We start from the raw sequence: 58144 nt of genomic DNA, 5'->3' as shown, positions 1-58144 counted from the left end.
GAAGTTCTGACTGTTATCTCGGTGCCGCTCGCAGCTGTTCTTTTCTATCTGTAAATATCTATAAATATATTCTTTACCGCAACAATGCCTTCCCCTCTCATTTTCAGCGCGATATTGTTGAAGGTGGTGTTGGCCAGAAAATCCCGTGTTGGCGTTGTCGGCGTCGCGTGAGAAAACTCAGGAGCATGACTCGGGCAGGTGGTGCCCAGAGAGCAGCCTAGGATGCAGGTGGGCCGTCTTGGTCACGTAACGGTGCAGCTTCATCACAACCTGCCAGTGGATTGTGAGCAAACGGCCCTCAGTGGCAGCTGGCACTTAATGATTGGTCGCACGGGAAGAGCAATCTGGGTCGCACTAGGCCCACCGGTGGGAGTACCTGCCATCGCAGGGCAGTGGTGCATCACTGCACCAGGAGGGAGAACGAGAACTCCAAGGGATCTCTGAATGTTCAGTATGGGAAGATCTGCTGCGTACATGGGAAGTACCCAACATGCTATCGCGTCATACCTGTAAGACGGAGATTGAGTGGCCGTTCTAATTTTGTTGCACAACTTCCGCGTGCTACATGAAGCCTTCAGGAGCAAAATTCAGCAAACAATATAGCTAGAACTGAGGCGACCTTGAGCAACATTCCCACTTTTTAGTCCGCTCGGACTTACAGTGGTCATTCCCCGCATTTAGCCGTTGTGTTTGTCTTGCGGAAGGGACGTCCGAGACACAAGCCGTTAGTCTCTGGTGTCCACACATTTATTCACAAGAGGACTTGCTTAGCCACGAGGAAGCTGAGCCGCCCGCAAGCCGAGAGGACGCACCGGCGACATCTTATACAGTAACCGCCGAATTCTGATCTGCGCCCGCCAGCCGAGCGTGCTGGTACGTGTCGTCGTCTTCCTCAGACAGGCTGCAGCAGCAGTCTACAGTGTGTTTGTCTGAACACGGTTGCGTGGAAGGCTGCTCAATTAATCTTGAGAGGCTACTCACGAAGAGCAACTGGGGTCGCAGGCCAACCCAAGCAATCTAAGAACCACTGATGGCAGCACCTACCATGGAAGGGCAGTGGCGCATCGCCTGACCGTTGCACCACTGCACTGGGCGCGGTAGGAAGACTCCCAGCGATCGACGATTGTAGAGAATTACCAATTCCACATATATAGACATTAACTCATTATCGCTATTCGAAAAATTGTCACCCGTGAACACTAGATCTGAACACCGGGACCTAAAGGAAAACAGAACTGCTAGCGCACCAAATTAGCATTTTTCATGGCTGCGCAAACGTGCCACATTATTTTATGTTTATAAATCAGTGCAGCCTTTGAAAGACTCCTATCACGTATTACATTGTCCAAAACATTCTGTATCACCGGGACTTTGTTCTGGTCCACGCAAAAGAAAACACAAATGGTTTACTTTGATCAGCAGTGCTAGCACAAGGCCGGAAGTGGTGAGTCTACAGAACTGATGGCTTTATTCGCATAAAGACGGATGTTGTGAGCCTGAGGCTACTCACAGGAAAGAAATGGACTTATTCGCTGCGTTAAAGAGCCAGAAAACAGCTCATTTTGTAGAGGATACACGGATCAATGCTCAAATTCGGGTCCCCAATTTGCTTTATGCTGCAATTTTCAGCTGTACTAAGGACCACGTGTAGAAAATTGGACACGCAATTTCGCGAATGTTTCATTTCTGGACGTCCACTATTTGTTGCTTGCGGATGTCGCATCCGGTACAAGCGTACTGCGGCGAACTTGCAGTCGCTATATCTAGCCGGGAGCGGAGCACAAAGACAAAGGCTGGTGACAGAACGGTAAGAAGCTTTGAGCCGAATGCTGAAATATACCTGGGAGCTTCGATACATCTGGAAAGGTAGGAATTGAGCTGCTTTTAATGAAAATTTATGAAAACTGCCGCCATAGAATACCGTAGTATCTTTCGTGTAACAGCAGATTTTATATCTAAAGCGTATTATTCTCTTTTATTAGTACATAGCTACTGGCTGTTTCACTCAAGGTTACTGTAGTCGTTTGAAATCAAAACGTCCAGTTTGTTTGAAGTTCGCGTATAAGTAGGCACTTCTACATCAGGCACTTTTCTTATAACAGTGAGGGTTTTCGAACCAAAGTTTGATGCTCAAGTTTTAAGACAAGAAACAGTTTTTCGTGAATGGTTAGAAAATTGTTATTCGTGTTTTAAGGAAAAAAACAGGAAAATAAATTGTAAACAATTATACAGTTGCAATTAAACTGCATTCAAGAAACTTGCCTCATGGTGCACAGGGAAGTCCTGCAGGTGTACGTTTCCCAAAAGCACCAGAACTTCAATTTGTATTTTTTTCCAGCGCATTCCTGCCAAACAAGTAACATGGAATTGACTTCATTACTGAGAGTTGTGGTCGCGCTCTTGGGTGAGTAAGCCGCTGGTATAGTACTTCCCGTGGCTGCCTTGAAAGGCAAGCTAGATAAAAAGTATGCACAGCCGGTTTATGCTAAGAAATCTCTAAGACATGAGTTATTTGATTAAAAGTGTGCACAGCCGGTTTATGCTGAGAAATCTCTAAGTAAGGAACGAGTTATTGAGTCCAATTCTTTCTTCTTTTCTGCGCTACTTTGTTGTAGATGACTTAGTAAATAGATTCTTTGCGTACGATGACTGGTGTTTGACACAGCTGCTAAACGGGAAAACTAAACCCTACAGGGTCTGTAGAGTGAAAGGATACTGAGTGTAGAGAACACACTTTGTTTGACAAAAGCTTTCAATACATTTAGTATTTCTCTAAATAAGAACCGTCCCGCCGCGGTGCCTCAGTGGTTACGGCGCTTGGCTCCTGACCCGAAAGACGCGTGTTCGATCCCGGCCGCGGCGGCTGAATTTCGATGAAGGCGAAATTCCAGAGGCCCGTGTACTGTGCGATGTCAGTGCACGTTAAATGACCCCAGGTGTTCGAAATTTCCGGAGCCCTTTACTACGGCGTCCCTCATAGCCTGAGTTCCTTTGAGACGTTAAACCCCAATAAACCAATCTAAATAAGAACCTTTGGAATCGGCAGAGTGAGCACAGCGAGTATCTAGCTGTTTGTACGCATCTAGCAAGTCCTTTGCTGGAATCCCGCTGAAAAACTTAGTTGCGACCCTAAAGACGCCTTCCACCTTCAACGCACGTTCCGTCCTCGGAGTCAAGAAGAAGTCACAGGGGGAGAAGGTTGATAGCGAAGCCTCGCTAAGCCTTATCCGTTCAAAGACTGCTAATAGCGAGTGACGTGTCCGACACAGTGTTGTCGTAGTGGAGAAGGCATGAAGTCCCGATCTCCAATGCCATAGTTAGGCTGATCGTAATGGTAATGATTACGCATGAAAGCTATTGGCGATCGGTTATAACTAGTCGCGGTGTTGCGCAACAGCTTCTTATTGCGCTTTGCTTTTCAGGTGCGTACGGCCGCTGGTGGTAGTAATAGATTTTCACTGTGCCTTTCCGTTAATGAAATTAAAGAAAGACGATACGTAAGCGCTTCGTCAGCTTAGAGAGGAGTTAGGCACACTTCGTCGGTGCCTGGCATGGTTTATTCAGTGAGCACAGAAGGAAAATTCGAGTGGAATATTAAAATATTTCCATGCGAGATGCATTCTAAAAAAATAGTCTAAGAATGCGACGGCGTCTATACCGCCTATATACCTATTCAGTCATTGCGTACTAAGTTCCTTAGTCCCTTTGGGCCGTTAAACCTCATAAACCAGCCAACTTCTCTAATAAAATTTAGTTTAACCTCTGACTTCGTGTGCCGCGTCGCGGAATTCATATGCTTTAAAAAAGTGGCTTTCCTCTTCTGCTGATCGCTTCTTTCCGGGGGGCCCTCAGAATGTATTTTGAACAACACGAATCTTTTTCCCAGCCTTCCAAGTATGCAAGAGTTTGCATTGGGGACACATTCCATCTTTGGGTACCTCATATTATCGCTGAAGATGAAGAAGCATAGCTTGTTCACTCGATTCTCACCAGTGCCACGGAAGCGCTAATAGCTTTTTTCTTGTTTTATATTTATTTCTGACAGTGGGCCTGATGATCATCTGTGCAATAGCCGGGCCGCAGCTAGACCACGACGGCAGATTCTTCATTGATGAGGCTGCAAGAGGAGCGAGGCTGCATCATGACGCCTGAAGAAAATAAGAGACACTGATTAAATAAAGGAACATCCGTAAGAGATATGAATACAGCTTATGGGAAATAAATCTGGTGGAATTGGCTTCACTATTCTGACTGCAAAAAGACGCATTCAAAACGGTATTGAAACGGTTCCCCAGCTCCCCTTGTGCATGTTTTTCAGTCCAGGAGTAATCTAACTTGCAGGTCTCTGCATACAGGGTGTTACACCTACGATTTTACACAATTTTAAAAACGGGGTTTTTGATTTAGAAGAGCGCTTTTTTCGACATAGTATGCTGAGTGCTGCAGCACATCAGAATAGAGCTAAGACGCGCAAACTAGCAGGCTGTTTATCTATTATTCAATAGTTAGCTTTTTAGCTATTACTGTTGGGTTCTTTAATATTGAGGGGTGTGTAGCGCACCGTTACTGATATCGAAATCAGTTTTAAGAGTTTTTAAAACGCGGTTAGGCTTGACTCTGTTAGTCTTGGCTACATCGCACGAAAATACATGTGGTTGTGCTTTCGAGAAGCTTGAAGGCAAAGCAACCTCTCCATAGCACGTAACTAGTCGAAGATAACCAAAGTTATTGCGGCACAGTGTCGAGGTTATTTGCATTTTCGAAATTCGAGACAATGATTTGGATATTGCCTACGGTAGGCAACGCATTTCAATAACTAATGATTCTAACATTAATTGTTAAAAAGTTAGCTCAGTTAGCTCAATATCAGCTAACGAGGCTGCTAGTTAGCACGTCTTGGGTGTGTTATAAAATGCTGCACTACCGATAGTGTTGTGCCAAAAAAGCCCTCTTCTAACTCAAAAGCGTATTTTTAAGAACTCTGCAAAATCTTAGGTTGAACAACCTGTATACGAACAGCTTGGAAAAGAGGATAACTGAAATGACATCTTTGAGTCTACTATTTCAAACGCGCAAAACATATGTCTTCAAGACTCAACTAAAGCGACGCTTTTGTTGTCAAACACAGTAAGCCGGCACGGTCTCACTTAAAATTTTTAGTAACAAATTGATGAGCCATGTTTTATCTCATGTGCTATTAATTTCCGTACATCGCACATGAAATGAATTTTGCTTCAATTTACGGTGTAATCAAATATTGTTGCGCAAGAAATTTTTCGCCGAAACTTTAGGAACAAGAAAATAAATTTTTAAGCACTAAGAACTGGATTGGAATCAACCACGCATAACAGCAAGAATCATGAGATTTAATGTCATAACTGTCAGCCATACTGAACTTAATTTTCCGGCTCTATTTTGCACTAAAGCGAAGAGATGATGTGGTAAGCTAATGGGGCTTAACGTTCCAAAGGGACATGATCTATGAGGGACTCCGTAGCGGAGGGCTCCGAATCAATTTAGACCACCTGAGGCTCTTACACGCAAACTGAATGTGCACAGCACACGGGCGCTATCGAAAGCTCATCGAAAGGCAACTATCGCTGCCGGGATCGAGCCTGCGTCGTCGAGCTCAGTAATCATACACTCTTACCCCTCGGTAACGGCGTCGGGGGTGAAATGAAGGAATAAACTGTAGATCGCAGGCCCTTTAATTCCTTTTATTCTCTAAACACAGCGAGGATATGTACAATAAATAATTTTTCGTACCCCTGAGCACTTACTGCTGTTGTTTGTGAAAAAGCTGCATTTGCGTCCCTGAAGAGATATTTACGTGTTTAATATCTGATTTAAAAGTTATAAAAAAGTACAAAAGCTTGGGACGTTCATCAAACATAGTGATAATGATAGGTTAGGATTACCAAATGTCGAGCTCAAAGTTTCATTAGAGAGACATGATTTTCATAAAAATTAATCCCCTGCAATTCTTCCCAATTGACCTCCCTGCAATCAGATTATCAGGATGACAAATTGGTCATGCCGCAAGCTGCATTTTCTTTTACTCATTTATTCAGATGGATCGGAAGTATCTGACTACATTGGAAGCTGTACGTTTCAATCGTGTTTTTGTCTGATGCCAAAAGAGCGTTCCAGTATAGAGTGTATAGATTGCGCAATCCATTAGAAGTCTCTTTAAGGTGGCAAGTTTTGGGTGACCAGCGGAAATATGTAGCGGAATTGGGTGACCAGCAGAATTGCGAATGTAGCGGAAATATTTAGAACGGGCCCCAAATCACACATGTAAAAAAAAAGATCAGCTTAGGTAACTTCAGATACAAAATTATTGAACCGAACCTGCATTGTTCACTATTGAAACACCTGTTCACGTGGGGCGTTGGAGAGGCTTCTGACAATGATTTTCATGACCGTCACAACGTGTATTCATTATATTTTTGTGGAAATTAAACGGAAAAGACAAACTCATTACTTATATTTAGAGTTGAGTACTGCCTTTGAAAGGGTATCTCGGTAAATTCGTTTAGAAACTCGCGTTAGTCTAAATATGAACATTGCATTGCAGAAATACAATGATGATTACCTAACGGCAAGAAAACAACACGTAGTGCTGATGGGAGCGCATTGGAATCTTGTTTGTCTGTAACGACAGGAAAACAGTGGTGGTCTGTTCTGTAGCCACTTTTGATTCAGAAGTTTATGAATGATATTACTTACGAAGTTAGCTTTAAAATGCTAGTCCAAGGACAATTGTGCTTACATGCCAAACTCTCACGTGAAGCCGATTTCTTAGAGCTCATGTTGGCTTAGATATATTGAGTGCTGGTGTTGCTCCAACAGAGTGCAGCTAGATAATAAAAAAAAATGTCTTCCTAAAATTATATCGAAAGCAAACAAACTGATATATCAGCCGTATCTTAACCATAAAATGGTTAGGTCAAAAAGTGCGCATAAATAACTGGGTATCATTCTTCTGCCCAGAGTATAAGGTCGGCTCATATTAATTGCGTTGCTGTCAAATCAGGCAGATTTCTTACATTTCTTCACGGGTTTTATCCCGGCCGTGGCGGCCGAATTTCGAATGAGGCAAAATTCTAGAGGCCCGTATACTGTGTGATGTCAGTGCACGTTAAAGAACCCCAGGTGGTCGAAACTTCCGGAGCCCCTCACTACGGCGTCCCTCATAGCCTGAGTCGTTTCGGGACGTAAAACCCCTATAAGCCACACCCAACCTTACATTTCTTTAGCGTAATTTGAGGCATGTTAGCATAGTTAGAGGGCAAGCTTATTAATGACTCGGTCGGCCCACTTTGAAGCATACTTGTCCGGGGGGGGGGGGATTTGGTTTACTATTATAAGGTATATAATGAGTGTGCTGCTGTCTGATTTGTCACTACATGATCCTTAGGACTTTCGCACAAGGAATTTATGAAGGAAACAAATAGGGTTTCATTGTGGCGCCTCTGGAAGGGATTAGGCTCCCCGGCCAAGAAGCTGACCTCTTCGGAGGCAACTCTGTTGTCGGAGAGCTCGAAGTGATGGACTAGGGGGTTGCCTTCCGAATTCATGGACCGGACGTCATTCCTTTGTTGCCTGATTTACTGTTCGAGGTTTTCGTTTCGCCGATGCAGGAGGCCGTACAATTGGAGCTTGGGACATGGTAAATGACACCCTGTTGTTCTTCTCTGGTGACGCTGTCTTTAGTTGGTGGTAGAAAGCGGCGGAGGCGCCACGTCCCGTCATTGCACGTCTGGCTCACAAAGGCTAAGGTGAATGGGAGTCTGGCAACGCTTCCCTGCGCGTACGTTAATGGGCTTCCCCACTTACTAAAATACGGAATGCAAAGGCCGCTCCCTGCTGCGGTTGCTGGCAGGCATTTCAGTGACCCCTTGAGAAGGAACGCGGTTGGTCTTGTGGGGTTGCAAATGGGGAGATAAATCCGTTCTCCCCGCTTAAGCGCGGCTGACACAGTTCGATACCGCGCGGACCCCACCCCGTGGTCGCGTACGCTACCGAGCGCACGCCGACCACGGCGGGCCGCGCTCTGCGGGAACAAAGGAACGACACACTGGCTGACACAAACAAGGCATTTATTGCTATAACAACAATAACGCCAGCTAGCAACAAAATACACTGAGGAATCGAGGATGTCCGACTCACTAGCACGGCTACGAGTGAACGTTCGCCCACGGTAGGGCAAAGAGATAAACTCTGAGGCCCGACGGGACGGGCTCGGCGGGAGCAAGTTCCGACCAAGAGGCGCCCGCGGCGAAGAGCGGAGTGGCGCGCGGAACCGTCCGCGCGCTTCCCTGTCCCAGGGAGAAGAGAGCGAGCCTTCCCCCGCGCGCGAGCGGCAAAACACGCCATCCGTGGCGCTGGTGTCGCTACGACGCGAGCGCCCTCCCCTGTTAGTTAAAGTAACCAAAACTGAGAAGAGCGCGTTTCAGAGGAGCTAACTACAGTAGTGGGTGCAGTGCGGGAAAGTGAACGCAGGGGACGAAGGCGTCCCCACATCCCCCCAACCTAAATAGACCCACGCGCCTGCAAGTTACATGCTATGGAGGAGTCTCCTGGTCTTCATGCGCTTGAGGCAGGTCGTGCAGCGGAGGTCACGCCGACGGCGTGCACGCAGTCTTCCGCGGTATTCCGAAGGCGGCGTGAAGGCCTCCGCTGGTACGGCTCGCATGGCCCGCGAACTACGTGTCCGCAGGCCCGCGAAGAGTAGGGCCGGTTGACCACTGCAGGCCAGGATTCCGCAGTAGTAGCCAGGGCAACAGCAGCCTGAGGTGGCTGCTGTCTGGTCTCGCCACGGCTGCCCCGGATGGATGCGGCGAACAGGATACAGGCCGCTCCGTCGCAGCAGGCGGCTGCGAGACGATGTGCACAGGACAGCAAGCCGGAGTGGCTCCAGATCTGTAAAATTTCCGAAACACACTCCGCATGCCTTTAACGTAGGTCACGGGAGGGGAAACGGCGTACACAAGGGCCCCTTGGCTCAATGCTCAACTCGCTAGCAAAACGTGTCGGGCGGCTGTGCAACGCAAAGTTCGAGTGAACAAAGCCCTTTCTTGAGCTGAACGAGAGTGCTCGGTTCATGCGAGGTTACAAAAAAAAAAAAAAACGGGCGGCCAGCAAAGTGCGCCCCCTCTCAACACCACGGTCCGGTGGTCGTGTCACTTTTGACATGGCGCAGGCAGCTATGAATAGCCTTAGGCCTCACTACCACTGTGACGGTCGACGACCCCTAACAAAACAAAGACCCGAAACGGGTTTCGTGCGCGCAGCCGCGAGGAGACATCAGCGTTGTGGGATGGTCCTACCCCACTCACTGCACGAAGCAGCTTCTGAGTGATCGGCGCCCACCGTATCGGACGGTGTCGGAACGCCCGGTGCCGAGCTGCAATACCAGCGAGCTCGTAGCGGCACCCGTGGCCACAGGCCACCCGGCTCCCGGAGCCGCGACTCCCAGAGTCGAAAAAGAGACAGCGAGAAAATATATACAGAAAACTCGGACCACCCACGCGGCTTCCGTACTCACTCGCTTCGGGCTCGGCAACTCCGCGGGCGCTAGGCCTCGCGCTCCCTCGATGCGGACCAAGTGGTTCTTGAAGCAACTCCAGGAAGAAAACTTCACAAAAAAACATGCTTAGCTTGTCGAAAATTTCAAACATGCTGCAGCGCAATACACCTCGCACTCAAGAAAGCATGCCGCAGGTCCTAGCGATCAAATTTCACACTAGGCCTACCACTTGTCAAGTCCGGACAAAGAGCGTTCCTCGAACCGGACAGACAGTCGTCCAATGTTCCAAGAGCAGGCCCCACGTTGGGCTGCCAGATGTGGGGTTGAAAAAGGGGGATAAATCCGTTCTCCCCGCTTAAGCGCGGCTGACACAGTTCAAAACCGCGCGGAACCCACCCCGTGGTCGCGTACGCTACCGAGCACACGCCGACTACGGCGGGCCGTGCTCTGCGGGAACAAAGGAACGACACACTGGCTGACACAAACATGCATTTATTGCTATAACAACAATAACGCCAGCTAGCAACAAAATACACTGAGGAATCGAGGATGTCCGACTCACCAGCACGGCTACGAGCGAACGTTCGCCCACGGTAGGGCAAAGGGATAAACTCCGAGGCCCGACGGGACGGGCTCGGCGGGAGCAAGTTCCGACCAAGAGGCGCCCGCTGCGAAGAGCGGAGTGGCGCGCGGAAACGTCCGCGCGCTTCCCTGTCCCAGGGAGAAGAGAGCGAGCCTTCCCCCGCGCGCGAGCGGCAAAACACGCCATCCGTGGCGCTGGTGTCGCTACGACGCGAGCGCCCTCCCCTGTTAGTTAAAGTAACCAAAACTGAGAAGAGCGCATTTCGGAGGAGCTAACTATAGTAGGGGGTGCAATGCGGGAAAGTGAACGCAGGGGACGAAGGCGTCCCCACAGTCTCGAAGCATTGGATTGAAAATAAATATTCGTTGGTGCCACTAGGTAGAAGTCGACTCCATTCCACTTTTTGAGGGAACGAGCAGGTTTTGAAAAGGAAAGGCATGACTGTTCCTGTAGTCTGCTTCTCGACGTTTTTGCCGTCTTCCTTTAAAATCGGACTGGAGTCGACCTCTGGCCCATTCACGTAAACGTGACTGGTGTTTATCGACTTTTCTTTAAAAAAAAACCTAACCAGGCGGACTCCCATTGAAGATGTTGGCGCCGTCTTGAAACCGCCATGGTTTACAATCTGACAGTTTAGCTACTGGACTCTTAACTTGGTAAAGCAGGTTATTCTCATACAATGTCGCTAAGCTTCTTAAAGATGTAATGTTTTCTGAGGCATGTCATTCGTTACATTTTTCAATAAACGCTCACCTCCTTGATGCAGCGCTATAAATCTGTGCGCTGTGATTGAACAGCCCACTAGTTACCCCTGAATCGGTCCTTGCGGCTCAGTGGCTTTTGAATTGGGCTGCTGATCTCATGGTAGCCAGAACGAATCAGCCAGCGGCAGCTACATTTCAACGGAGGGGAAACACAAAAACTATTGTTTCCTGTGTGGTGCCCCATTGGTCTAAATAGCCCGAGGTGTTAAAGAGGGGCCAGCACACTGCAGCGTTCCTCATACCCGATGTCGCTTCAGGACTATCAAACCCACCTGCAAACTCAAACAAAACCACTGGTACTCAAATAAAATGAAGAAAATCGATATATTACAGGAATGAAATTTCAAAAAGGCATTAGCAAGCTTTTAAATGCAAAAAAAGAGTTACGAATCATACCTGTTCTGGAAACCTCAGTGACTACATGATGAGATGGACAATGTGAAGGCGTAAAAGTGCCGCCCCAAATCTCCAATTGAATTAGACTCAGCTGCACGCATTTCAGTCATCGCAGTTCCTGAGCACGTTTATACTAGAAACGTTATATTCGTTTTTATGTCTACTCTGATGTCGCCTTCCTCTTTTTTTGATCTCCTTTCTTCATCACATACTGCCCAGTAGGAGAACAAAACATTCCAGCCGCCATACCCGTCTTCTTCATACCGACCACCACTTCTCTGTCTCCGACGGCGGCACCATATTCGTGCTTCAAGATCTCTGAGTTCCAATTTCGAGCAGAATGAAGTTACCATGGCGAGTGCACTCATAGTCGCTACATGCCAGTCATGAGTGAATATAGCTCCTCGCCATTCATATAAATGAAAAAAGGCAATAAATTGAAACGACATGTACACCGTTAGCCACAGAAAGTACAATTCCGTGATATACGGAAAAGATGTTTCAGGGAGAGTTGAAGAAGAAATTGAACTGCGCCAGAGAGCTCTCAATAACAAAGATATATACCAATAGAATGTATTCAGAACATATATGTGGCAAAATGCTATCACTTCAGCGCTCTGATCCCCATTGCTTTTAAGGACTTCGTGCAGAGAGCTCCCATGCGGAAGAGCTTTGCCGCTGGAAAAGGGGGCGAAGGCGTATGATGAGCAGACATGCTGAATGGAAGAGTTTTTAATTTCATCGCTAAATCAAGCAGGTACAGTCTTTGTCAAAAGTTTAGAGCCCAAGGGGTTTGCTTCTAAGCCTTGTAGTGGGACTCCTGAAGCATTCGTGGCAGCCCTACCCATTGGAGAAAGGCAGGGCCAGAAATCATCTTACCTTCAGGAAATTTGGAGCGCTCGAGATGCATTACGAACCAGACAGTGTGGCTCAGAAGCAAACCCCCTGGGCTCTAAACTTCTGACAAAGGCTGTACATATAAGGCGGCGAAACTTTAAAGCACCTTTCTTATACGGCCGGAGACATTTTGTTTCACTGCGTACCCGCGGAAGTTCGAACAATTAGTAAGGGCGCGATACTGACAGCGCTGAACCCTGACACTTCAGAACACGCTGTAAAAGGCATTGTATGTATATTATCTACTACATTTAAAACAAATGAAACTCATGTTGCATTATCGAAAGCCAACGTGGTACAATGTTTATTTCAATACAGGCCATATTGATACAGTTCGTGGATCCTGTTCGTGTACCAATTTATACCAACTTTTTCTGCTAACCACTGGTCGGATGGGATGGTCTTGCTTATTTCCTTCGATTTGCGAGTGGTTCCTTAGGAGTACAGGTGTGATTTTTATCCCGATAGGGTTAAAGGCCCCGTTGTCCAGAAAATTCGGCGTTGGCATCGTTAGCGTCGGCGTTACGTGCGAAAAATAAGGCGCATGACTCTGGCAGGTAGTGACCATGGAGCAACGTAGGATGCAGGTGAGCCACCTAGGCCACGTGAACATGCGGCGTCATCACAACCTGGCCACTGGATTGTGAGCGAAGTGAACAGCATGGCAGGTGGAAGCTATATTAATGACTTGTCGCTCAGGAAGAGCAACCTGGGAAGCACATGGCCCACCGGTGGGAGCACCTGCCACCGCAGGGCAGTGGCGCATCGCTTAAACCCTGGACCACTGCACCAGGAGGGGCATGAGGACTCCCAGAGATAGCCATGAATGTAAAATAGAGAATGACCAACTGCATACATGGTAATTACTCAACACGCTATCACGTCATACCTTTAGACGGAGCTTGTGGGCCCGTTCAAATTTTGTTGCACAAATGCCGTGCGCTACATGACGCTTTCTTGAGCCGAATTCATCAAATAACACAGTTAGAACTGAGGCGACCTTGAGCAACATTCTCAATTTTTAGTCCGTTAGCACTCATAGTGGTCATTCCCCGCATTTAGCTGTTGTGTTTGTATTGTCGAAGGGGCATCGGACAGACAAGCCGTTGGTCTCTGGCGTCCACAACTTTATTCACTAGAGGACTTGCATAGCCACGAGGAAGTGGAGCCGTCGGCAAGCCGAGAAGACGCACCGCCGATATCTTATCCCGTAACCGCTTAATTCCGATCTGTGCAAGCCAGCCGAGCGTGTTTGGGCGTAGCGTCTTCGTGAGCCGGGCTGCCGCAGCGCTCTACACTCTGCCTGTCGGAGGCCGGTTCTGTGACAGGCTGCAGAGTTAATCGTGAGAGGCTGCTGATGAAGAGCAATCTATATCGCAGCCCAGCCCAAGCAATCTATGGCCCACTAATGGCAACACCTACCATGGAGGGGCAGTGCCGCATCGCTTGACCACCGCACCACTGCACTGGGCATGTTTGGAATACTCCCAGGGATCTATGAATGCAGATAATTACCAATTCCGCATATATGGACATTAACCCGTTATCACTATCCGAACAATTGTCGTCCGTGAACATTGAATCTGAACGCCGGAACCGAAAGGAAAACCGAACTACTTGCGCACCTCATTCGCATTTGGCTGAACTACGCAAAATATACTTTTGTTTTTATGTTTATAAATCAGTGTAGCCTGTCATCCTGTTAGCCATTAAAATGTCCAAAAAATTCCGCACCACCGGGACTTTGTTCTGGCGCACGCAAAAGAAACAAAACGGTGCAGTGCTAGCACAAGGCCGGAAGTTGCGAGTCTACAAAACTAAAGGCACTATTCGCATAAGGCCGTATGTTGAGGGCCGGAAGCTACTTACACCAACGAAATCGAGTTGTTCGATGCGTTGAAGAGCTAGAAAACACCTCATTTTGTCGAGCATACAGGGATCAGTTCTCACATTTGGGCCCCCAATTTGCTTTATCCGGCAATTTTCAGCTTTACTAAGGACCACGTGTGGAAAATTGGATGGGCAGTTTTGCGAATGTTCCATGTGTACACGTCCACTCTTTGATGCTCGCGGATGTCGCATCCGGTACAAGCGTACTGCGGTGAACTTGCAGTCATTATATCTAGCCGAGAGCGGACCACAGAAAAGAAGACTGGTGACTGAACGGCAAGAAGTTTTGAGCCGAACGCAGAAATTTACTTAGGAACTACGATACGTCTCCAAAAGGTAGGAATTGAGCTGCTTTAAATGATTCTTTATAGAAACTGACGCCTTAGAGCACTCCGGAATCTTTTGTCCAATAGAGGATTTTTAGATCCAAGGCGTATTCTGTTCTATTAGCACGTCTATGCTGGCTCTGTCACTGAAGGTTACAGTATTCATCTCAAATCAAAACACCCAGTTTGTTTTAAGTTTATATATAAGTTAACACTTTTACCGAAGGAACTTTAGTTATAACAGGGAGGCTTTCCGAACCGAAGGGGATGCAAAAATTTCAACACCGCAAGAAATAGTTTTTCGTGAATGAATAGATAGTTATTATCATTGTTTTAAGCAAAAACCAGGCAAAAAATTTCAAAACCACTACACAGTGACAACTTATACTCGAATTTCAAGAAGCACGCACAGAGAAGTCCGACAGATATACCTCTCCCGAAACCCCAAAAATTCAGTTATTTCGTCTTTTTTGTAGCCCATTCGCGGCAAACAACAAACATGGAATGGACTTCGGTGCGGGGATTAGTGGTCACGCTCTTGGGTGAGTAAGCCGGTGGTACAGTAGGTGACGTGGCTGTACTCCGAAGCAAGCTAAAGAAAACTGTGGACAGCCGGTTTATGTTGAGAAATTCTTAAGTCAGACACTGGTTATTGTTTTCACTCCCTTTTCCTCTTACGCACAGGTTTGTTGTGGATAAGTTACCGATTCGATTCTTTGTGTACGATTATGGTTGGTTGACACACAGCTGCTAAGAGGAAGGAAAACCTAGCTCTATTGGGAAAGCAATTTCTGCGTCCGATATAGACGAGAATGCACGCAGAATACTATTAACATCTAGGTATTCTGCAGAATAGATGACAAACCTGAAAGCTGGCCTGTAATTGTTTCGTGAACAGAATAGCAACAAAGCTGCACAGTCACTGAGGCCTCTTCATCGTGCCTTAGATGCACCCAGAGCCACCCCTGAACATTAGTTTTGGTGTGCCAAACGCAAACCACCAATAAATTTGATGGCGCAGGAAAAAAAAAACGATAGATATCAGAGGGCTTGAACTTAGCCGAAAAAAAAACCATGGCACATAAAAGCTTGAAATAATGAAGAGCCGTGCTTTTGCCTTAGAAAGGGGCATTGCACTTAGATGTGGCGGAAGTTGTACATCAAAAGGGAGTACATAATAACTTTGAGGGCAGTTATATCAGCATAGCTTTTCATTTCAGAGCCGCACAGACACAGAACCATATCTCATAGGCTGTGAGCGCGGCGTGATCTCAATTTCCAGCTTCACTATGTTCATAACTTCATATGACTTGGTTCATATGACTTCACTATGTTCATAAGAGTACCATACAATGTTTTCCATACAATGTTTGCTTTGCAACTCAAATTAATGTTCAAGGAAACTGGACTTCTAAACAATGCTACAGGAGATGTCTTTGTAATGAAAGACATTGTCAGAGCACGCGCAGAATTTGAACTTATCCCTACTGATTAAGTAGTATGCTAGTTATCTGAAGGCTGATATAAAGATGCATGAGAGAAATTGAATGTGCGCACTGGTTGCCAGGGCTCCCACTAAACATGTCAGGTTGGCGCGTGAATACTGTTTGGCATCCTTATGTACTCTCCTTGTGAACGCAATGTATTTCAGGTATACAGAGTGCATTAACGAGCGCCTGTAATATTTTCTGATGAGAGGATTCAAAATAGTGAGAAAATATTTTCAGGCGCATGCTCTTTGATACGTGAAGGCTGGCTAGTTGTTTGTGGATACTGAGGACTGCAGCGCAGTAGGAATAAGGGGAGACAAGAAAATGGCGCAAACAGAGGCGCTGACTAACAACTGCGTTTATTTCTTGAACAGGCTTACATAGTCACGATATTTGTGACAGCAGAAAGAAAGAAAACGACTCACACCGATACCACGATTATCACACCCGTCCCGCTAATAATTCACAGCTTGAATGACATTCAAAACGGCAGGTGTTTTTTCGTCGGTGGAACGGAACCCTTGCTCACACATCTTTCAGAGAATTTTGAAGTGGAGCCAGCTTTCTCATTACCGGATATGTAAAGTTTTTCGGAAATTATGCTTATAGTCTTTGTGTCGTCCCTTCTCTAATATAGTTAGAGCGCCGCTTTGATAAGATATACTACCAATTAACTGCCTTTAAACCTTTGCTAACGGAGATTTTGAATTCTGCAGAAGAAAGCGGAAAAACAGCTTTTTTGCTTAAGTATTAAAAAAATCGGTAAAGTACTAAATATATCGATGTTCAAGTAATTTATAACAACATACGCCCGAATTGTGCGGGCAAAAAGATTGCTCCATTGATTCTTGTTGAAATATATGCACTACTGCGTGGTGCTTTAGCTTCACAAGGACTGCACCTTGCTGCCTTATAGTGACGACTGTGGATACTCTTGTCTGAGCTCGCAGGCATGGGGAGGCAGAAAAGGTACTTGCGGAGTAGCACTGAAACGTTCAAGAAATGGGTACCTGAGATTAATATGTTCAGTGCCTACGCAAAGGTGTTTGAGAGATATCGCCCTTTCGTAGTTTGTCCAGAAACCAATCCAGAGAACCTGCATGTTCTGGGAATATGGCGTCGAAAGTTGACTGCTCGATACTGACAGACAATGCGTTCACTGTACCTTCTAGAAACGTCTGTGGAGCAAAGTGTATCAGAGGACCGCAAAATGCTTGATGAAGCGCCGGGACAAACGACATAGATCTCTTGGACAGCTCTACTATTAGGAGCCTGTAGTGGCTTGAAGGCGTCGAGCTTCGAAGGCCGGCATTCTTGCTGCAGTGATTAGGGGATATTCAAACTTCCGCAAGTGCGCTTTCCCGCGGACCAGTCGTTGTGGCTCACTGGTTAAGGCGCTTGCCTTGTCTACCGACCTAGTGCACCCGGGTGCGAACTCGACCGCGGCGGCCGTGTTTCGATGGGGGTGGAACGGAAAAGACGCCCGTGTGCTGTGCGATGTGAGTGCACGTTATAGATTCGAAGTGGTCGAAATTATTCCGAAGTCCTCTATTAGTGCACCCTACCCTTACTTCCTTTCTGCTTTCACTCCCACCTTCCTCTCTTTCCTTACGGCGCGGTTGGGGTGTCCTCTGAGATATATGAGACAGTTAGTGCGTCATTTCCTGTCCCCACAAAAATATTTTTCATTTTTTTTCCCGCATAACAATGTTGCCCAAGACAAGATGGCTGACCATGCGTTTCCAGCTGAAACAAAGTAAGAAGGACTAGTATTTTGTTTGATTCTTCCAAAATACCTTTCTTAGATTCTATCCACACCCTTAGCGCCTGTCCTGTAGCCCTCACAGTTTTGTTACAAAGAAGTCGGCATCTTGTTTTTGACAACTAGTTCGGTGGAAAAGCGCACTTCCGGAATTTTGAATATCGCCTATTGCAGTTGCTAAGCGGGCGAATCTCGGCAGTAGAGTAGGACAGAATGATAAGGCAAGCACAAGTGAAAATGATATAGGCAAATAAAAACTCTCAGTTGGTTTCTGTACACTTTGCGGGGCAGGACAGTACTCTGATGTAGTCGGGCTTCGTTTCTGTTATCAATTAGCGACTATTAATTTTTGCACAAATGAGATATATTATGGGCTGTAATGTCACTAAGACCAAGACGGAATGCAAGGTGGAATACCAAGACGGGATACTACGTTTCGGCCAGGGCCCGCTGAAACGTCGTCAATAAATCACTGTTTTCATTTGTGTGTCCCTGTTCTGTTATATATATATATCTTTGTCCTCGAGACATCGGAAAAATAGAGAAAGAACAGTTTTTTCCAAAATCCTTGTCTTTTTTCAGGCACTCACATCATTAATTATCAACAGTGTGGCGGCGTCTAAGGACTTGCGCAGAACAGTAGTTTTTCCGAAGGCGTATTCGCAGTATAGGCACTGACCAGTGTTTAATTAATTGCCCTCACTTTACATCCTTAAGATCCTTTTGTTTCCTTGAAGTCTTGTATTCTGGCACGTCACATTTTGGCCGTTATGAATATGGCCACATCAAAAGGGAATTGAACGAGCTTTATTTTCGCCGTTTCCATGACACCAACGGCGTCCTGTAAAACAGTCTGGTTCTACCCTAGCAGCCCAATACATATCTAATATTGGGCCGACTACCTGTGCTGTTAGGACTATTGATGACTTAGTTCGACACAAATGGTGCAATTTCTTTGTGGCTGAAAAGAAATCTTTTCCTGCTATTTTCCTATCTTCATCAGGTTGTGTGACACAGCATGCAGGTAAGCATGCTGTATCAGCATGTTGTAGCAGAAGGCAGGTTTTAAAAATCGTGAAAGTGACCCAGCGGAAGTGGCTCTCGAAAGAAGGTCTCAGGAATACTTCACACGCAAGCTGTGTCACCCAGTCTAAATAACATAGGGAATACAGGTGGAATCGATGTCTCTTCGGCACCAAAGATATTGCACCAGGTGTGTCGAAGGGTTAAATCTCATAGCACCAACGAACGCGTCTGTATGGTTTGTAGCCTCTGTAATGACTAGACGGCCTCCGCAGATTACCTCCATGCTCTTCAGTATGCACTTGCTTATTTCTGATGTGAACCGACGTTACGGTATAATACCGTTACTACCGGAGCGGTGACAGAAGAACATTAAGGGGATTACATGAAGAGGATGCATGTTTTATCTAGCTGGAAGCATTCTTACCTTTGCATGCCTGGGGTGTTTAATTTTTGAGCTCTTTCTGTCTTGAACATTGTAGAGAATGCGCAATATCGAGTGTTAAAATTAGGATTTCAGGATTTTTAAAGGTGAATCACCAGCAGTGCGTGAAACATTTTGCATGCTGCTTAAGCGAATAGGAAGCCATGAATGAGAGAACTGTAGTAAGTCTCTTAATGATGCAAATACGTTAATACACCCTTTTAGTTACTTAAGTAGCCTTCATGTTTTTTTATTTATTTCAAACCATTCCATATGCTCGATTAGTCCAGGCACGTAGTGAGAAGCTTTGATAGACGATATACGTTAAGCGTAGAAAGGGATTCTATACGTAGGCAAGCGTAGAATGGTGTGGCAGGAAAAGGTGGTCGGATGAGATAAAAAAATTCGCTCGCATAATGCGGCTGAAGTTGTTACAAAAAATGGTTAATTGGAGAGATATGAGAGGATCCTTTGTCTTCCAATGCGCATGGTTAGGCTGATCGAGATGGTGGTGTTAACACACGAAAGTGTTTGGCGATTGTTTAAGGCTCATCGCGGTGTTGCGCAACATCTTCTTAAGGCGCTTAGCTTGTCAGCTGCATGCGGCGGCAAGTGACAGTAATAGTTTTTCACCCTTTCTCTTACCGCTGACGATATCAAAGAAACACAATACGTAACAACTGCGCCATATGAGAGAAGACTTGGGCACACATCGTTGCTGCTTTGAATGCTTTATTCTGTGAACACAGAGAGAAAATTAGAGCGGAATATGTGAAATATTTTGGTGTTAGGTGAATTCTGAAAAAAAAAGGATAGCCTAACAATGCGACCGCGTCTACTTCACCTATTCGAGTATTCACTCAATGCGTTGTGAATTATTGCTTCTGTAAAGAAATTCAGTTCATTAAAATACTTACGGTGTCAGTTAACCTAAGAATTTGTGGGCCGCGTTGTGGGATTCATCTACTTGAAAAAAAAAGTAGTTTTCGTGTTGTGCTCATAGTTTATTTCAGTGGGGCCCTCAATATGTGTTTTGAACAACAGGAATCTGTTTCCCAGCCTGCCAAGTATGCAAGAGTTTTCTTTGGGGAGACATTCTAACTTTGCGTACCTAATAATGCCGGTGAAGATGAAGAAGCATCGCTTGCTCACACTACTCTCTCTAGTGCCATGGAAGCGCTGACAGCTTTTCTCTTCTTTTTTTTTTCTGACAGTTGGCTTGATGATCGTCTGTGCAACAGCTGAGCCTCAGCGAGTCTTCGTGGGCAAATTTTTTATTTATGATGCTGAAAGAGGAGCGAGGCTGCAACATGGCGCGTGAATAAAATAATAGACACTGATTAATTAAAGGAACATCCGTAAGAGATATGAATAGAGTTTATGAGAAATACATGTGGCGGAATTGGCTTCACTATTCTGACTGCCAAAAAGGTGCATTCGAAATGGTATTGATGTGACTCCCGAGCTCCTTTTGTACACTCTTCCTCAGTTTAGGAGTAATCTCACTTTGCAGGTCTATGTATACAGAGTGCCTCACCTAAGAGTTTGCACAATTTAAAAAAAAAGGCGTTTTTGTGCTTTATCGGCATAGCGTTCTGAGTGCTGTAGCTCATGTGAATACAGCTGAGACGCGCAAGCTGTCAGGCTGTTTAACTATTATTGGATAGTTTTTTTTTAACTATTACTGTTGAGCTTACTAATGTTGAGGGGCGTAGAGCGCACAGGAAATGATATCTAAATCAGTTTTCAGAGTTTTGAAAACGCGGTTACGCTTGACTCCTAGTTCCAACAAATTTTGGCAACATCGGACCAAGATACCTGCGTTTAAGAGAAGCTTGAAGGCAAAGCAACTTCTCCATAGCACGTCACTCATCAAAATAGCCGAAATTTGTTGTGGCACAGTGTTGAGGTTAACTGCATTTTGCAGTTTCTATACACTCATATGGATATTGCCTAGGGTAGGCTACACGCCTTCCAATTAACATTAATTGTTAGAAAGGGAACTATTAAATTCATGTTTCCGAGCCTACTAGTTAGCATGTCTTAGGTGTATTGTGAAATGCGACACTACCTACAATGTTACGCCGAAAAAGGGCTCCTCTAAATCCAAAAGCCTATTTCAGAAATTGTGCAAAATCTTAGGTTCAACACCTTGTCTACGAGGAGCTTGGAAAAGGGGATAACAGAAATGATATCCTTGAGTGAACTGCTTCAAACGCCCAAAATATCTGTCTGGAAGGCTCACCTAACGTAACGTTTTTGGTGTAAAATACAGTAAGCCAGCACGGTCTATCGTAAAAGTCATTAGTAGGAAATTGACGAGCCATGTTTCAATACTTGTGCTATTAATTTTGGTATATCGCAGATGAAATGAATTGAGCTTCAATTTATGGTATATTAAAAAAATAGTGCTCCGAACCAAAGTCCTCCGCCCCGCCGCGGTGGCTCAGTGGTTACGGCGCTCGGCTGCTGACCCGAAAGACGCGGGTTCGAGCCCTGCCGCGGCGGCTGAATTTCGATGAAGGCGAAATTCTAGAGGCCCGTGTCAGTGCGATGTCAGTGCACGTTAAAGGACCCCAGGTGGTTGAAATTTCCGGAGCCCTTCACTACGGCGTCCCTCATAGCCTGATGGTTTAGGTTTATGGGGTTTTAACGTCCCAAAGCGACTAAGGCTATGAGAGACGCCGTAGTGAAGGGCTCCGGAAATTTGACCACCTGTGGTTCTTTAACGTGCACTGACATCGCACAGTACACGGGTCTCTAGAATTTCTCCTCCAAAGAAATTCTAGCCGCCGCGGCCGGGATCGAACCCGCGTCTTTTGGGTCAGCAGCCGAGCACCATAGCCGCTGAGCCACCGCGGCGGCCCCAAATAGCCTGAGTCGCTTTGGGACGTTAAACCCCAATAAACCAAAACAAACCAAAGTCCTCCATTATGAAATTTTCCGTCGATGCTTTAGGAAGAAAAAAAAGAATTTATGAGCAGTGAGAGCTAGAGTGGGATCAATAACGCAAATTAGGAAGAACCGTGAAATTTACTGTCATAACTGTCAGCCATACTGACTTTAATTTTCCAACTGCATCTTTAAGCAAAGCGAAGGCAAGAAATGGTAAGGTAATAGGGTTCAACGTTCCAAAGCGACATGATCTATGAGCGACTCCGTAGTGGAGGGCTCCGGATCAATTTCGACCACCTGGGGTTCTTGCACGTGAACTGACATTGCGGAGCACACGGACGCCGTACGTTTGGCTCCATCGAAAGGCAACCGTCGCTAACGGGATCGAGCCCGCGTCCTCGGGCTCAGTAATCATGCACTCTAACCCTTGGGTAACCGCATCGGCGGGGGGGGGGGGGTGAAAGAAGGAAACCGTGAATCGCCGGCCCTTCAATTGTTTTAATTCGCTAGACACAGCGAAGATATTTACAACAAAAATTTTTTCGTAAACTTGAGCACTTACCGTTGTTGTTAGGAGAAGGTAAGTGACGCCAACAAAGTAAAATACAGGAAAAACACGACGTTTCGGGACCGGCTCGGCCCCTTCTTCACGCTGTGACTACGGGCGAGCGCAGCTTGGCTTTTTAAGCCCCTGTGTGGAGGACCTGCGGGTCAGTGGCCGCAGCCCATGGACGTAGGATGAGGGGAGAGTCCCTAGGGAACGATTTCCCAACCAGACAGACTTCTGTAGAATGTTTTCTCTTGAGACTTACCGTTGTTGTGTATGAAAATGCTACGTTTGTATTCCTGAAGAGATATTTCAGTGTTTAAGATTTGATTTTTAAAAAATAAAAAGATGAAAAGCTTCGGACTTATAAAATATAGGGGTAATGATAAGCTATGGTGGCCGAATCTAAAGCTAAGTGCTTCACTATTGAGCAATGGCCTTGAAAAAAACATGATTTTTATAAAATTATGTATTTCTTCCCTATTGACCTGCCAGAAATCAGATTATCGGGGATCACAAACTGGTCATGGACCAAGTTGCATTTTCTTTTACTGGTTTAATCAGATCGCTCGGAAGTACCTGCAGTACATTACAAGCTGTGGGTTGCGATTCTGTTTCAACGAGGGTGCCAAAACTGTGTTCGAGTACCGAGTCAAAGACTGCGGAATCTCCTAGAAGTCTCTTAAGATGGCAAGCTATCGAGTGACCAGAATATTGCAAATGTAGCGGAAATATTTGGTACTGGCTCCAAATCACTGATGTCAAAGAAAACATTAGTGTAGGTATTTCTGGATTGTTGTAAAATTTTTGAACCGATACTGCATTCGCCAGGAATCAAACGTCTTTTCTGGTGGGCACTTTTTTGCATAAGGAGAGTGGGTTCTCACAATGGTTTTCATTCACGACACAACTTGTCTTCATTGTATTTCAGGGGAAATTAAACGGAAAAGACCAACTGATCGTATATGTTTTTAGTTGTTTTGCCTTTGAAACGGTATCTCGGTAAATTCGTTTAGAAACTCGCGTTAGACTAATTATAAAAACTGCATTGCAAAAGCAGAATGATGACTACTCAACGGGAAAAAAAACGCTCATGGGGTCGTGTTAAAATGCTGTGTTTGTAACAGCAGGGCTACCCAAGTGATCTGTTCTATAGCCGCTTTTGTTTCGGAAGTTTCTGAATTATATTACTTGCAAAGTTAGCTATAAAATGATACACTGTAGACAGTTGCGTTTACGCGTCAAACTGTCAGTTGAAGCCGATTTCACACAGGCCGTGTTGACTTAAATATATTGAGAGCTGGTGTTGCTCCAGCACGATGCCGCTAAATAATAAAAACAATCTTTTCCTAAAATTATATCGAAAGAAAACAAATATGTAAATTGTACCTGAACAGTAAATGGGCAGGTGAGAAAGTGAGAATAAATAAGTGTCATTCTGCTGCCCAGAGTATATGATCGGCGGATATTAATTGTGTTGCTGCCAAAGCAGAGAGATTCCGTAGATCACCTGAGCATGATTTAAGGCATGTTAGGGCAGTTAGAGGACAAGCGTGTCAATGATGCTGTCGGCACATCTTGGAGTATGACGGTCCTGGGAGGATTCGGTCCAATATGTTCATGTAGGTGTCCTTGAATGTAATCAGTGTGCTGCTGTCCGATTTGTCATTGCCCTGCTTGATCCTTAGTGCCTCAGCACAAAGCAGTCATGAAGGAACTAAATAGGGATTCGCCAAAAGGACCTTTTAAGGCTCCGCTTAAGGTAGTGTTTTACTCAATTTTTTGTTGCCAAGCAGGAAATTCATTCTTAACCTATTTGGACCCTCAGCATTACACTATGTATCTTAGTTGATATTTATTAAGTGGGCAACCATTTAGTTCCAACAAAAACAGTTTTCAGCAATCTCTCCGTCTGCTGATATTAAGGAACAGAATTTACTGCCATGTGACATGGTGAGCCGCAATATTGCTGATTCCGTTTACAGAACTTTGTGTTCCTCGTAACGATGCCATTACGACGCTTTGAAGTTTTTTGTAATTAAGAAAAAAATGAAGGTTTTGTGACTGGTGTTTGGAACCACTCAGTCACCTCCGAAATCATGCACATGCATGTTGTATTCGGCAGTTTTATATGTTTATCTACCTATGTATCCCAGATATAACTGCACTGCGCGCTTGCGTGGAGGAGCTAACTTAATTAAAGCGGTAATTAATGTTTATTGCAAAGAAAAAAAAGCAAATATAAGCAACTAACTGGTGCACTGTCCGCTTATTCCCTGCGTGAAAGGTGAGGTGACGCTCTGTACCACTCTGTACAAAAAATATTCGCTTGAAATTAAAACGAAGAATAGTCTCAGCCACAAGACACCGCGGAGCATTCAGGCAGATCATGCGTGCTTTAGAGCTTAAAGAACATAAAGAGGGGAAGACAATGGCACACTCATCAATCAGGAGCCCTGGCGTCTACAGCGGTGTTCGGCTGCAACAATCTATCAGCCACCCTAGATGGGCTTTGTCTTTCCTGCAATTCATTTTCTGCGTGCTCCTTCTGTGGACGGTGAGTTAAGAGTGAGAGTCATGCCAGAATAGAATGAACGTCTACTCACTGTCGCTGTTTTTTTTTTACAGAGCCAGGCTGATGCAGGCAAGTGTTGATGTCATGACCCGCGGTCGGTGCGGGATATCAATGACAAACAGAGGGCTTACGTATTTTGCACAATACACCTTTCCCTGATTATAAGTTCTTTTAACGCGTCAGCGATTCGTTTGGTTCAAGTTGCCATGGTAGTAATGAAGTTTCTTTGGTGTCTGTTCTTTAAGGACCGAATGGCAGTTGGATCAGGCTGCCCATTCCCAGACGTCGCATTTAACTGTCGAGAACTGGGTTCCTGCTCGTAGACGGGGTCTCGCTCACTGACAGACTAGTCATTTTCGGTTACTGATGATCTAGAAGATTTCACAAGCCGCTGTAGGTGCTTGTGTTTGCGGCGAACAAGTCTGTTATCTCCGGGGTGTACTCAGTATGACCGTGGTGCTGATGGCGCCATTCACGCGTTAGTCTTCGGGACGTTGCTTCGGGACGTTAAACCCCAATAAACCAAACCAAACCAAGCAGCAGTCTGAAATCTTTACGAATGCATGTCCATTGTTTTTATCTAAAAACTCGTGCAATGGCGTCAGCTTTATTTCAGACATCCAGCATAGAAGTTTGTTCCTCTTCAGCCTTAATCGGTGCCGTACTACCCTTTGGGCGAATGATCCGGATCATCGAAAAAAAGTCTAGCCACCACGTCTGAGACTTCTCGAGCATTCTCGTCATCCGCTCTGGCAAAGAATGCCATCAGAAACACTGCAAAGAAGGGAACAAAAAGAATTCTTTTCAAACGAACGACACGGCAGCCAAATTAATGTGCCATAAAGGCGTCCCCCTCTGTCAGCCTGGCACCAGTTCGCAAAAACCACAGGCCATCGCAGGAATGCTGTTCGGTAATTACAAAAATTACTCCGTAATTTTTAATCAGAATACGATGAAGTGTCTTTATCAATCGCAGTATTGCGGTTGGGAAGGTAAGCGGAAAAAAACATTTTGTGGGCCGCTTGTACCTTAAATTAACAAATTGTTTAGAAAGTTGGAAAAATGTTATGTTTCGCTGCTTTGGGTCTGAACTGCAGTACGGTGAACAACAAATAATATGACGACCTGGTGCCGACACTTGTACCTTTAATCAATTATACGCTATCCCTGGAATGACGAATAAGAGAAGGATAAAACAAAGTGCACGCGGAACGGAATGCCAACATCACTCCAGAGCGGCAAATAATCTGTCGACTAAACCGTGATTTTAAAGACGACGAAGATACCTCGATGACACCACATCTTTATTGCTGTCCTGTTCATGAAACCAGTAGGGAGAGAGATTTCATGTTTACCCTCTATACTGCCGCATACCTAAATGCCTTTGTTATTCTTTGTGCATGTCTCCTCTCTACATGATTGCGAAATTGCATTGTTTATGGAGTTCGATTTTTTTTCCCACGTCAGTAGCTCTGTGCCATCCACCCAGCATTGCCCATTACGAATCTATTTAGTAAGGAATCCGCAAAGAAGTCGCCTAGAAAAGGAGAAAGGAGGAAGAAGCAGAGGCAAGAACCCCTGGTATACACGAGGATTGCCCTTGATAAACTTAGCTGCGTACATTTTTGATTTAGCTTGCTTTGGAAGACGCCCACGTGAACTGTCAAGTCAGCGGCTTACTCACCCAAGAGCGCGATGACTAGTCCCTGAACTGAAGTCAGTTCCATGTCGGTTGTTTGCCAGGAGTGAGCTAGGAGCAAAGACGGAGCAATTGAAATGTTTGCGTTTTGTAGAAAGCCAATCTGTAGGCCATTATGCACCGGAAAGCACGCTTTTTTGAAACATGTCTAATTTTTCAACAGATTAGTCGCTTACAGGCGTTTCTGCATCTTTTTGTTTTGCAGTAAAAAGAATAACTTTCTAGTCGTTCACGAAAAACTTTTGCAATCGGCCTTGATATCCCAGCATGGGCCCGTGGTGCGGAAAACCTCGCGTTATCAGAAAACTGTTTGCCATAGTAATGTGTACTGATGTTGTGAGCTGCAAACAAAATGGATTTTTCGGATTACGCGTTTTAAATGCAACGCACATTGATTGAGGAAGCTGACACAGACGCTGTAATAGCACAGAAAACGCCTTCGCTCTAAAAATCCTCTATTCGACAAGATATACGCCCCTGTTCTGATACAGGTTCATTTAAAGCGGCACGTGTAAGTACCTTTACGAGACGCCTTCTTGCTGCCACGTAGGTATCACCGTTCCGGCCAAAGCTTTTCCTCGTTCAGTCAACAGCCTTTGTCCTGGTTGTGCGCTTTACCCTAGATGTAGCGACTACAACAGCGCCGCACTCTGCTTGTACCGGATGTGGACCGCCGCAGCCAGCAATGAGCAGATGTCTACAAGGGAAGCATTCGCGAAATTACATGTCAAACTTTCCCTTCATTCTCCTCAGTACGGTTAAAAATTGCAGCATAAAGCAGTTTGTGTGTCCTAATGTGAAGAGTGATCTTTGTATAATCGGTAAAATGAAGTATTTGCCGGCTGTTTAACGCAGCAAAAACTAGAATTCTTCGTAGCGAGTGGCTCCAAACTGACAACATCCGGTCTTCTGCGAATATTGCCGCAAATTTGGTAGACTCGCACAGACCGGCCTTGTAGCAGTATTGATCAAACCGAAACAATTTTTCCTTATATGTGCATGTGAACAAATTTGCCTTGGTGCGGGATGTTTTTATCACCAAAATTGATAACAATTATTTGGCAGGCTCCGCCAAGTTATGCATATAATAATGCGCCAATATTTCCCCAGGTCTCCTGATTCCGGAAATAGGTTGTATATCAGATTGGACTACCGGATACTTTGATGTAGCTGACGGAAGTTATTTAATAAACAATTGAAGCGCAACTACTCAGTAAATAATCATGAATTTGTTTGCCACCTGCCACGGTGGACAGGTTGTGACGACGTCACAAGGTTACGTGACCACTCTCGACCAATGCATAATTTCTGCCACCTGCAAAGGTGGATACCTTCTTCACAATCCGCAGGCCAGGTGGCCAGCTTCCATGGAGAATACCGTAGTAATCTGCGATTCGCTTATGACATTCCTTCCTGAGTTATTAAGGGAATGAATTGCAAAGCGTGATCAATGACTCAGGCAGACCAGAACGGTGGATCTAAAAATTGTCATGCAGAAAACTAAAGAAATATTCAAAAGTCTCGCAAGGGAACAGCAGCTTACAATTGGTAGCGAGGTGTTGGAAGTAGTAAGAGTACATTTACTTAGGGCAGGTCGTGACCACAATACCAGTCACGAAAACGAAATAACTAGAAGTACAAGAATGGGATAGAGCGCATTTTACAGATTCTCTCAGATCATGTATGACCAGTAAATGATCTGACTACTATTACCTCCCTCAAAAGAAAAGTGCATAACAGCTGCATCTCACCGGTACTCACCTACGAGGCAGAAATGTGGAGGCTAACGAAAAGGGTTTAAATTAAATTTAGGACAACGGCGTGAGATACATAAAAGAAAATGATAGGTGTAACTTTAAGGGACAGGATGAGGGCAGAGTGGGTAAAGAACAAACGAGGGTTATTGACATCCTAATAAAAATCAAGAAGAAGAAATAGACTTGGGCATGGCATGTAATGAGAAAGCAAGATAACTGATTGCCGCAAAGGACAAAGGAATGAATTCCAAGAGAAAACAAGCGTAACAGGGGCCGGCGGAAATTCAAGCCGGAGAGGGCTTCGTCCTGCAGTGGGCATATCGAAGCTGATGATGATAATGAAGAAGAGTTTGTGCAGATCTTCAGACTTTATATGGCGTGGTTAGTCGTGCTCTTGGTACTGCTGTTACTCAATCAGTACACTCTCAGAAAACATACAAAAAGACGAATGAAGCGTATTGAAAATGAGCCGAGGATAACTCGTAACTTGTGGCATATATAAAACGCGCATAAAGCCATAGAAAGCACACAACAGAAGACAGTTTTTTCGTTCTTGTGTGCCTCTCGCTGCAGTTACAGAGATTATTATTGTCAATATCCCCTTTATGTCTGGCACGCAAGAAAGAATGGCGCATATATCGGTTAGGCTTATAACTTCATTTCGATCTGGTCGTGCACTAAATCGGGCAACTTTGCGTCGAATCGGCTGATCAAGAAAAAATGTGTCCGTCAGCCTTACTTTGACTTTGCCGGGTCGAAATGAGTCAGACCGACAGCAGGAACTGCTTTAACCCGCCAGGCCCCCTCTTGAATGAAAATTAATTGCTGTCACGCCTTGCAATGGGATATTGTGGGGTATATAAGGAACCACTTCGCTTTTCGCGAAATGTCGGCGAGTTTACGTGGCCAGGTACACAACAAAGAGCTCTCTTTCTTTGGAAGACGCTTTCCAGTAACTCCATTAGGTGTCGTACAGTCCAAGGCCGATCCAGTGGGCATTCTCCGTCTCACGCACATTTCAGCCCACAAAAGTTTGTATGACACAAACCAACGCACTATATAGCTTTTATTTGTTCGGCTGCCACAACAACCCGAACTGCCCAAATGGCCTCATCACATCGCAGACACCGAGGACCGAAGACACTGCTCAGATCATACGTTGATTTCTCTATACCGCACGCGCAACGTGGGCCACTCGGCTAAACTCGTAGTTGCTGTATAAACAACAGGCGCCAGCTGCACAGGCGACCCACCTTTTGATTTCCTAATTTAGCGCCAAATATTGTTGTTCTGACTGACTGAATAAGAGAGTCGCAAGCACAAGAACAGAGCAAGATCTTAATTTACACGTACTGCATAATAGTGCACGTGATATTTCATTCGATCTTTCCTAAGGCCACTACATGAAAGTGGTAAACAATCCAGCGTATATTTCTTCTGTAGCGGCTTACATGTTGGTGTTTATTTTTGGTATTAAACTTTGTCTTCGAGTTTCATTTGACGCTGATATTACATCCACATTTGCTGGAAGACAAGAGACACAATGACCTCTTAAAGGACTGCTTGCAGTATATATGCCAGAAACTATGGCAAAAGGGCCAACAATGGGAAGATCTAATTGGAACTACTAAAATTCTTTCTCGAAAATGAAAATCTTGGAAGCACATTTCATGCACAAAAAGCTTGTTATTGGAGCAGACTAATTCCACTCAGGCATACGATACAAATATTATACGGATATTTCTAATATCATTAAAAATTAGCAGCTGATATGGGGACTTCGCAAAATTAATGGGCGCTAATCCTTTTTTAATCTCACCAAGACAATTATATTCCTTCCTCATTGAGCATTTCCTGCCTTTATATGAAACAAAAAGTCTCTGCACAAAAGCACGCTACTTAAAGTGGTGCGAACTGAGTAACACGGGAGTGTTTAATTCAAACCCGCTATTTTGAAAAAAAATGTAAATTTAGTTTCTTATGAACACCTTATTAGGTGCATGCTCGCATTTAATGCTTCTGATCAAATAAACCTGATGTACCTAACATGGTTGGTTTATTGGGGTTTAACGTCCCGAAGCAACTTAGGCTATGTGGGACGCCGTAGTGAAGGGCTCCAGTAATTTTGACCACCTGGGGTTCTTTAACGTGCACTGACATCGCACAGTACGCGGGCCTCCAGAATTTCGCCTTCATCGAAATTCAGCCGCCGCGGTCGGGATCGAACCCGCGTATTTCGGGTCAGCAGCCGAGCACCATAACCACTGATCCACCGCGGCGGGGCTGACGTACCTCACGTGTCAGCGCATCTAGTGCGAAGGCAAAATGAACGATGGTCGTTAAGGATAACGATTCCAAGAGAAGACAAGCGTAGCAGGAAGCGGCAGAAAGTTAGGTGGGCGGATGAGATTAAGAAGTTTGCGGGGACAGGGTGGCCGCAAGTGGCACAGGACAGGGCTAATTGGATTGACATGGGAAAGGCCTTTGTCCTAAAGAGGGCGCAGTCAGGCTCATGACAATCAGGGTGGTGATTGGCAGGTTGCGATGATGTCACGAGGTCATGTGGCTTATCTCGACCTATCAGATAGTTTCTTGACGTTTGACGGCGAACAGCGGATTTCCCTCACGCGAATTCGGTTGCTATCTCAATAATAACAGACACAATTCAAGCCAGAATATTTTGTGAGTGGATGTCCATCTGGAAGGCGTTACTACGGCTGGAACATATGATTTCTTAAACTACGGATTGGAATAGTGTTTCGTTATGATTCTTTTTGTACTTCGTTATTGAACCATGCTTTCGATATTAATGCATTCGTGCACTCACAGGGGCTCATAGTAACAATCGAAGCGAATGGGACGAAAATATTTATCCGCTGGCTTCCATGGTCTCCTCAAGAACAAAGAGGTCGCACCAGGCGCGGTTGCTCAAAAAAATTCTGTGTGGGTAAGGCCACCCCAATTACTCGCTCTCCACCGCTACACATAATTGGAAATATAAATTTATGGCTAAAGAAGAATTATAATTTCTCCGCACGAAAAAAAAACGCAAAAGAGTGCAGGTTTAGGAGCTAAACGTCCATGCGACAGTGATAACCTTTCTATATTGTTTTTTGCGCGTGCCGCGGTACAGTCGCAGTCTTGTTTAGATGTACTCTTAAATGCAGGAATTTGTGGTTTTTGTTTCGCCATTCACTCGTGCATATTCCAAATTGCATATTACAACGCCGCCTCATACAATGCACTCAGACTCGCCACGGGGGCTCAGTGATTACGGCACTCGAGTGCTGACCCGAAAGACGCGGGTTCGATCCCGGCCGCGGCGGCTAGAATTTCTTTGGAGGAGAAATTCTAGAGGCCCGTGTACTGTGCGATGTCAGTACACGTTAAAGAACCCCAGGCAGTCGAAATTTCCGGAGCTCTCCACTACGCCGTCCCTCATAGCTTCAGACGCTTTGGGACGTTAAACCCCAATAAACCAAACCAATGCACTCAGGAGCAGTCCTCCGTAACGCAGCCATATTGGATCAATTGAGGCGCCTCCTATAGATCATGAGTATCGATCGTCAATAAAACTGGCTTTTCACAATGGGAAATATTCTGTAAGATAATTATAGGAAAGCTTCACCAATTCTACAGCTTCAGTATAGTTCAGTACTGTTCAGTTCAGTACAGCTTCAGTACATAAACAGCAATTCCGGTACTATATTATTCCGGGGAAAACCATGAGTAACAAAAAAGACCCGCGGTCTTCGGGATCACCAGGTACTGTGGCAGTAAATTTCGTCCCTTAATAAGATAGATCCCCTCCGTTCTTTCGTGACCTAGACATTACACCTTTCTTTGCTATGCGCCCTTATAAAAATGGTCTATAGACTTTCTATAGACTTTTTATAGACTCTATAGCCATCCTATAGACTTTTCCTTTTGTCTATAGACAGTCTATAGAAAATCTATGGACTAAAGTCTATAGCTGCTTCAATTTCCTTTTGTCTATAGACGGTCTATAGACTCTCTATAGACTAAGGTCTATAGCCGCCTCAATTTCCTTTCGTCTATAGACTGTCTATAGACCCTCTAGAGACTAAGGTCTATAGCTGCCTCATTTTCCTTTTGTCTATAGACTGTCTATAGACTCTCTATAGACTAAGGTCTATAGCTGCCTCAATTTCTCTTTGTCTATAGACTGTCTATAGACACTTTATAGACTAAAGTCTATAGCTGGCTCAAATTTCCTTTTGTCTATAGACTGTCTATAGACACTTTATAGACTAAAGTCTATAGCTGGCTCAATTTCCTTTTGTCTATAGACGGTCTATAGACTCGCTATAGCCTAAAGACTATAGCCGCCTCAATTTCCTTTTGTCTATAGACTGTCTATAGACTAAAGTCTATAATTGCTTCAATTTCCTTTCGTTTATAGACGGTCTATAGACTCGCTATAGACTAAGGTCTATAGCCGCCTCAATTTCCTTTTGTCTATAGACTGTCTATAGACTAAAGTCTATAATTGCTTCAGTTTCCTTCCGTCTATAGACGGTCTATAGACTCGCTATAGACTAAGGTCTATAGCTGCCTCAATTTCCTTTTGTCTATAGACTGTCTATAGACTAAAGTCTATAACTGCTTCAGTTTCCTTTCGTCTATAGACGGTCTATAGACTCGCTATAGACTAAGGTCTATAGCTGCCTCAATTTTCTTTTGTCTATAGACTCTCTATAGACTAAAGTCTATAACTGCTTCAATTTTCTTTCGTCTATAGACGGTCTATAGACTAAGGTCTATAGCTGCCACAATATCCTTTCGTCTATAGACGGTCTATAGACTCTCTATAGACCAAGGTCTATAGCTGCTTCAATTTCCTTTGTCTATAGACGGTCTATAGACTCTCTATAGACTACAGTCTACAACTACCTCAATTTCCTTTCGTCTATAGACTGTCCACTATAGATAGTCTACTGCCTATAGACCAGTCTATAACAATCGTAATTTTATGTAACAATGTTCGATACACTGACTTTCGACTAAGTCCAGAACAATGTCAATTCATTTTTGCACTGCATGTTGAGGGGACCTGCATCTAGTGACCGCAACTATGTCGGGAGTCCCCCACCACCTTCGCTATTACGGGAATTAAAAAGTATTGCGTGAGGCCATTACAACACCCTCCTGTATATTGCTTTCAGGAGCATTGACAAGCTCCTTTACGTTATACCGTGACATATATTGTCAATACAATTAGATATTAATGCTAACAAGTAAGCCGAGGAAAGGCAGCCGTTCTTGAAGTAAGCCCGCAAACTGTACTACATCGAACGAATACGCTGTCCCTTAAAGGAATCGCTCTACACAATTCCATTCCATCTTTCGATCGTTACTGTCCAACGCGCTGAAATCAGAAACATTTCATCAAAGGTTCTACATTTCTCTTTAAAACGTCCTGAAAATAAAGGGGGAAATACGGGTGTGAGAATTCAAGGAAGCGCCCATGCCTTAGAAACACTTTAGATTAATCTCAAAGAGCCTGGTCCTCTGTGCGATTAACATCTGCCATTTCTACCTTTGCAGTTTGTATTCACGTGAATAAGTGCTGCGACGCAACAATCACAAAGCCAGTATTTTTTCGTTCCTACCCTTGCACCTGTTGCTTCGGAGCCGATGGCAGGCTGATGTGGCGCATATCAGTTTTCTAAACACGAACACACGCAAAAAAGACGTTATGCTATGCAACCTTATAATTATTATTTGAGAATTGTACAACATACTATTCGGTGGGAGATGCGGCGCGTATACTGACAAGAAGTTAGATTTCCGTTCTGTTTTCACGAAAACAATAAGATTTTTAGAGGGTAAGCCAAGAATTTAAGCTTATAAACCAATTGCCTTCTGTGGTCTTGGATATCAGATCAAGCTGCACACGGCAAGAGTGCGAGCGATAAAGATACGACCGTGAAATGGGTTTCTGTTTCACGTTTTACCCATTTTACCGCGAGACGGCGGAAAATCATTCGGACTGCAAACAACCCTGTGCGTGGCTGCATCAATGGTGTTGGTGTGTTTTTCGCGGATTACGTTTTCTTCAAAATCCAGCTTCATCGTCCGCTTACGGTAAGTCTACACGTTTATATTTTATTAATTTGGTCTCCTAAACCACTCTAAGCAGAGCTGTGTGTGCAGAACAGATTATGTGCGCAGTTACAAACGTCCTATCTTCGTTTCTAAGGCGGACGCCATCGGGTTCTCGACTAATGCCGCTTATCTCTGTCCCGCTGTCTTTACTAACGCGCGGAAAGGCAGTCTGTGCGATGCCCTTGATGATAAGCCGCTCCTCGCGAGCTGTCTACTAGATTTTTCGTGTTTCAAGGTAGATGCGCGACCAGAAATGTCGTTTAGCCTGTGAATGACGGCCGAAATGGAACTGTGTGTTAGTTAGCGCCGTGTGAGCTCAATTTACTTTGCACCTCCGAAAACGTGCTTACATACAGTCTCGTTCAGTGGTGGATTACATTTATTTTCTTATCTTTGTGTTATCGCCTCTCTGGACCATGGAGTGCTGTTCTTTTTGAGGTGTGCATTGCTTGCTACGTATGGACGCTCGCTCGGTGCGCGTCGTGGACGCCGACGTTTCAGCAAAGGTGTCTTGTAACGCTATAGACTGGAGCGCGAGACGTTTGTCAAAGTTGTATTCAAGCGGCGCTGGAGGAATGCTTATAGTGTGATGGGTGAATAAAATTCGTTGCCGGCGCGAATGGCCGTCGTGCTCAAACACCGCGAAGAACCCACGAGCTCCATCCCATCTCCCCTTCGCTGCACACGTATGGATTCGTCCGTGTCTGTCATCAGCCGTTGGCCGCCGCCGCTGGCTTGCGGGCACTTCATTTTGAAAGCTGGGTAAAGGTCGGCTCGACAAGAGGTGGCTTACATTTCGTTCCGAGTGGTTCGTTCATGAATCCCGCTCACGCGTGCACAGATTTCTCGAATACCATTTGCGCGAGAGGCAAAGTATGTGTTTCTGATTTCAGACTGCTACGTTACGAAAGCGCCGATGTGGCTCGCCGCTTATTTGCGCCTAAAATTAAATTAAGCTCTCGTGTTATTATAGCTGCGCCTGTTGAAGGCGTTAATTGTTTCATTGAAATACTTCCTACTTTGAGCACGTTCAATGCTTTCGCTGATTTTTCTAGCAACGTTGGGTTAGGCTGCCTCCATACAAGAAACACACCTCTTTACTGCGCTGTTGGAGCTGCACTTGAAGGAAAAACTAAGTGAATTTCAAGCGGTATTTTATCGTGACAGTAATTTGCTGTCTCAACCTCGCGACTGCTTTTGAAACGGCGCAGCTGCAGCCTCTGTGTACTGTATTAGTTTTCTGAATAATGAGCGCGGCATGGAAGCGCTGCAACCCGCTTGTTTCTAAGAGCGCGCGGAGATGTACGAGTATGCTGTTCCATCTTTGTGCTTCAATATAGGCGCAAATCTGTGGTGAACTGGTTGCTTCTGCCTGCTGGTTTTGTATAGCTTGTGCCCGTTTGAGTATCGGCTTACGTACACTCGGCCAAATCTTTAACTGGCTTTGGTGTTGCTTCGCTAAATGCACCTGTAAAAAGGTGCCTGTTGGCTACACTGCTGGCATATTCATGTTGTAATTTGATGCGTGAGATGGCATTTCATAGTTTCTTTTTGTTAATATAATGTTTGAGTGGAGTACTTGCATGTTTAGATCAAAGTTATCAAATATTCATCGTCTGCCGCTACGAAGAGCCGAAACAAGCGGAATACGCAGCAATGGTTATGGTGGCGCATTTGCACTAACCTGGGTAAACGGCTTGTCCGCCATGAAAGGAGTGGTACTTTACACAGAGGATGAGGCCATATGGACAATATCCATTGCTGCGTATGCCGCTTCTTTCAGCTGTTCGTAGTGGCAGACGAATGTTTCTGATAACGTTGATCTAAACACGCAAGTACTGCACTCAAACATTATATGAACAAAAAGGAACCACGAAATGACATTTCACTCGTTAAATTACAGCATGAATATGCCAGCAGTGTAGCCGAAAGGCACCGTTTTTACAAGGTGCATTTAGCGATGCAACACCCGAGCCAGTTAAAAATTTGGCCGGGTGTACCAGGCTTAATTCACGCAGGGTATTCTGAAGCGCTTCTTCTATAGCGGTTATAAGAATAAATGCTGCAATATTCTCCTTTTTGGATCCCTCTGTAAGGTGCACTGAATCTGTATTTTATGGAGGTGGCATTCTTAACAGCTCCTTGCGAGTCAATGCAGATATGTGGCACAATTGTTCGAAGTCTTCTGTTACAAATAGTGTAAAAGGATTGCCATAAAGAGATCAGTATTGGCTGTAACATTATTGCCATACAGAAATCAATATCAGTACTGGATTCAGAGTTGAGTGCTCCAGGGATTAGGGGTCTTTGTTACAATGTTTTATGACACTTATAATCTGTCGTGTATTTATTGAAATGATTGAGCCGGCGTGATAGCTCAGTGGCTATCATGTTCGTATGGTGACCTGAAAGATGCAGGTTCGATTCCGGCCTAGGCGGTCGCATTTTAATAGAGGCAAAATGCTAAAGGCCTGTGTACTCTGCACAGGTGACCGAAATTATTCCCCAGCCTTTCACTTTAGCGTCTCGTAGCCTGTGTCGCCTTGGGTCTTTGAACCCCATAAAACCAAACCAAAAGATCAAGATTGCCTTTCTAGAATGCATAGCCAGGATATGCCTTGCATTTATAAAGCACATGTGTAGAGATGGAATGGGAATTTTTTTTTCAGTTCCTCTTATATTATTATTTTTCCTTTGTGCTGTACAGGTGAACATGCCCGGATGATTTACTGCAGACAACAGGCCACAAGAATGCTTCTGAGGAAACCAGCCGGACTGTACTTTCAACTTTTATGTAACTGTGGTGCATTCTTATGGTGCATGTATTGCATATTCCCAGCCTGGATAGCTTGGAAATAAACTAAATTTGTAAGTATATTGATTGTTTCATGTGTGAACTCTGTCTGGTGACCTTTTTCAACGGTTGTAGACTGTCTGTCTATAGGCAGTCTATAGATAATGGTCTACTAATAGTTTAGTAGACAGAGGTCTATAGACTGTCTATAGACAAAGGTCTATAGCACTGCCAGGCCACACACCTATGGAATGTCTATAGACAGTCTATAGACATATGTCTACTGGACCAGTAGACTTTTGTCTGTAGACTGTCTATAGACAGTAATCTACAGGAAGTCGATGGCCATAAGTCTATAGGTCGTCTATAGTCAGTCTATAGACAAGTGTCTATAGACGGTCTATAGAGAGCTCTATAGTAAATGTATGACCATAAGTCTATAGATCGTCTATAGACTGTCTATATACCTGTGTCTATAGACTACCTATAGACCTATAGACGTTCAGTAGACATTTGTCTATAGACTGTCTATAGACAAAAGTCTACTAAAAGTGTATGGCCATAAATCTATAGACTGTCTATAGACCAGTCTAAAGGATTTGTCTATAGACAGTCTATAGACTTCATAGACTAAAGTCTATAGACAGTCTATGGACTGTCTATAGAAATTTTTATAAGGGCGGGATTTCAAACTAGCTTGTGTGGTTATACATATACTAAACCATAACCTCCCACTGTCATCATCTGTTTTCGTATATCCATCTCTTTTTAACTAGAAATTTCTTCAATTGTCGTTTTAACCTTCCTGTTGTGAATAATGTGTACGGTGAAAGAACTATTGGCTATGTCGGTGCTAAAATTTGGAACCAACTGCCAGCCAACTTAAAATTGCGTCAATTGCCCATCGCCGAAATAAAGAAGTTTTTTCAGAGCCAGCAGTATTCGACTCCACTATAAATCAGTGTTTCTCTTGGATGCCCTCATTCTTTTATTTTTTGTTTTTGTCCTCCTAACTATTGTATAATTTCTTCAGTATTTCGCTTTTATTTGTATATAACTTTCAGATAACTGCTGTATAATACTGAATTGTCTCGCTATAATATTTTTTGCACTTCCTGCATGGGCCCAAATCTAGCCGAGAAGGCTAAGGGCCCAGATTATTCGCATGTATTCTTTTTACTAACCGTTTGAATAAAACTGATTTTGATTGATTGAAGGAGAAAGAAGGCGGACTTGTATTTGCTGGTGAGCTTTACGTCAGAATCTTTCAGCTGTGATCAAAAGGAGAAGTAACGCGATGGATGAAAATAATGGATATAACTCTCTCTTGGCTATGATAGAGTAAAACCGGCGTTTTAGAGTGGAGCCGAGCATAATGAAAAATGATACCTCACCTGTGTCATAGAAGTCTGCAGATGCCTCGTTTTAGGTCTTTCATTATTTTATACTCAGCCAGAGCCCCACGTGGAGGAAAAACTTCCTATGTCCTAAAATCTACTTGTTGTGCCCTTGAGCATTGTAGATGTACACGGACACGTTGCGAGCGGATGCCACATCCGGTATGTGCTCCGGTCGCTGATGCTGTAGATTTTGTGAGCATGCATGGAGAGACGAAAAAGCATGAGGTCGATTGAGCTGTAGTCCTCAAAACGGAGCTGAGCTGCCAGTTGCGTGTGGCATCAAAAAGCGTATTATCATTAAGCTGGGAGGAAACTGTAAACACTCAGTATTTTTAAAAGAAAATTCTAAACTCTAAATCTCTCAATTTTGTTTCATCAAAATATCCATTCAGTCCAGGAAAAAGCGCAACTGATTATACGTGCATAATTAACAATTCTTCCAAAGATACAAAAGAAAGTTCTTACATCCTGCGCATCTCGCGCAGGGGAAGCTATAAGCTTCTAAGTGAAATAATTCCAGGATTATCGCAGTACTATTTGCCTTCCTCTTTTCATTTTCTCTATAATGCAATTACATGTGTTATTCAACAGCAATTTTTTCGTTTCTATATCACAGCATAAGTCGTCGCAAAGGGAACGCATTAGTTAGGAACATATTGGTTTGTTATGTTAGCCTACCAAACCTCACGTGCGCTGGTATCACATTGTGTGTTATTTAAAACAAGCAACAGAGGTACCCTGACTATTGAAGAATTTAATATCAAATATTTTTATGCCCACATTGAAAGCTTGCCTGACAGCTAACCAGAAGCGTGTCTTGAAATCGCACCATCAGTCTACTAACGGCGCATAAAACCAGAAAAAAGTTTCTAGCCGCCACAAGACCTAAAGCTAGCAAAAGCAAGACTAAGGAGAAGCTGAGCTGCAGATACTGGGGATTTTAACCTTCCTGAATAATGTTTATGGTATTTGTTGTTATTTCTAATCTGTTTGCTTTTCTCGGAACACTTTTTGTCATTCCTATTGACGCACACGTGCGTAACTTCATGCCTATAAAAAGAATTTTTGAACAAAAGTTTGCGGATCTATTTATTACATTCCATGATTTTGAATGACCCCCAATAAGAATAATCGGTGGAGAAATATGCGTTATTGCTGCATTATTGCTCTGTTTTGGTCAATCCAATGCTATGAATCACCATTCATGATGCCATAACTGTTTTAGTTCTATGTACAGCTTGTCCCTATCTACATAGCTGCCAAAGTAATTTTGTTTGTGATAAATGGAATTACTTATGACTTCTTGGATACAATGAATAATTAGCAAATAAATCTGAAATAACAGTTTATGTTTGAACATTTTCTTAACGATAAAAAAAGTGGTTTTTGAGATAGCGAACTAATTCTCGGTTCTACCTGCTAACGAATATTTCCTCACTAAGTGTCGTCAAATTTTAATATAGCAGTTTCATGCCGGTTTGAGAGCTCGACTCGGTCAATAAGCCCTTAGGCACACACTTACGAGAAATCAAAGAAGAAATGGATTGTGCTAGAATCAACAGATAGGAGGCGACACTTAAGCTCAGCTTTAAGGGAATGATGCGATAGTGTAATGGGTCAATTCGCATATATGCTGAAGGTCATTTACATCCATACATTCATAGAACCGTTTGAGCCCTCACACCCCTCCTGGCGCCGTGGCGCAGCGATTAAGCGATGCGCCACTACCTTGCGGTGGCAGGTGATCCTTGTGGTAGGCCTTGTGCAAACCAGGCTGCTCTTCGTGAGCGACCAATGATTACTTTACTGCCACCTGCGACGGTGGGTAGTTTGCACACTATTTAGTGTACAGATCGAGATGACAGCGCAAGGTCAAGTGACCTTGATGGCCCACCTGCCTCATATAGTTTGCTCTCTGTGTTCCACCTGTCAGAGTCACTCCCACAATTTTTCGCTCGCAACGTGGACACTGACAACGCCGACAACGCGGTCTTTAACAATATCGCATTAAAACATAAATAAAATTGGCTAGCAAGGATATCGCTTCTGACCAAATGCAGTGCCTATGAAATTTGGAAGCTAATTTCTATATTAATGTAGCGTGCATTAACATCAAACACTAGGTTAAAAAGTAGTGCTTGTAGCGCTTGTAGCGCTTGTTTTATTTTTGTTTCCCCATACAAACCATTTTGTCTAAATGTACTCGATGCATAGCACTTAAATTTTGTATCAAAATAGAAACGGCTGTGCAATTTAATCGGTGATAGCAAAAACTCGTTTAGGAAGTTTTTATTTCGCGAAGTTATGAAGTTTTTTTTCCAGAAAAATAAAAATTGACGCGCTATTGATTGGGGTCACAGCTATGTAGAAGGTATTGACAGAAATTTAAGGAAACTTTAGTTTCCAAACGCCTCATAGTTCTCGAGAAAAAGGCATACAAACCTCCATAACTGCTGTTTTCAGAAAAGTGCCTATAAATCTGAAAATTTAAAGCCTTCGTTCGAAGGGACTGCCACAAGGGATGAAGAAACAGCATTTTTGAAATCGCAAAGGCCCAAGTGTATTATAATTGGAGAAACCTGAAAGAATCGCTATCAGACGGCCTGCAAATCTAAAAATCAATTTATTTCACAGTTTCCGCAGTGGCTCAGTTATGGCGCTCTGCTGCTAACCCGAGAGACGCGGGTTCAATCCCGGCCGCGGCGGTCGAATTTCGATGGAGGCGAATTTTAGAGGCCCGTGTACTGTGCGATGTCAGTCCACGCTAAAGAACCCTAGGTGGTCGAAATTTCCGGAGCCCTTCACTACGGCGTCCCTCACAGCCTGAATCACTTTGGGACGTTAAACGCCCCCAAACCACAAAACAATTTATTTGACAATGAAATGTTTGTGCAAAAAATGCAAATAAAGCTTTTGAAAACTCCCGCCATACCACTGTGCATGAGAACAAAAAATGTCGAAATAGCATTTTTCAAGTCGCGAATATCAAAGTGCAATGTGGTGTGGTTTATGGTTTGGTTTGTTAGGGTTTAACGTCCCAAAGTGACTAAGGCTATGAGAGACGCCGTAGTGGAGGGCTCCGGAAATTTCGAACACCTGGGGTTCTTTAACGTGCACTGACATCGCACAGTACAGGGCCTCTAGAATTTCTCCTCCAAAGAAATTCAACCGCCACGGCAGGGATCGAACCCGCGTCTTTCGGGTCAGCAGCCGAGCACCATAACCAGTGAGCCACCGCGGCGGCCAAAGTGCAATATAATATATGCTCTATGAGAAGGTTGTAAAATCTAAGAATTAAATGTTTTTGCCAAAAAAGTCTCATTCTTCCTTAGGCACATTGCAAATGGCCATGTGGAGCAAGTATTCTTCCTCAGCAGAACTGAAGAGCGTGTTTCAATGGGCATTTTGGATTCAGACCATTTCTGACTGGAGACCGATGGCTTCCAGCTCCTTCGCTGATTTAAAGAATTGCTCCGGATCACCGATTGAAATGTTTAATCAAGTAAACTTGCTGTCTTTTTTATTGCAATCATTTTATTTTCATGGGTGTGTTAAGGAGCTGAAACACGATAGTCTTGAGGACTTGGTGGGAAATGCCTGGCGGCAGCTAGAGCGCTCACGGCACTGCTGCGACCAGTTCATAGATGCTGGCTACTCAGGCCGGATGAAGAGCAAGGTGCATTTGTTGGCCGAGTAGGCGGTAGAAGTAACCGCCACACGGGTCTGTATTTTGCTCACATATGTGCACCAATGTGTTCTCTATAAAGCTTCGTGTGCGCATATCATTCTCACTGATGATGTGAAGATAGCCTGTGGCCTTTATTGTCTACCTATGAAAATCCTCGAGAAGCATACTGATCCGTCGAAGTTTCTTTCCATGCCTACAATCCTGGGGGCGGCAAAAATTTTTCCACGACGCGGTGGCTCGGTGGTTACGGCACTCGGCTGCTGACCCGAAAGACGCGGGTTCGATCCCGGCCGCGGCGGCTGAATTTCGATGGAGGCAAAATTCTAGAGGCCCGTGTACTGTGCGATGTCAGTGCTCATTAAAGAACCCCAGGTGGTCGAAATTTTCGGAGCCCTTCACTACGGCGTCCCTCATAGCCTAAGTCGCTTTGGGACGTTAAACCCCAATAAACCAAACCAAACCAAATACCCACTTGATCCCTGCTCGCTATTCTGGCGGTTCCTGCGCAGATGGACGTAAAACCACTGTTGTACTCATTATTCAATGATATTGTGTATTTGTTTCCGGAATACTTTTTCACTGCCTTTATCCTACCATAAAATGTGTTGGTTATAGGAAGGTGCACAGAAGCAAGTTTTTTAGATGGACATAGAAGAAAGACAAATGAGTGAAAAGAAGATCACGAACTGTGTTCGAGTTCAAGACTTGTTTATGGGGTTTAGCGTCCCAAAGCGACTCAGGCTATGAGAGACGCCGTAGTGAAGGTCTCCGGATAATTTCGACCACCTGGGGTTCTTTAACGTGCACTGACATCGCACAGTACACGGGCCTCTAGAATTTCGTCTCCATCTAAATGCGACCACCGCGGCCGGGATCGAACGCGCGTCTTTTGGGTGAGCAGCCGAGCGCCACAACCATTGAGCCACCACGGCGGCTCCTGTTCAGTTTCAAGAGAGAAAAGCAACACGTGAGAAGCGTAATATAAGCAATCAAAGCGCGCCGATCGACGGCGCTACCCTCTCTCTTGTCGCCCTTAACTCTTGCCAACAGCAGCATCATCCCGTCCTCTTTCAAAGGCACAATTGTCATGACAATGATACGACACTCTAGTACTTTCCTCCTGTCTCTAATGGAAGAATGGACGCTGATGTCAGGATTGGCTAGAGAATGGTAAGTATACGAATTTTACTACTCCTGACAATACACTGACAATACACGAGTAGGCTAAAATGACGCTGAAAGAAATTGTTCAGAAGGCTGACATGTGTCCACAAAGAATTGAACTGGGCACACTGATAGCAACACACGTGCTTGGGGGTCTAAGAGAACAGAATCTCGGCCATTCTCGGCCATGCTCAGTTTAAAGCTAAAAACATTTGAGATAGGGCGCTGAAAAGAGCTAGGGCCTCTCGAACGATGTGGAAGCTATTGTGTACGGTTGTAAATGTTCGAGATAAACCTTGTTGCATCTCGAGTCACGAAGTGACAACGCCATGTGGCAGGGGCTTTGTGCTTTAACAAACAAACAGCACAAAGCGTCGCGGCAATATATGAGACAACGGTCGAGCAACGAGAATTTTGCCAGGTGTATTGCGTGGGTGTCTTTGTGCGCACACGTCCAAATACGTCTGGCTCTCCCGGCGTACGTAGGCAGGTGTCATGGTCCTATGGAATATATGGCACATTTTCTGTGGGGGCCAGTTCGGGAAAGATGATTGGTGAAGCACGCCATTAGGCTTTGTTTACGTCGATAGTGTTTCCTACGACGTGTCGGAGAAGAGCGCGCGCGCCATTTGCTGGTTTGAGTGCTATCGATGAGATAGTGCTCTCCTGTTCTTCCCGTAGTTACTGCAGTTCCGGTAGAGGCATGCAGCAGCCTTCGTGCCATCGGGAGATTGTGACACGTTTGAAGGATGAAAGGTCTTGCCGGCGGCTGTTAGCATCAGTAGAGGTCTGATGTGCCTATTGCTAGCTGTGGGCCCTGTAAATGCTTCCGGTGATTGAGTGTGCTTCTCCCACAATATCTGGTTCAGTTCACGTACTCCCGGACCCTAAGAATCCTATCAAGAATCATACTTCCACGAGCTGCAGCTGGAGCATTCAGAAAAATTTCTGGTGACGTCGAAACTGAGTGATAATGCGGCCCTTTCTCCTACCCACAAAGCGTCAATGCAGGCGTCAACTGTGCGCACCCGTGGCGATGGAAGTCCACCTCCCAGCTGCTCCACCTACTAGTCACTACCCCACTAGCGAGGAGTATGCCTTCGCACGCACCGACACCTTCTATCCATCTTTATAGCCCTTTTTAGCGAAACTTTCACCACCCAGAAGCGTCATCCACTCACCCAACCCTGCCTCCAGAATTTCCACTCATCGCCAACCCACCTACCTCACTCTACAGAGAATTCTGTTTTTATCTGAAGGATTTTAAAAAATTCCTGGCAGCAAACTACTGGCCTAATCGAGAGCAAACTTCGCTCACTGGGTAGCATATTATGGTCTACATTCTTTGAGAAGTAGTTAAACGTCGGTACTTGCCTACATATTCCGAAATTAAGAAAAACTACTGTCAACTGTGAGTAAAGCTGACGCAGACGCGAGCTAAGCAGCTGGTTAGACAGGGCGCGCCATCTGCCGAAAGGCGAGGCAAACGACGTCCCGGCTCAGTTGTGTGGGAGGGTAGCGCGCTTGCTTCGAAGATGCGGCTAGTAAGGCCGTCGAAATGAATGCGACAAGAGAGTCGTCGCTAACACTCGCCTTACGGCAGATGGCACGTCCAGTCAAAGGAGCTGCTTGGCTCGCGTCGGCGACAGCTTTACTCGCAGTTGGCAGCAGTTTTTTCTTAATTTCAGGAAATGCAGGCAAGTACCGACGTTTAATTACGTCTCAAATAACGTAGACCATAATATGCTACCCGTGAGCGAAGTTTGCTCTCGATTAGCCAGTAGTTTGCTCACAGGAATTTTTTTTAAATCCTCCAGATAAAAACGGAATTCTGTGTACATATGTCTTTTGCCACCTAAAAGCCTACTCAGGAGCCTAGCGAAATAGCGACTGCAAATGAAATTGAAAGGCTCAGTGGGGAAGCCGGTTGCTCACCTGAGTCACTACTCTAATACAACCTCCCGCCCGCGCAGTCCAGCGAGGGAGTTGTCAACGAACCCCCCGCCGCTACCCTCGACCACCTCAGCACGCCTCCTCTAGCTGCTGAAGGAGCTACCTAGTACCCACCAAACCGCCCGCGCCTGCTTTCACCTTCCTGAAAAATTATGTTTTGTATTTGCAGATTCGTCTTAGAGTAAACTATTCTTTACAGTGAAAGCCTTATAGCAATCATCGAGGCTAATTCCAACTGTGAGCGCAGCTTTCCCGTCTGGTGTTTCTAGACGTACTTGCCACTTTTTTAGCACTGCCGTAGACAGACTGTGCTTACTTACTTTACACACTTAATTAGAACTAAGATATACCCTCCATCTTTATATACCCCGTCTCTTTTCCCCTGCGCAGGCTACGAAGAAAGTACTTTCCTCTCTTTGACCTTTCAGACTTTTCTGCTTTTCGCTTCCTTTCTTTTGATGAAAAAATAATAGCTAGCAATGAATGGCTTGTTCTGTCTGTTTAAACCCCTCATTCTTTCACGCTGTTTTTGAAATATATCATTACCAGAAACGTATAGCTTTTCAAACTTCTCTAATTATGTGCACATATTCACGCTCTCTTCGACGCAAAAAAAATCGCACAAGTAGCCTGAAAATTGGATTTAGATTTCTTCTCAGATATGCGATGCTGTACTGGCTTCTGTACTTTGAGATTTTTATTGCAGGTGGTAAAAACCCCGACATTTAGGAAGCCCTGTGAAGCAATGGCTGACTGGCCGGTGTTTTCTATTAGGATAACGCAAACATGTGCTTAATCGGTTTTGTACAGAGTGCGTTTTCCCTACATCTTAAAAAACCGGTTTTGAAGTATTTATCATATGATGCCCAAGTAGCACTTTCATTAAGGCAGCCAGTTTTCATTATTGCCTTAATGTGATAGTGGGCGCCTTGTTGTTTCATTTTGGAAATGATATGCACCTCGTTTCGACTAGTAGTTGTTCTTGAATCTAATCGTGTAGTTAGTGTACCACTTAACCACTTAGGTCTGCAGTGAAGCTCGGCCCACACTCAGCGTCCGCGCTGAGAATTCCTCCAAGGCGAAAGAGTAGTCCGATGTTTAAACGTTTTTTTTACCTAAAGAAGAAGGCTATCATAAGAAAGATTATGAGGTCTAGAATTTTGATACGTGGATTATTTGATATAGTCAAACATTAAAAAACTGATTTCTTTACCTGCTGCGATTGGCCTGCGGAGTAACAAAGAACGCTGGATGGATGGATGATAATGGCTTTACCCTTTGTATCGGGCCGTAGCTTTCGCCACCTAGCCTATACGCCGTGGACCACGGCCCAGTGTTAGCAACTGATATTTTTTTTTAATTTGTATCCTAGTATGAATTAACGCTGACAAAATGAACATTTTTGTCACGTAAGTAAAAGATAAATTTTTCATCGTTAACTATATTCACCGGCTCTTCAGTATATCATCTCCGGATGTGAAATATGTGTCGCAAATTCTTATAATTACATAGCTATCGGCTATTTTTTTTTGTGAACTCTGCACATATTTCAAAGTTTAGCACCGGCTCAAATCACGTACGTATTTAGCTTTCTTACCGTCCGATTTGTATTCTGTTGTAGGCGAAACTAATGAGCTTTTCACTGCTTGTGTTTCGGCTACTGCGATTCGGATGCGCAATTTAAGGCATTGATCAATCCATCCTATCTTTGAACCTTGAATCCATCTGAAATCACGTAGCACAATTCATTCTTTCCGTTTCGGCATTGCACACTAGCGTGACAAAGGTCGAATGGAAGCCAATTTAATTCATGTGATTAAACTGTAAATTAGCAAGATTGCTTCTATCCTATAACTTTTATACGTCGCAACTTTGCAACCTTGTCCTGAAGCCGGCTGAAACCTTTCATACCGCCTTAAAGTTACAGTTGACCCATTGCCACGAAGTGTCGAAATTTATAACTGCTTTCTGACGACATGCAAAGGCTGAAGATGCAGGCGTCGAGACGCCATGCAGCACTTTCCACTTGCACATAGAAAGCAATATATTCAAACTTATACTTCACTACGCAAACAAGCAACCTGCCGTATAACACGTCATTATTCGTTAAAAAAAGTTAAAATTCCGAAAATAAAGGCACTAGCTTGACGGACACTTAAAGATAGCTGCCTTATATTTCTTGCTAAAAGTTTCATCGGATGGAACCAATTCACTGTCAACATCTTGGAGCAGTTTACGAAATCAGGAAAAGAAATTAAAAAAACTATAAAATTTGCTTTGTTGTCGCTCTGTGTGTGTGCTCATCGTTTCAAAAGAGTGGGAGTCAATATTTTCAGGATTTAGGGGTATATCAGTGTTTCAAACAACACTGTGCAATGGTTGCTAACGCATATTCATTGTTTATTATTGCAGTCAAAACGAGACAACGCCGACAGCTTTATTTCAGATTATCTGTGTTCAGGTTTCTTCTTCCGCCTTAATCGACGCGTTACTACCCACTCGGTGAATGATCTGGATCATCGAAAAAGAGTCGAGACATGACGTCTGCGACTTCTCGTGCATTGCCGTCATCCGCTCTGGCAAATAATGCCATCAGGGCCACTGCGAAGATGGGAACAAATTTTTTTTTTTGGAGCGAACGACAAGGTAGGGAAGTTAGTGAGCTATAAACCATCCGCTAGTGTTTCCCTCTCTCCATTGCACAGAGATAGCAGGCCCATCGAAGGAAGGCTGTTCGGCAATTAGAAAAATTACTCCGTACTTGTTAATCGGAAAACGTGTATATTTATCACTAGCAGCGTTGCCTTTGGGAGGTGAAGCAGAAAACACGTTTTGGGAGCCGCTTTGTTCGTTTTTTTTTAACCACTCTGCAAGTTAGTTTAGAAGGTTCACATGTAATATGTTTCTTGTCTTTCAGTTGAAACTACAGTTTGATGAACAACATGCAGTTATATATTATGACAGCCTGGTTTCGAGACTTGCGCCTGTTATCAATCTTCAGCTATCACTATATTGATGGGCTACGAAGGATGAAAGATGCTGCAGCCGGAAGGGAACGCCACTCTAGAGCCGCTAATAATATGTCGACGCAGCCCGTATTTGGCGCTCACTAGATGCGGCAACAACTATTATTTCTTGCTGCAGGACATTATGGCCTGCGGTTTGAAGCGTACTTATCCATGGTTTGTTGTAGTGGGGTATGCCGATGAAACCGCAGTCAGAATGCTTAGTGTGACAAGCCCTCGTGGTTGTCCTTTAGAGTCTTACTGTCTGATTTCTAGAGTAACCGTCGCTTTCAATTAGCAGTGAGAGCTCGTTGAGAAGTGACATGCATAGTTGGCTTAGTTGTCTGCTGAGTCTATCGAAACTGAACTGTTATTGCCGCCACATGGCATTGCCGTAACACCAATGCTGCGTTTTGGGTGCCACCAACCACGAGCATGGGTCTTGACATTTGGTGACCCTTTTTCTGCTTACGCACTTACATCTAAAACATATGCGACGGGCATGACTACACGTTGCCGAAAGATGATAGAGATAGATGCTACGTAGAGCTAGAAACTGCGTTTAAGTCGTTAACGGTAAGTTGTCATTTTGGCGCCCCAGTGCAGTTACATTCGGTTTTCAGTGGACAGATTTAGAATCTCGTGATATAGTTAAGAACATCATCATTTAAGCCGCCCGTAGCTAGTGTTTTCTGCCAGGCATAGCCCATTTCTGACGCCCCCTGAAACGCTAATGCCTCTTATACTGTGGTTTCGCAGAAAAATACCACGAAACTGTAGAGCTCTGGTCTGTTGCCAGGCAGAGCTTAGCAGCAAAATAGTACGGTGCAGCTGCATTGCTTCGCAGGAAGCAAAGCACTGGCTTTTGCCTGCGGGTAGCGCGAGGCCGTTGAGGTATCGCTGCTGGTCAAAGAGGTGGAGCGTGAAGGGTGCGTGAACATTGTGACATGTTTGCGAGGAAGTAGACAAAGCTGGTTGGTCACTTAATGCGCGTTGGCTTCTTGCGTCAAAACGTAAGAACGTTTATGCTTCGCTGCGTGCACAGACCAGACAACTTCTCTATGTAGCCGGTTACGATAGATAGAGGTTCGCTGCTGGCGGAAGCATTATTCAGAAGGACTCCGTGCAGTCCTTGAGTTAGTTGCAGTAGAAGAAAGCGCTAGTCTTATGGATAAAGTTAGTGTTAGGTTGAGACGGAAGGACAGGGTTAAGGGTGAAATTACTGCCGTCACTACTTCGCCTCGAAGAAGGCCGAAAATGGTGGCGTTTAATTTATTTTCTCCTTTCATGCATCAGTGCTCTACAAGGCTAACACGCTAGATTTTTGCCCCAGTCCTTTTGTCTCCCTACTTTATGAAGCAAGAAACGAAACTTGGGAACTTGAAAACATGCAGTAATGGACAGTAATGTGGGAGCGGCGGTACGGCATCGGTCATGTCGCTCAAACATGTGTGGATTACCTTGCAGATGCTGCCGCTTGTGATTGCCTATCAAGGAATGAGCTATAGACTACCCGCCTTGCCTGAATCATCGTTCATCATGCAAAGTGACGTCACCGAGGAAAGCTTTTGGAAACAACCCGCCAGGGGCACGTCGTCTGAAACTGGGCTTATAAAGGCGTCCCTGCATGGCTCCGTCTTCAGTGGGAGCGGCGGTACGGCATCGGTCATGTCGCTCAAACATGTGTGGATTACCTTGCAGATGCTGCCGCTTGTGATTGCCTATCAAGGAATGAGCTATAGACTACCCGCCTTGCCTGAATCATCGTTCATCATGCAAAGTGACGTCACCGAGGAAAGCTTTTGGAAACAACCCGCCAGGGGCACGTCGTCTGAAACTGGGCTTATAAAGGCGTCCCTGCATGGCTCCGTCTTCAGTGGGAGCGGCGGTACGGCATCGGTCATGTCGCTCAAACATGTGTGGATTACCTTGCAGGTTGGATATTATACTTCTGTATCACATTTTCGCACAAGTGATCCTTTTCTTGTAGTACTGCCGCTCCCAGTGAACGTTTTTGAAATGCTCAGTGTGGTATTGTCGCATCTTTCTCATCTTTCTCTTTTGCTATCCGGGGACATCGAAACCAATCCGGGGCCAACAACAGAGGAGTTATTGCAGCTAATCCTGGATAAGCAGACGGATATGGAAGCTAGACTAACTGGAACTGAAAAAAAATTGGAATCCTTTTCTGAGCTATGCGTTAAGCTAACTACTCTTGAAAGTACTGTTGAACACCTATACCGCACAGTCGACCAGCAACAACAAAGACTAATTGAATTGGAAGATAGAGCGCGTAGAAATAATCTGATAGTTTATGGTGTTCCGGAGGGAAATACGGAAACAAGACAGGATATTGAACATAAAGTGTTGAAAGGAATATTCTCTGACACTCTTGGTGTTACTGTTTCTTCGGTGGAGCGAATTCACAGGATTGGTCATAAGAAAAAAGATGAACACAGGCCCGTAATTATGAGGCTATATGACTATAATGAAAAAGCAGCTATATTTAAACAATGTAGCAAACTGAAAGGGTCCGGCTATAGTGTCTCTGACGACTACTCTCGCGAAACGTCACAAAAAAGGTCATTGCTTTGGCGTTCGGCAAAAAATGATAAGCGCGAAGGTGCGAAGATTAAGCTGGTCCATGATAAACTTTTTATCGATGGTACCGCTTACACGTGGGATTCGCGAACTGGCATGCGTGTCCGGCTCACGAACAACCAAGACGGTAAATCGCCCAGCCTTGAATGACGGGGGAAGGGCGAGCCGAGAATGCCGTATGCAAAATCCCGAAGCGAAGTACCTTGCATCACGGTTTTAAATGTGAATTCTCGCAGTTTACTGAACAAAATCGTTAACTTCAACTGGCTTATTGAAACGCACCACCCTTCCATTATTTGTGTGACAGAAACATGGCTCAACAACTCAATCTTAGACGAAGAATTTGTTCCGCCTGGTTATTGCGTCTTACGAAAAGACAGATCGTCCAGTCGCGGAGGCGGTGTGGCCTTATTTCTTAAAAGTAGCATCAACTTTTCCTCGCTACCCGATGTTCCAGAGACTGAGTCCGTCTGGTGCAAAATTCATACTTCCTTCTCGACGTTGGTTATAGGTGTTATTTATCGTCCTCCAAATGCTGATTACAATGTGTTTCCAGCTCTGAATGATTATATTGCAACCCATAGATTACATAACCACAAAATGGTTTTGTGTGGTGACTTCAATTTGCCTTACATAAATTGGGCCTCACTTGTGTCGACTGGTCGGGACAAGGCACAATGTGACTCGCTCATCGACATAGCCGTATCTTTCGATTTGTCACAAGTTGTCCAATCTCCTACGCGTGGTGACTCTATACTCGATCTTGTGCTTTTGAACGAGCAGTTGTTACAGTGTGGGTTCAAATGCGAGGTCACTGATGGCCTTTCCGATCACAAAGCAGTCGTTCTTAATTTGAACATCGCACCTGAACCCAAAAGACCTGAATACAAGATGGTTACTGACTTCTCTCGTGCCGATGATAACATGATACTTGGCTCTTTGGCGTCAAATTTTGATGATTTTTTCTTTAGTAGTGATCAATGCAATGTTGATACGCTGGTCGAACAATTTTATAAAGTTGTGCATGACTGTCTGTGTAAGTTCGTCCCCAAGAAATGTGTCAAGAGAAACCCCACGCATATATGGTACAACAGGGAAATCATCCAACTTATACGCCGCATAAAGAGGCTTCGCAACCGGTGTAAATCACGGCATAAAAGTGATGCTGGGCTTCTTGTTTCCTTGAAAACGACTCTGTGAACTAAAATGCACGACGCTAAGAAATTTTATTATGAGAACACGCTAACAACATTTATGAAATTCAACCCATCCAAATTCTGGAAAACAATTACTCCGTCCGGTCGCTGTTCTTCATCATTTGTTGTTAATGATAAACCATGTTCTAACCCTTCAGTTATCTCCGAAGCTTTTAATAATTACTTTAGATCGGTATCTGAGAGTGACAATGGCACTACACCAACATTTAGTTTAGTCACTGAATTGCCGTCCTTCCCGAAGTTGGATATAACATACAATGGAGTTCTTAATCTACTGTTACAAATTGACGCGACGAAAAGCGCTGGAGCCGATGGTATACCCAATATGTTTCTAAAAAAGTATCCTGAGTGGTGTGCCCGCTACCTGACTGTGATTTTCCGAAAGTCCCTTCTATCCGAAACCGTTCCACAAGTCTGGAAAATAGCTAATGTAGTACCAGTATTTAAGTCCGGTAATAAACAATGCCTCTCCAATTATAGACCAATTTCCTTATTGTGTACTTGTTGCAAGGTATTAGAGCACATTATTCATAAACATATCGTGTCGTACTTGTCTAACAACAATCTTCTCTGTAATAATCAGCATGGTTTCCGGGCTGGGTTCTCCACACTAACGCAGTTAATTGAATTCTCACACGACATTGCATCATGCTTAAATAACCGCGGTCAGCTGGACGCCATTTTTATTGACTACTCCAAAGCTTTCGATTTGGTTTCTCATAGTAAACTCATTACTAAACTTGGCGCTTTTCTCAAAGGAACTCACGGCGTTCCACTACTAGGCTTGATCAAGGACTATTTACGGTTAAGATCCCAGTTTGTCACCTTCAATCACTCTCAATCAGCGTCTGTCTCTGTAACATCTGGCGTCCCGCAGGGATCAGTTCTAGGGCCACTTCTATTTCTCATCTACATTAATGACGTCGTCCAGATAACTGCTAACACACCTGTTAAAATTCGTCTATATGCAGATGACTGCGTTCTGTATTCAAACATAAGTAATGCATGCGACCAGCTAATTTTAAATAATGTGTTTTCTTCATTCTGTGCTTGGAGCAACACATGGCAGATGAAGATAAATTTCAGTAAAACTGTGTCGATGACATTCACTAACAAGAAGAATCCTTTGCGTTTTTCGTACACTAACAGCACTCATCAACTAACGCACGTAAACGAGTTCAAGTACCTAGGAGTAACCTTTTGTTCTAACTTAAATTGGTCAAAACACGTCGATTTAACTTGCTCCAAGGCACTGAAGAAACTCGGATTTTTAAAACGCACCTTAAAGGATTCGACTAAAAACTGTAAGTTGACGGCGTACAAATCTCTGGTAAGGCCTGTGCTTGAATACGCCTCGGCAGTCTGGTCACCGCACTTCGCTAAAGACATCACTAAACTAGAAAATGTGCAGAATAAAGCAATAAGATTTATATATAAACGTTATGACCGCCAGTTCTCTCCCACAGCTCATGCCCGCACCTTATCACTTGACACACTTCAACACAGACGCATATGTGATCGCCTTATCACTCTTCACAAGATCATCAACAAATGCATTTATGTTGACGCCCCGCTTTTCTTTTCTTTCGCTAGTTCTTCAGCACGTGTCACTCGCCGTACTAACCCGCTTAACATTGTGCCGTTTATGCCGTTTTTGGACTCTTTCAAATATTCATTTTTTCCTTCGACAGTGGAGCTATGGAATAATTTGGATATTACATTACGTCAGATGTCTGTTGACCGCTTTGCTCAAGAATTGTCTAATCATGTATTTTCTTATTAATAGCACACTTTTGTTTATGTTTGTTTGTTTGTTTATGTTTATGCACTATCCTACTGTTTTATCTGTTTTCCATCCTATGTACCACTCCTGCAATGTCCCAACTGGGATAGCAGTATTTGTAAATAAATAAATAAATAAAAGTTTGCGGGATACAAATTCGCAGAAACAAAATTTACTGGTGCGAGGTCAGGAAGAGTAGTCAACTTAAATGCATGGGAAACATAAGGAGACAAGCGTGCTACATCTGCTGCAAAAATACAATCTGCCTTTCTAGTGAGGCAACGCAGAAATAATTTGTTTTTCGCAAATCTGCATCCCGCAAAATTTTATCTATGACTTTGTGGAGGACAGTGTTGAGGTCGCCCAGGAGGCGACCACGGCCACGTTTATTTGAGGCTGCCTGAGAAGAGATAGCGACAGAGCAGCGGCGGCAGCGTCCGGCGAGGCCGAAGTCCAGAGCGTTTTCTCGCTGCGCGAGCAGGCGTTCTCCTCCGCGTGCCCACCGCTTCGTTCTCTTCCGCGTGCCGATACGGTGGCGCTACAGATCGAGGCCCCCACCCAGCACCAACGAGCAGTTTGTGCGAAAAGAACCGAAAACTCTAAAGGAGAGCGTTCAACAAAAAACAAAAACAAACAGGGCAAGAAAGGCCGATCAGTTCAGGTCGGTAGTCCAGGAAGGGAGCCGGGCGGTGGAACCACTCTCAGGCGGGCGAGCCTCGCTGCTTCGCAACAGGCGAGGGAGGCAGAAAGGGGAAGGTGAGGACAGGGGCAGAAGACATGAAAAGTCACCGAGGAAGCGTCGACGAGTTGGTCGTAAACCAGTCTTGAGGGAAACGGGTAGTGCTGAAAGTTTGCTCGAGGATGGCCTGAAGATAAACGAATGTACAGATCTGCGAGCGTGTGAAGTGCGTCGCCCCAACGGGTGTGATAGATGGTGTCTCCTGTGGCAGCAGCAGCGATAGTAGCAGAGACGATGGCGCAGGCGCTTGAGGTGGCGAGACAACGGCAAGGTAGGCGAAAGCGGAGCGAGAAATGGGCCGCTCTCATCAGACGGGAAAGCCGTGACCGCTTCGGTACTGACCGCTGTGATTCGAGGAGGATGGCACAAGTCCGGCACAAGAGCGTGGAAGAAACAGGTTGCTCTTGTGCTCCGCCCACAGGCGGTGCTGGATGGGGCCCGGCCAAAAGCGTCCATGTCGCAAGCATGCCACCACATTCGGCGACTGTCTCGTTTGTCGCAGAGGCAGAGTCCCTTGCGAAGCCGCCAGATGACTAGGGAGCCGTGGGAAGCATTGCGGGTTGCGCATTACCAGCGACAGGGTCCTGGTGTGGCGTGCATGCGTGCCCCGCGACAGGAAAGACAGATGGGATCACCGGGGAGAGCCATGAGGGTACAGGCGAACATGTGACGAGGAGCGGGGCTGCGCCGTAGGTCGGGTTACTTTCCGAAGAGGTGGGGCACGTGTCGAAAAAGACCTCTTCTAGTGGTGGTCACAGGGCAGGCACCACAGCTGGCAAGCAGGGCTGGGCAGGAGCCGTGGGACGGGTGCTCGCACGTGGATCGGCGTCTAGAGCCGAAGCTTGTTGTACCATGTGGGATGCAGGGCGGGGAAGGTTTGCGCCGAAAAACTTGGAGAAGGCGTCCTTCAAGTCATCGTAAGGGTGTTAACCCGGCGGCGGAAGGTCAAGCTGGGAAAAGAGATCGGCGGGCAACTCCCTTTTCACGAGGAGGTACCGCCAGATCTGTGATCGGACGCCGTTCACGTGTAGCTGAGCGTCCACTTGCAGAAACCAAACTACTGGGCTGTGCGGGCGCAACGGCCACAGCTGTAGACGTGAAGGGTCGAGAAGCTTGGGTGGCTGCCACTCGTCTTGAGCCAGGTCCTTGGCGAGAGGGCAGGAATTCGAGGGTGCGGTCGTTGTTAAAGCAACCGGGCCGGAGACGCTGGACTGGGGCGGCAGAGTACTGGCCAGTGACGGTTGCGGCGTGCTGTTTCTCGAGGATGCAGCCGGAGACGAGTGCGATGCTGGTGCGGGCGCAGGCGCTGGCGGTGGCGAAAGCGAGTCCGCTTCATCATGGAGCGGCAGCGGGTAGTATGATGCGCCGTAGTAGACGAGGACGGCAGCGCGCAACTCGTCGTAGGGCCGGCATCCCGAGGCAGGGCAGGCGAGTCGGCAGAGGAGGTCAGGCGGGAGAATGTCGCAAAGGACTGCGTGTTTAAACGGCTGGATGGTAATGCCGTTCAAGTACATCGCAGCCTCCAGTTGGGCGAACCACCCGCCGACGCCTGCAGGCCGGAACGCTGGGAGCGGGGGGTTGAAATCCAGGTCTTGCCAGCCTGCCATGCTGGGACACCGCTGGGATAGAAGGCGCGGCTCTCCGGGTCACCACGATGTGGAGGACAGTGTTGAGGTCGCCCAGGAGGCGACCACGGCCACGTTTATTTGAGGCTGCCTGAGAAGAGATAGCGACAGAGCAGCGGCGGCAGCGTCCGGCGAGGCCGAAGTACAGAGCGTTCTCAGCGCGAGCCAGCGTTCTCCTCCGCGTGCCCACCGCTTCGTTCTCTTCCGTGTGCCGATACGGTGGCGCTACAACTTTACACTGTGCTTAATGCACCGCTTGCAATTCTGCGCAGAAATCGTCGCGTAGATGTTCGGCTTGCTAATTCAGGTATTCAAAAGAGCTAGGAAGCAGATGAAGGCATGCTGCAGAAGAGAACCTCTATTTAGCACGTGAGATCATAAATCAAAGCACTCAGAAAGCACAGGGGGCAGGTGTTGTAATCGCCCACTGTTTGTTTGCGGCATTCCAGTGAATACTTTATTAATGATTGAGGAGATGGACCAATTTTTTGGCGGCATCCGATATTTTTTTTCTAAATCTAGGGCATTCTACTCAGGAAACAAGCACAGATGGTAGGCCTACGGACGCGCCTGGTATGGACCTGAGGTGAATCTCACCTTAGGCATAAGACTAGGCTCTAGCTCAATGACCCAAATCCAGTGCGACGAATCTCCCCGCTATTTAACGGAGTATATGTTCCAACGACTGACGAAAAGACAGGACCCTTTTTCATAGATGCGCGCTTTTATGTATGATGTCTACTGAATTGGCCAATTGAAGCGGTTTGTACTTTGCCTTTCGCATATCTAAAACACATTCACCGGGGACTCTAAATGGCTTCTAGGGATGGCAAATTCACTTCGATGACGCAACACTCATATTGCTGCCCTGTTCATAATGCCATTAGGAAGCGAGGTTTCACTTAAGTCGTTTGTGCTGCTCAATACCTAAACATTGTTGTTATTCTGCGTGTATATTCCCTGTATGCCGGAGTGCGAAGCTGAATTCTTTATAGAGTTTGTTTTTTTCCTAGTCAGCAGCTGTGTTTCATCCACCAACTTAGTGCAATACTAATCTATTGGCTAAGGAACGCAAAACAATGTTGGCCAGGAAAGGAAAAGGAAGTGGGAGACACTTTTTTTACAAGATTTGCCTGCATAACCTTTGCTATGCACACTTTTGATCTAGCTTTATTTAGAAGACAGCCTAGTCAACTACTGAGCCAGCGGCTTACTCACCTAAAAGCGCGAGCAATAACCCCTGCACTGAAGTAAATTCTATGTCTGTTGTTTACCAGCGAAAAGCTAGAAAGAAAGACAGATTAAATGAAATCTTTAGTACTTTCAAAAAGAACACCACCAGGAAATTAAGCACTTAAAAGCACGCCTTTTGGAAATGTCAGTCACATTTGTAAACTGAGCATCCGCTTATTATTGTTTTAGCCTCTTTTCTGTGTAAGGAATAAGTTTCTAATGGTTCACGAAAGATTGTTCCGATCGGTGTTGA

The 58144-nt window shown here is 45.0% G+C and overlaps 1 long non-coding RNA gene across 1 annotated transcript; it reads right to left on the bottom strand.

Moving 5' to 3' along the window:
* Nucleotides 1-25642: 25642 nt before the first annotated feature.
* On the bottom strand, nucleotides 25643-38963 carry LOC149347345 (uncharacterized). The gene is made up of 4 exons (XR_016292129.1): nucleotides 38878-38963; nucleotides 27323-27500; nucleotides 26789-26854; nucleotides 25643-25878 (listed from the first exon to the last, which is right to left on the bottom strand). It is a non-coding gene; the product is annotated as an uncharacterized LOC149347345 (long non-coding RNA).
* Between the last annotated feature and the right edge of the window lie 19181 nt (nucleotides 38964-58144).

Source organism: Amblyomma mixtum, chromosome 4 (genome assembly GCF_055824585.1).
Source record: "Amblyomma mixtum isolate Tamu chromosome 4, ASM5582458v1, whole genome shotgun sequence".
Classification (NCBI taxonomy): Eukaryota; Metazoa; Arthropoda; class Arachnida; order Ixodida; family Ixodidae; genus Amblyomma; species Amblyomma mixtum.
The sequence above is the reverse complement of the archived record's forward strand: the minus strand, read 5'-3'. Positions and strand labels throughout refer to the sequence as shown.